Source organism: Arachis duranensis, chromosome 1 (genome assembly GCF_000817695.3).
Source record: "Arachis duranensis cultivar V14167 chromosome 1, aradu.V14167.gnm2.J7QH, whole genome shotgun sequence".
NCBI classification, from domain to species: Eukaryota; Viridiplantae; Streptophyta; class Magnoliopsida; order Fabales; family Fabaceae; genus Arachis; species Arachis duranensis.
In genome coordinates this window covers 4,275,418-4,341,163 of record NC_029772.3, presented here as the reverse complement: position 1 = coordinate 4,341,163, position 65,746 = coordinate 4,275,418, and the positions used below count along the sequence as shown (strand labels likewise).

The following is a 65,746-nucleotide window of genomic DNA, read 5'->3' as shown; positions in this document are numbered from 1 at the left end:
ATTAATAATTTATTACTTGTCAATAGCTAAATAATATATAGAAAATATTGTATTTTATGGGCTTTCATTCGGCCAAACTACTCATGACATGTTAGTTATTTTGTATACCCAATAAAAACTAAATATATAGAACTGACATACTTAAAAATACCAAATAAAAAAATATATTATTCTAACCTAAAAACAAAAATGATAAAATAATTAATTTATTTTTTTATATGAAATCTACCTTGAATTGTGCTTTGCTTTGTATTTTCTTTGTCTTTTAATATCAATCTTCTCTTCAATATAATCTTACTTCTCTTTGGACTTCTTGTATCTTTCAATATATACCTAAAAATATCAAATAAATAAATTTTTTAACTAATTAAAAATATATATACATTATACATAATACATTTTTATTATCAAATTTTTTATATTATTAAAAAAAATAAAATAGTACACATATGACAGCGTTTGATTTTGGTATATATGTCCATCAAAACATAGATACAGGATTACCCAGGAGTACATATATGGTGTTTGTTTACTGAGACAAAAATAATGAAAGACATAGTCATACACAAATACCCATTAAAAACATGTATTTTGTGTCTCTTTAGAATGCTAAAACACTAATTTTTAACTTGAGACACTAATTTTTTACAATTTTTTCTCATGTCTAACTTACCAAATAGAATATGAAATTAATGCCTTCTTATGTCTATGTAAAATTGCACAGATTTTATTTTCGATGGCTGCTTTAATTTCTTTTTTATTCTCGTTTATTTAGTTACGTAAACATATTTTACAGAAAATAATATATTTTTTTATAAAAGTGTCTTTTTTCAAATAAATATAAGTTTAATCTCACGATCAATAAATTCAACTTACAGTTAAAATCTTTTTTTTTATTTCCTTAAATAAAGAGATTGAAAATGAATAACTTATGAGTAAAAATGAGAAAAAGATGAAAGTACCTCTATTGTTGTGCTGAGATAATCTAAAAAATAACCATATAAACGAATTAAATAGAAAAAAATTATAAATGTGACAAATAAAAAAAATTTAAATTTAAAAATCAAAACGGCTAAGAAGCCATTTAATTAGGAATTAGTATTAGAGTTTTAAATTTCAAATTTTTAAATAGAATTTTTTAATTAGCTAGTGTAAATTTAAAATTTTTAAATAAACTTTTTTAATTAAACGTTTGTTATTCATTAAGAATATAGGAATTTGTTAATTTAAAAATAATTTTTATTAGTTTCGTCATAAATAGTATCAATCCTATTATTTATCGATAAAAATAAATAAAATTAAATACAATCTAAAAATTAATAACCTTATAAATTACGTAAATTTAGAAAAAATACTTAAAAAAAAAAAAAGATGAAAGTATTTCTACTGTGGAGAGACAATCTAAAAAGATAATAATAAAAATTTATAAATGTAGCAAGTAAAAAAATTTAAATTTAAAAATTAAAATGGTTAAAAACTTACTTAATTAGAAATTAGTAATAGAAATTCAAATTTAAAATTTTTAAAATAGAATTTTTTAATTAGCTAGTATAAATTTTAAATTTTTAAATAAAATTTTCTAATCAAACATCCGTTATCCATTAGGAATATAGAAATTTGTTAATTTAAAAATAATTTTTTTAGTTTCATCATAAACAATATTAACTTTATTATACTTTTTCTAAAATTTAAACAGTATTACATTTTTTTTAAATAGTATAAATAATTTCACATTTTAATAAGATTGATAATTCTATTTATTTTATTATAATTCTTTGTAATTAATATAGTAACTTATAAATTATATAAATTTTTAAAAAATATTCTCAAACCCAATTGCTTACGTAAAAATTCAAAAAAAAAAGTATATTTGAATTTAAATTTAAAATTATAAACATAATACTTTAATTAAAAATTATAATTAGATTTTTTTTAAATAAGTACACATTAAAAATTAATAACTAACTTAATTGTATCAACAATAATTCAAAGAAAAAATTTATAACTTTATGACATTAAATATTAAATTAAAAATTATCAGAATATTAACGGTGAGAATCAAATTAAAAATAAAATCACAAGTAATAACTAAATAACTTCTATTTATATTTAAAAAAATTCTAAATTCCAAACATAAAAATCGAAAAGAACAAAAAAAAATAATAACTCAATAAAAGACAATGTTTCACCAAAACAAACATATGTTTGGCATTATTCTATTAGATAGACTCTAAAAGAGATTCCAAAACATGTGCATCCAAATTCTCAAGTTTCTTTCTCAATCTTGATCTTCTTGCAAGTTGAGGTATCTCCTTCCCCCTTCGAATCTTCCGACTCCGAGGATAGTCACTTAGTTGGTGTAATAGCACTTTCCAACAATTCAGATTTATCATTGGCCGCAACTTCAATGGGGAATCCAAGCAACAAATTCTGTACAAAAAACCACGTTAAATTAAAGACTTCTTTCTAACCTTTGATTTTATCTCACTAATATTTTTGAATAAAATTAAGATCTAATTTTGAGAGAACAAACAAAAAAAATATTTTTTGAACAAATATCTTAGTACCTTCTACTTTCTCCCCTTCAATGATTGAGGATGTCTTTGAAATTAGAAACAAAGCACCGGTGTAGTCAACATCCTAAAATTATAATTAATTATTATTTATAAATTAGATACTACTAATGACCAAGAAAGCAAAAAATAAATTAATTTTTAATAGAAGTACACTTATATATACTCACAATTTGAATAGGATGAGTCTCTTTGAATTTATTTATGAGATCCACATTATTAGTCATCTTCTTAACTTTATAAGAAGGTGAAAAATATGAAATATCATATATTTGAACTTCAATGATGAAGAGAAAGATCTTATCAATTAGGTTGAGTAAAAGTGTAGGTGTATCTGATAGATCTCCTTTCTACAGGATATTACGTAATATATTAATAATAAATAATATAAAAAGTACCAATAAAAATATCTTCACTAATGCTTTTAGAAATAAATATTGGTTAGATCTTACCAATAGGAGTGGATCAAGTATCTCTACACAGCTCTACTTATCCTTTTATAGTTGTATCATAACTAAATTTTTTAAAATTTGGTTGACTTTAATTTAAAATTTAAAAAACAACAAACTAAGTTAAACAACCCAAATTTAAAATTTAAAAATAACAACTTAAATAAATAATAATTTAAAAATTCTAAACTAACGTAAATATTTATTTATTGTAATATTAGTATGTAACAACCGAAGAATAATTAACGTAAATTTTTTTAAAACTCTAAATTTCTTTAAAAGAATTTATATAGCTACAATTTAAAAAAAATCAATAAAATTTTAAAAAATTATGCTAAAAAGAATTAACAGATTTTTAAAAAATAGTGTTAAAATATAAAAAAGAACAATCTAAATAAAATTTAAAAAATAACAACTTAAATAAAATAATTTAAAATTTAAAAAATAACAACATAAGTAAAATAATCCAAACAAATAAAACAATTTAAAATTTTAAAAATAACAACCTAAGTAAAACAACCCAAACTTAAAATTTGAAAATAACAACCTGAGTAAATAATAATTTATAATTTATAAATATAAATCTAAAAATTTCTAGTAACGACACGTAAGCAAATAAACTCCCAAACTCAACGTATGAGCGCCACGTCAGCAAATGAGCTCCCCATTTGTATTACTATAAAGATTTAAAGTTTGTATTTAACAACTTTCTAAATTTAAGGGTAAATATAAATCGAATAATATCTAAAAATCCAATCTGATTAGTTGAATGCGAATCAAATTGAAATTATGGTCATATTCAATCCGATGGATTCGTATGCAATTTTATCTTATCCAATATACTTAATTAAGTATTATTAACCAAAGCCTTAATGTTGCGGTGCACATGCCAGCGATGCCTACAGGCTACAGAACTTTTCTTTTATTTTTTATTAGCTTTCTTATAAGTCGTTCTTTTATTTACCAATCAAATCATTATTTAATTTCAAACTCCTTATCCATTTTGGGGTGGGTATCAAACTCAATATATTAAACTGTTGATTATTTGTGAGTTGCTCATGCAATTATTACTTTTCCTACAATTATATACGGATTAATTTTTGAAAGAATTATTGAAATGATGTGCCACCTTTTCTATACAATGAGTCAATGACACTTCCATTGTAACTATCAATCACTTTAAAGTTTAAACTATTGTAAATTAATAAGTCATGAATCAAGCTAGGGTATTCTTATTTTTAGTTGTTTAAAAGAATCTTCTCTTTATTTATTTATTTTTTCACTAGTTTTGTTTGGGAATTTCATTATTATATATTGTTGTTGGTCCCTAGTGATTCTCTATTGTATTTCAAAATTAATGTTCAATAAATGAATTCTACATTTGGAGAAACAAAATAAAAGGGTCTATGATAAGTTGACTATTAAAAAATTCACAAAATTAATTATAAATGTTATCTTTTACCAATAACCAAGAATGCCATCTTAGATACTAATGGTGTGTATAGATATATTTTAAAATAATAAGTAAATACTAGATTAAAAAAGGGTAAAATATACCTTTGTCCCTGAAATTTATTAAAAGTTTTAAAATTATTCCTAAGTTTCAATTTGTTTCAATTTTATCGCAGAAATTTTCGATTTGCATCAATTCTATCCTTTAAATTGACGCCGTTTAAATCAGTCACAGACGTTAGTGATATGGCAAAGTATAGTGTCTGATGTGACAAGAAACGTGAAATTCCCAAAATACCCATGTGTGAGTAACACATGTATATCAATTGGCTTCCTTTTTCAAACATAACCCATTTGTCTTCCCTATGGAACAAAGGAACATAGCCAGAGAAGAAACAGAGTCACACGAAAAAATTTGGTGGGTGGTCAGACGTCGCACTGTTGTCTTCAGTTCGCCGCGACGACGTGCAGGACGGTGCAAGTGGCGACGCCGTCGAGGCCAAGGGAGGAGTCTGGGATAGCGCCATTCTGATCAAGGTTTCTGATGAGGTAGGCCACCATTTAATTTTGAAACTGCATGTTTGAACGGTTAGGATTTAGGCTTTTTTTATCTCTCTTGATTGCTGTTAGGGTTCTATTGCATTTAGGGATTGAGGGATTTCTGTTATGTTTTTGTGAAAAATATCATTTTTACGTGGTCTATATTTTTGAATGATTAGTTACTCTGTTCTCTAGTCTGAAAATGTTTTTATAACGGCAGGATGGATGATTTCAATGTTAGAGTTCATCACAGGGGTAGGTTTTGTAGTAATAAGAATAAAACTGAGTATATTAATGGTGAGGTGACAACGGTTGACTAGTGTGAATTAGATAGATGGAGTGTTATAGAGACTTATGATGTGGTTGAAAAATTTGGGTACATTACTGAGAATATTGGGGTACTGTGGTATAAAGATACTGAATTAGGATCAGAAGGGTTGAAGTTGTTGAGAGGTGATGAAGAAGCAATGGAAATGGAAAATATATGAGTTGAAAAAAGGTGGTTGATTTGTATGTGGTGCATTAGACTTCAGTCCCTGGTGATTTTTGTTACGACATTGGTTATTTAGATGTTGGGAGTGGGAGCAAGGTTGTTGAGAAAAAGTGTGTGGATGTTGATAGTGGGTCAAGTAACATTAGACAGGCCCAAAATATTGAAGTAGAGGCCCAAGGTGGAGGGGTGGATATGGAGGCCCAAATACAGGGATTTGTTGATGTCCATTTAAATGTTGAAGAAATGCTTTAGAATGTTGGTGATGGGGAGTGAAGAAGAGGATGACATTGATGACCCAGATTATGAGGATGATTCTGATCTACATTTTAGTGATAGTGAAAATGATTATTGTGGTAATGATGGGCTATTTGATGTTGATATAACTCTTGGGGAGATGCACCAAGACATAAGAAAGTCTAAGAAAAGTAAAAGTGCTATCGAGAAGTTAAAGAAAACTCAAAAGGTGGCTGTTGGAAGCAAGAAGAATTTTTCGTTCACAAGGAGTCGAAGGATATGAGCAATTATAAGTGAGAGGCTAGAACTCTCTATGCAACAAGAGAGAAGTTCAAGGAAGCTGTGACATCATATGCTGTTCACACTAGGAGAAACATAAAATTTTCAATGGTAGACAATGTCCGAGTGAGGACTAAGTGTGGAGATGGATGTGAATGGTTTGCATATGCAGTGAAGATGGCCAATGAAAATGGTGTGAATGGTTTGCTGTGATTTTAATCATTTGGCTTCTGCGCTTACATCATTTTAAAATCCTGCTATTAAATCGTTATACTAAATGATGATATTCTGCGTTATATATTTTTGGGTTAAAATTTTGCACCTTGGACATGCAAGGGTTGGTGCCAACTTTTGATGAATTATTTCCAGATGTTGATCACAGATTCTATGTGAGACACCTTTATGCCAACTTCAAAAAAAAAATTTCAGGCTGAACCTTAAGAAAAGGATGTGGAGAGATGCAAAATGTACATATCTGGTGGCATGGAAAAAAGAGTTGATGGATATCTGAGCCATTAGTGAAGGTGCCTATTGACACTTGATAGGAATTCGTCCAAAGTATTGGACTAAATCAAGGTTTGAATTCTATCCTAAATGTGACGCTCTTGTCAATAATATGTGTGAAAGCTTCAACTCTGCAATTGTTGAATAAAGGAAAAAACCAATATTGACAATGCTAGAAGATATTAGAGTTTATTTGATGAAGAGATGGACTGAAAACAGGATACCAATTGAAAAGTATAAGGATGAAATTCTTTCTAGGATTAAGCTTAAGTTACAAAAGGAAATAGATACTTCTAGGTGGTGATTTCTGGTTGTTGCCAGAATTTTAAAATTTGAAGTCATATGAGATAGGGACAAATTTGTAGTAGACCTTCTGAAGAAAGAATGTACTTGTAGAAAGTTTCAGATGACTGATTTACCTTGTCCACATGCAGTTAGTGTAATTAATTGTGCTAAAGATGTTATTCGACAATATGTTGCAAGCTGTTACACTAAAGCTGCTTATGTGACTTGTTATACACCCATGATTAACCCTTGTAATGGACATACGATATGGGATAGAACTACTCATCCAGATGTGATTCCTCTACCACAGAGTACCAATTGGGAGGCCTAAGAAGAAAAGAGCAAGAGGGGAGGGTGAAGAACCACAAGGCCCAAGCACATCTAGGCTCGGGTTACAACAAAAATGCTCTCGTTGTCTAAAATTGGGTCACAATAAGCGAGGCTGCCCTCTTAGAAGGCCAAGCGTGAGTACTTGTCTATTAATTATGGTTCCATATTTAACACTATTTCTTATGCTGTTTACCTCATCATAATTGTAATTTGTTGCTGTTTTTCATTCACGTCCATCATAGGAAACAACTGCTGGAACTGCTACAACATCACCAGCCCAACACAGTACTGCTAGGAATGCTGGATCTACTAGCTCAGTGCATAAGAGAACCAGGTTCGTCAATGTTGCAGCAAGTCCTGACACCCAACTAAAAGGACACAAAAAGTTTCAGCCACCAAGACCAACTAGAATGCTTAGGAACAACTCAACTTCAAGTACACAAGGACAACCCTCATTACAAGGAAGTCAGACTCAAAGTGCTCTCACAGGGTTTTAGTTGTGTCACATCTTATATTTAGTGTTTCTTTTGAAAGAATGAAAAATGTTGGCATTTTGTATTAAACTATGTGTGGGACCAACTCTTTCTTTGTTGCTGAATTATTTTGCTTATGACTTATGTAATTAAGTTTTTACTTTAGTTATGACTTATGTTAATTAGAGATTATCTTAATTAACAACTTATGTTATTTTGATAATGACTAATGTGATGGATTCATTCATGCAAATTTATTTTAGTACACTGCTGAAATTATCTCTCATTATTTGAGTTTGTCTTTGCCACAACAGGTTCTTAATGCCAGTTTTAAATCCAAACTATTTTAATCCTTTCAGGGGTATTTTTGAAACATAAATTAAACTTCAAGGACAACTACATTAACAAGTTTTTGAGTTAAGTACACTTTTGTAACTGATTACAAATGGCTACCCTATTCTTACTTCTGCTAATTTCAGCCGTCCCAAGCGCATTAATCCCCTAATCTCAAATGGTTCCATTCTTACACACAAATAAAACATTTAAATCACCATAAACCAACCCAAAACACCAAAAATAACAACCACCAACAGTTTGCAGTTAACATAAACTAATTTAGCCTTCAAGGTGAAAATCTTCATCTTCAACCTTACAACTTCAGCCTCTTCTGTCTTTCCAACTCCATCTGCCCAGGAAAAAATGTGCACTCCTTCCCAATCTGCAACATAAACAAAAAAAAATTGAAGAAACTCATGAAGACATCAAAATAAAAAGGGTTAAGTACTTTTTTCGTCCTTAACGTCTTGGGTGAAAATCAAAATCGTCCCTAACCTTTGTTATTAAAATCATCCTCAACGTTATAAAACGTTATAAAATCATCCTTTTGTCCATAATCATTTTTGAAATGACATAAAAATCCTTTTCTATTATCACTACCATACCCACAGTTCACGACCCATTATCCTCACCCCTTTCTAATTGAAACCAACGAAGCATGCAGCATATATTGAAGCCTTGGCGTTTCCGACGCCCGTGAAGTGAAGAGCTTTTCCTCAAGAGGCGCCTTTGATACTTCGGGAGCTTCATTCCTTGTACCTTTTGGCCAGTATTTCAAACGCTCATTACTGGTGCCCAAACATCCAATTTTCCTCTCCAAGACCATTCATAAGGGGCATTTTAAACGCCCAACCTGGCACAGTGGCACCCATTACCCCCACCACCCATTACCCCCACCCCTTTCCTTCAATATATGCTTCGCGGGCTTTCTCTTCGCTGTCGCGGGGCTTGTTCTCTGGTTCCTCTCCCGTCACACTATGATCTACTGCGCCGCCATCGTTAGAGTTTTAACAGCTCTGTCGTCGTTGGGCAAGGGTTTCATTACTCTCCCAGGAAAATATTGTGTTTTTTATTTGTCTTGGTACAAAATACAGAAAAAACAGTGTGTTTTATGGTTTGTTGTTGTTGCAGTAGCTTTGTATTTTGTTATTTCTTGAATTTTAGTCAAATTTCTGTTCTATTTTTTCTTCCTTTTACTTGATTTTTTAGATTTTAATTTGTTCTTCATTCTTTCTTCTGTATCATTTTTATTGCATTTTTTTGTGTCTCTGTTGTTGTTGATTTTGGGCAGAGTTAAGATTAGATTTGTAATTATTTTGTTGCAATAAAAGAAAAAAGGGCCAAAGCAGTAGAGGTGTGACGATTAGACTTGTGATTGTTGCTGTTGTTGAATTTTTTATTAGCAATGGTGATGATGACGCAGAGGTTAGTGATGAGGGTAGGGAGGGTTTTTCAATTTTTGTTTAAGGGCAAAACTGTCTAAAAAATATTGTTTATGTACAAAAGGATGATTTTATAATGTTTTGTTACGTTGAGGATAATTTTAATAACAAAAAAAGGTCGGGGACGATTTTGATTTTCACCCAATACGTTAAGAACAAAAAAAGTACTTAACCCAAATAAAAAGCACTCAAACTTACATCAAAGTATACACAACCCCAAAATTTCCGGCCAGAATTTTCTAGAATCTTTGACCATCTCAGTACAGGGGGTTCACCACAGTTGCATGTAAGCGTTTGTCGTCACCGACTACTTTTTTCTGATGATACAGAGCCTTAGGAAGCCATTCGTTAGGGTTTCTTGGAGTGAAGAAGATGAAGATGAAGATGAAAATGAAGAAGTAAATTTTAGAGTTGGGCTTTTAGCCATTTCATTTTTTTAATATAAATTTTTAAACAAAAATTAAAACATATTTAAAAAATGTTTTAAAAATGACTCACACACATAGTTGCCACATAGAACTCTTTTATTGCCACGTTACTAACGTCTGATAGTGATTTCAACACTGTTAACGTTTTTTTTAATAAGAGAGCTCAAACACAATAAAGTGGAGCGACAAACAAGCCAACAATCCAACAAGAACAAGAAAATAAAAACAAAAATCTCCTTAATGTCACCTCCGCCATTACCATCAACAACAGAAATGATCTAAACTACTCCATTCTCTAAAACTGTTTAAAAAAATTCTAAAATACCACCTCTGCACTTCCCTCCTTGTTATTAAAAATTCATCTGTTTTTCTCCAGCCAAACATTCTAAATAACCAAAAAAAAGCAAATGAGCCACTTATTGTGCTCTACCTTCCTGTTAGCAATACCTGTCCAACTCTCAAAGTGTTCTTTTAGTGAGCCAAGAACAGTCCACGATCTCCTAAATTCAGTTAGCCATTGACACCACACCTGCCAAGTAAACTCACAACCCAAGAATAAATGGTGAATATGTTCAACTTCTTTGTTACACAGGACGCACATGTTATCACCTTGACTAATAATTTCCAATCTATGTAGTCTTTCTTTAGTATTTACTCTTCCTATCAGAATAAACCAAATAAATAACTCCACTTGTGGCGGCACCAAACCTTTCCATAGTGTTCTTGTGAAACTGTAGCTGGTTATATCCTCCGAGAGAGATTCTGACTATACTACCTGCACAAAAGAGTTAGTTGAAAATATACCTTCCTTGTCAAACTTCCAAAAAATTCTGTCTTGCTTATCATGTGTTAGTTTTATAAGCCTTAAAGTCTCATGCAAAAGATCCACTAATTCCAACTCCCATTGGTATAAATCTCGCCTCCACTGAAAATTCTAAATCCACTCTAACCCATCCCAACCCACAATCCCCTATGACAGATCCTTTTTGGTTTGAAATAGAGAAAAGCCTCAGAAAACTCAACTTTAACGGACTACTTAAGGCTCAACTTTAACAGACTACTTTGTAGCCAGACATCTTCCCAGAAACGAGTCCTCCTTCCGTCACCCACCTCCATAGACAACTCCGCAATCATCTTATCTTTGACCGTATTATCTTTGAACTGCAGCTGGCAGATATCTTTCCGTGGACCCCCTCTAGTAGGTAATGTTTGAGCTGATAACCTCACACTGGGATTCAAATCATAACAAGAACATACCACTTTTTTCCAGAATAGACATTATTCTTTCGAAAAACGCCACCACCACTTGAATAGAAGCGCAATGTTTCTAATCACAGCATCACTGATAAACCCCTATTTGTAGGGCTTATCTTATGCTTGATTTAGGAGATTTTATAACCTTTTATCCACATTTATGCAATGAAATAGCATGGTTTTGTATATTCTCCTTTAATTGTGCTTAAGAGTGAAAACATGCTTTTTATGACTCAAAATAGATAAATTTAATTCACCTTGATCCTATTAGATGCCTTGATATGTTTGTTAAGTGATTTCAGATTTAGGAGGCAAAGATTGGATCAAGGGAATGAAGAAAAAGCATGTAAAGTTGGAGAACTCATGAATAAATGATGGAACCAAAAAGCTGTCAAGCCTGACCTCTTCGCACTTAATTGACCATAACTTGAGCTACAGAGGTCCAAATGATGCCGTTCCAGTTGGGTTAGAACGCTAACATCCGGGGCTTCGAAACGATATAAGATTTGCCATAGTTGCATCACGCATAGGGGCGCGCACGCGCACGGTACGTGGACGCGCCGATGGTGGCACATGACCCACTTAATGCAACACGTGGCCAGCGATTTTAGAAGCCTTGTGGGCCCAATCCAACTCATTTCTGATGCTATTTAAGCCAAGGATTGAAGGGGAATCAATATACTTTTCATACTTTTGATCATTAGTCATAGTTTAGTTTTAGAAGTAGTTAGAGTTAAAGAGAGAAGCTCTCTCTTCTCTCTAGAATTAGGATTAGGAATTAGGGTTAGATTAGGATCTCATAGTTCTAGGTTTAATTCAAGTCTCCTTCTACTTCTACCTTCAATTGATGATTGCTACACTTTGGTTCTTCTTTCTATCCCTATCCTCTTGTTGTAATTTCTCTTATTTTGTTTCTAAGTTTTGTAATTGAGATATTTTTGTTCTTTTGTTTTCTTTTAATAATGCAATTTGAGATTTTTTTAATATAAAAATTATAAAAATAAATAAAAAATAGTTAAGAATCAATATTTTAATAATTAAATTTTCCCAACAGTTTTTTAGAGTAATTCTTTTTAAATTAATTAACTAATTAATCCCCAGTGAATATTTATAAATATCTATATAACATTGTAAATCAAATAGCATATATTAAAGATTATACAAAATAAATAAAAAATAGTTAAAAATATATTTATCTTCTTATAAAAAGATTTAGTTCTTCTTCTTAAATATTATAAAAAGATTTGGTGCTTTTTAATAATTTTGGTATTAAAGGTCCTTTTTAATAATTAAGTCTTCCTAACAGTTCTTTAGAGTAATTTTTCCAAATAGTTAACTGTTTGCTTGGTTTGTCCTGATAGGTAGGGTGAATACAAAGAAACGGTTAAGCCGGTTTGGGATCGTTAACCAGCTAGATAATGCCTGTGTTTTATGTAATAGAGATGTGGAACATGTGCAACACTTGTTTCTATGCTCTGAGTTTACTTGGCAGGTGTGGAGTGTTTGAATATCAATGTTTGGCCAACAATGGTCTATTTCAGGCACGATGAAAGAACATTTTCTGTGTTGGATAGAGGAGCCGAGGAGCAGGGAGGATAGAGAGTAAAGATTGAGATGCTTCTGTGCGAACATTTGGAATATCTGGTTAAAAAGGAATAGAAGGATATTTCAGAATAAAAACAAAGGTGTTGAAGAAATTACTCACATGACTGTCATGAACCATAACGAGTGGAGAGGTGTGGACCTTTCTAGTTGTTGATGGCTATGCCAGAGATGACAGGAGGATTTCTTAATGGCTGTTGTGTTACTTTTAAGTTGTTATTTTGTTTCTTGTTTGATTGCTCCACTGTATTGTGTTGAACTCTTTGTTTTAGAAAAAAAGGTAGTTAATTGTTTTGAGTAAAGTTGATATCATTTGATAATTTCAAATTGACATTGTCAAGCAAAGATGTTTAGTTTCATGAAATACTAATAAAAGAATACGAGAAAAGTAATGTTTTTAATTAGAGACATTTAGACTTAACGAGGCGGGCGAGGCGGCGAGGCAGGCGAGACTATGAGGTGGCAAGGTGCAGCAGCAAGGTCAGCGGCGCGTCTCCTCTCTCCCTCGCGATTCCCAACGGCAACGATTTTAATATGAAAAAAAAAGTTAAGGATGATTCTAAATAAAAAATTCAAGAGGGACGATTTCGATTCTGACCCTCAACGTTAGGGACTAAAATCGTACTTATCCCTTAATTTTTAATAGTTTTGAACATTTTGATTATTCTATAACAAAAAGTTAACACAAATTTTATTATAAAAAAATTATTTAAAACATATGTAATATAAATATATGTAAATATATGACTAGTTTTTTTTATGGGTCATTATAAATTTATTATTAGTAAAACATTTTAAATTTTTTTATTTAATAGATATAAAATAAAAGGTGAATACCCATCTCAATCTCTGATAATTTATTTGAAGGATTATGAAGCTTTCAAAAAAAAAAATATCCATTTCGATCCTTGATAATTAACTTCGCGAGATTGATAAATTTCTCCGTCAATGATCTCTCTCCAGAACATGCTTATGTGACTCGTTAATCGCTAATATATCCTCCATTTAAATTTTATAAGTAAAAATTATTTAAAAATTACTAATATTTTTTAATTTTATAACAGTAAATTTAATCTATATATTTAAAAAAGATAACAAAAAAAAACTAACAATTATCACTAGAAGATAACGAAACTTTTAACAAAAAAAATTGTCAATCCTAGTTTATTCATAACGGATAAATCAATGGTTTAACATGCTATATATAAACTTATTCTATTAATTCACAGAGAAAATATTAACAGAAAAACTAATAAATCTCACAGAAATAAAGATTAAGGGCCGAAATGTTTAGGGTCTTGTTGTCTTTCGAGATAATTGTCATAAACCATTTAAGATTTTTTTTCTAAAATAAATATATTTAAAATTTAAATATTTTATATTTTTAATAAAAAAATTTTAGATAAATTTTTCTTCTATTTATAAAACATTTTTATTTAACATTTTAATAATGAGAAAAATAATAATTTTCTAAATATCAAATAAAAAGATCTTCGCAGCAACCAGGAACTAATATGGGCCGCAACCACTTTATTACATTGAGTGATACAGGGAAGGTCTCCAAATCCCTTCTAGAAGCCTTCCCTACAATGGGCGCTTGCATAACGCCACGTTACCATGGTCAGTTTATTGTCACTCTCTTTTTCACCCCACGCAGCGACCTATCTCATCCTCCGTGGCATACAAAAATGACACTTTTACCCCTACTCCTTTGACTACTATATAAACATAAACCCCTATAATTTTTCTTCGCTCATCGTACATTTGCAAATAGCCAACACACTCTCATACAGACATACAGTCCCAATATTTTCATTTTTCCCATTTTACCCCTCGCCGGAAAATCACAAACCTCAACATTTCTCCGATCTAACACTCCGATGCCGGCAATACTCAGCCTATCCACCGGTCCCGCTGTCAAATTCTCCTTCTCTTGCAACAACCGAGCTTCCAACAAAAGATTCCGCCGCCGTAGTCCGATCCACGCCGTCGCTTCTCCGGTGCCGGCCACATCGGCTAGCCTCTACGAGGTTTTGCGAGTCGAGCAGGATGCGTCGCTGACGGAGATCAAGTCTGCCTTCCGGAGCCTGGCGAAGCTCTACCACCCCGACGTTGCGGCCGTGAGGCGGTTGCCGGATTCTGACGGCGGTTCCGGCACGGACGACGGCGACTTCATCGTGATACGGAACGCATACGAGACGCTATCGGATTCTTCAGCGAGAGCTATGTACGATCTGTCTCTGTCCTCCCGGCGGCGGAGGTTTCCGGAGCCATTGAGCGTGAAACGGAATTCCGATCATTACTCGACCCGAAGATGGGAAACGGACCAATGCTGGTAGATAGAGTTAAAAAAATAAAAAAAAGGAAAAAAAAAAGATATTAGGTAACAGTTCGGTTTCCGGAGCCATTGAGCGTGAAACGGAATTCCGATCATTACTCGACCCGAAGATGGGAAACGGACCAATGCTGGTAGATAGAGTTAAAAAAATAAAAAGGAAAAAAAAAAGAGATTAGGTAAGGTGAAAAACTTGGCTTTACTTCTGCTATGAACGAAAGAGAAGTAGTGGATTTCTTAAGGACAAAGAGAAGGTGTTCGTTGCTTTGAGACAGTGACGGTGGTGGTAATGGATGTAGCTAACGTTGTAAAAAGTTAAAAAGAAAAAATGGAATATAAATATTGTTTTGCCAATTTTGCCTTGCTTCTTTTTTCTTCCCCTGTGCGTCATATCTGCTGCTGTTTTGCATAAACCAACAAAATGGTACAACGAATCTGAAGCACAAAAAGAAGTTTTACAGTCACCCAAAAAAAGAAATGGAAATTTTACACGAGATTAAAAAATTAAAATAATGAATTATTTATTGGGCTTTTTTCACTCCCCACTATATGATTCTAATTCATCTTTCTTTTTGGGGGGAGTTGAGTGAGCCTCCACTGCTCCCGCTACTGCATTGATACCTTTGTTGATGGATTTTATGTTTATTTATTTTAATCAGCTGCTGAAAACTTCTCAAGAAACATGAGATTTTTAGTTATATGATGTATGAAATAGTTTTGATAACTTAAAAACAAAAAACTATACCCAATGAAACCGGGGGTAAATCATAATAATAAGTTTATTCTCGTTAGAGAAAATCTAGGAACTAATTCTTTATGCAATTAACCAATTTTTTAAAGGATCTGATTTTAAAATTTAAAAAGCTAGTTTTATGCTATAAAAAACATGAGAGGATGCTCAATTTTAAAATGTTTGTTTTTTTTAGCATAAAACTAATTTTTTAAATTTTTATATTTTTTGAACATAAAACTAGTTTTTAAAATTTTAAAATCATGAATTTTCAAAAAGTTGACTGCTTAAATTGATATAGAGTTGATTTCCTAAATTTTTTCTTTTTTATCTTCGACTTGATTTTAATAGGTCCCCTCTAAAGTGTATATCGCCAATTCTCATTTAATCATTCATAATAGATGCAAGAGTTTAAGACCTACATTTGAACTTTTAAACACTTATATTGACAAAAATTGGTGGCGGTATAATTACAGTTAATATAAACAATATACCTTGATTGCTTTCCTAAATAAATTTAGGGCTTGAATGGTGTATGTTTTTATGTTTAGATAAAAATTCAAACAAAATATGGCCTCTTTTTTTTTTTTTCGTTACAAATAAGAGCTGTTAGAAGCTTAGGATATATCCCTAAACCTTGATAGAACATTTCAGTTTTTGCGTGAACTACAAGGTAAAACGTACACTTGTAAAAAATAACATTTTAATCTACTGTTTAAAATCCTATATCTCCGGGCTCTCCAAAATTTAAACATTTTTACATTGGAAAAGGCACTTACAATGAAACTAATGAACCCCCTAATTGAGAAATCTCACTGCTTTCTACATGGAGGGTTAACCTTTTAATGATAACGGAATACACATCACAGGTGCTGGTTCATACCCGATTTTGGCCTCATAAAAGGAGTAAATCTTTTGAAATACAATATATAAGACGGAAGATGCATTGCCATTTTTTTTACCTGTATATACATAATGAAGATTGAACTTTGTAACCATCATTTTGCTTTCGTTTTCTTAGTCAATTTTTATATAACTATGACTGTTATAGATTTATCATTTATACATATATCTGCTATACTAATAATTTCGAAATGGCCATTATGGATATTTGGATAATGAACTTGGTGCTTTCGAACTGTAAAACTTACACAACTCTTAAGGCGTTAACCATTAGATTATAGTTAATTTTTTTAATTTTTGTATCATAAAATATATATCTATATCTAAATAGGCAACTTGATGGAGACACTATGCTCAACAAGGTGCTTGTATTATATATATAATAATGATGCTGCTTCTCTATCTAATAGCAAAAAATATCAGAATTCTTTTATAAAGGAAGAAACTCGCGTCTTTAATGTAATTAATTATTCATGGATGCATTCAAAACAAATCCTAAAAGGAGGATTAAAACTACCCTTGTCTGTCAGATCATTATGAAGTTAATAACAAAAGGTACAGTACATATAGTATATACACTCCTCTATAACTAATGTTGGGAGGACAAAAAATAACCAGAATATTTTGAGCCCAAAAAAAATTTCGTTGCTGCAGAAATTTTGATAGAAGAATCACCTCTTCAACACTACCTTGATTCACAGTCAACTACCTACCAATATGGATCCTTTAATGAAACTCACTGAGCTTTGTACAAAATTGCTATAATATCTGAAAGTTCAAAAAGGCTAATTGCACACTTCCAGAAATGAGGAAAATGTCATGAGCATAGAGTGGATGACATGCAATAAAAGACGGATGCTTGAAAGATCAGGTCCAGTCATTGTAGGCAAGCTACGTTGATGATTCAGCATCTGATAAACTTGCTCAAATATGGGTCGCACATGCATCGCAATCATGGGGTCTGAGGGATTAATGGCAGCAGCCACATCCATCATCCATGCAATCTTTCGTGAGGTATCATTGTTAATATCACATGCCAGTTGCTGCAGAAGTGAAAGCACTACTCCTTGGGTCAAAGGAAGAGGAACCATTGACAAAAGTCCATGTAAATCAACCTGCTTCGCAGAAATGGTGTGGTACTGTTAATGCTCAATATTTTAATCCCCGACGTCAACAGAAAGGAACTTTAGTTTAAGGCTAAAAATTTAGAAAATAAGGTCCCATAAAACAACTTCGTGACAAGATATTCTTGACATGTAACAAACGACCAATTCCAATGTTAGATTGAGCATCAGTGTAGAATTAAAGGTTTAAGGTGACTCTAATGATTTTGATGACAACTAGTCAACTAAGATAATATGCCCCTTTCTAATTCATACCATGGTATCAATCACAAAGATCAATAGTCGGGTTCATAAAGTAAGCATAGTCTCTGGCATACCATATAGGAAATCCATTTCAACATTGCACCAGCTGAAGTACCACTTTTTTAGTTATACTTATTAAGATTTATAGAAATGTTTTTGGCATACCTGAGAACATAACCAAGATACAATCGACACATCACTTCTTTTTAGAGCCCCGGTGAAAGCTTCCTCAAACTTCCGTTCAGTTATCAACCTTGCTAGCTCTTGTTTGGGATCGAGAGGCACTTCAACCTTATATACAACACAAATTGTAAGAAATGATTACAATGCAAACTCAAATATGAAAGCCAATCGTCCTGCGAGTTAATAGGACTTTTACCCCACCTTTTCACGAAGCAGAGGTCCATTGTTCAGCTGAATGGGCAAAGGATTTAGTGTGCCAGAGTTAGCTCCTGCAGTTGCATATGCCATTAGCTTTCTCTGGCCCTCTAGCACTTCTCTACTCAAAGTTTGAGTAACTGATGAAGCTGAATTAATGGATTCCTGCAAATTGCATAACAGGGAACATCAACACTGGGAAACAAAGAGAGTGGGCAAAGCTAAACTAAGAGTAAAATATGGCATATCTGTAAATTTTCTTTTGAACTCACTACCAGTATGAATTAAGCAACAAAGATTTTTATCTCTGGTAAATATATTATCTACATTGACATAACATAAAAGCATACAGAATTACAATCGAGAAAAATACAAAAGTTTACATGCTTCCTGCAGTAGGTTTGATGGTATGACCAAAATAGCGGACAGCAAGTGCGAGGTCCACACAGAGAACTTTAACTAGTATGTTAGGATCCAATTGCAAGGTAGATGTTAATTGCTACAGGAAAACTCATCTACCTGAACCGTACACAATTTCAGTTTGGAACAGTTACAAGTGGTCTATTTGGGTTGAAGACTTTTAAGCCTCTTACTCATCGGGTTGGGTATAGGGTATAAAAATGATAATCATTAACCAAATATATCACACAAACCCATTTTGTTTGAATACCCCGTGTTTTGCACCATTCAACCTCACGATTTACCAGCGAAATCTCCATCACTGCCTATATTTGCATTCACTTCCCTAATTGATTGGGTTGGTTCTTATTTTACTCCATACCTAATCCAAACCAAAGGGCAAACACCACTCACATCAGATGTATGGGATTCCAATGTGGGTTTATATGCAACGTGAACAATGGCTAGCTTTTGTTGTAGGGTTGTCCTAAGGTTTATATCATACTATACTATCATAATACAACCATTGAAATCGTCCACAGCCAAAATTTTAGAATAAATAGCCATTTGAAAACTTAAGCTCATAAAATTAGAAAGCATTTTAGGAAGTGGATTCAGATCCTCTCCTAAGCATGACACATCCAAACAGGAGCCGATACAATTCCACTTAAAAGTAATTTAACTTTTTCGGAAAATCACAGGTATAGACAGAATGCATTTATGCAAAGAAGGTCAACCCTAGATCTCTTTGAACAAACATGCTCTCTATTTTAAAAATATCAAAATGCTTAGTGATCCAAGTTAACTCTGTTTTCTCATACCATTATTCTCACTGATCCTAGATTCTTCAACTCTATATCAATAACTTTCTTGAATACTGCTGACCCTGAACTTTTTCCTTTTAAGAGAGTGGCAACACAATTTCGTCCAAATGCAAACGAGAATGTTGCTACAGAAGACCAAAGGAACAAGAGAATATCAATGAGTACACTTACCCTTAGAGTCATTGCCAGTGAAGTGTGCCCAGATTCAAGGCGTTGTTGCACTGCAGTTGAATGTTCAACCATGCCCTTTTGAAATGTAGAATCAACTTGGTCAAACATTGCTTTGCATGATTTCTCAAATGCGGGAACCACTGATATTTCAAAACTGGATTTGAGTGAATCCTACAGAAGAAATTATTTTACAATGGTGAACATGATGAAATTTTTTTTACAAAGAAAAATGCCAGATTGACCCAGATTGAATGAATATACAACATAGTTCAAGTGAAAGCAAGTGAGGCACCTGAAGCACTTGTTTTCCAGTCGTCTGAAACTGTGCTTGAATTTGCCTGGCAACAGTGGCTTCAAGTTTTGCATTGACTGATTTATCAAGTTGATTTACTGCCTTATCACCTACTCCTCTCTGGTAAAAAGTGTCTATTAGATCCACAATACAACTTCATTGAGTTCAATCTAACACCCAAGATATATATATATAAACAATTCACTAACCTGGAAAGACTCTACAATGGCTGAAGATATTATTTTCTCAATAGTGGGGGTCATTGCATGGACTGCAGCTGGACCCACTGAAGCTATTTCCTTCTTTAGTATTATCTCCAATATTGCTGGTAGATCCTTATTCATAAAGTTACTAATCAAACCTGTAACATGCTGAATACGATCTCGTAACAACTTTTCATTTTTTGCATTCTCCTCTTGAATTCGAGCCCACAAAACATCCATATTGGCCTTGACAGCTTTTTCCATAGTTCTCCCCAGGGCTGCCTCAAGCCTTCTACCTTCTTTTGTAACTGGAACTGTAACCATCATTGTCATTTGCTTCTGCATCTCTTTTTGCATAGTCAATAACTGCCAAGCAAGGAGAAAAAAATCTTCAGCAAGTAAAACTACCAAAACATACCAAGTACAATCCTGTAAAATACAATTTCTTGGCTTATCCTATATTGACTTGGTTAAAATTCAATAGGTGTACAAACATATACATCCTACATGCCCTTAAGCTCCTAATATATGGAAATATAAGCTTTAATTGATGGTCACTTTTCAATGAACATGTACTACAAAATCTTGGCATCATGAGGCTTTTTCCTAAAAATATACAAAATGCATTACAACCTCCACATATTAATACATTGAATATAATACAGTATTAGTTATTCATGTGACCAGCACAAAACTCCTGAACGATACCTGATTAATTGATTCTTGCATTGCTAGAATTTGATGAAATGCATTTTCAGCAGATGGGAGGTTTGAACTTCCACCTACTTCATTTGACAAATCAACTGAATTGCATGCACTTGGAGATGGGGAAGATGGACCAGATGCTTGAGAATTTTTGCCCTTCTGTCTCTTCCCTTTTGTGTTAGGTGCAGGTGAAGGTGGTACTGTCATGGATGCAGATGAGTTAGAAATCTTTTCGTGCACATCTTTTGTCGAGTCTTGCAGTCCATCCTCACCAGCATTAGAAGTTTGGGAAAGTGATTCCCCTAAACTGAGATCAACTTGCCCTGGTTCCCCTGTAATATAAGTTCCCCCTGATATTGCACAGCATTCTCGCGTCATCTCAATACCAAGATCTGAAGCCTGAGAGCAAAAGTATTTTTCTTTAACATCAGAAAGTAGGTTTTGTTGTGATCCCTGATGATTATACTCATCGCTCTGATCAGGTGTAGCCTCACCGACCACCTTCACTTCTACTTCAGCATTACCCAAATCAACCACATCTGGGATCTTTGTATCTCCTTCACTATTTCTATCAATTATATTTGTCTCAGGGGGAGAACTGGCCTTAATGATTTCAGAAGGAGTAACCAGGTGAGTTGGTTGCTTAAACATAACAGAGGGATTAAGTACGCTCGAAATATCATCCTGTTTGACTTTCTCATCATTCTTCAAATCATTATTCATCAGTGGTGCATCAGACAAGTTCCTATGAATAGTAGGCATTTGTCTGTCAACTGAATAATCATTAATGGATTGGTCCCCAACATGGTCACCCAAATTAGATTGTGAACTCCTGAAATCAGACAGTTTCCTAGACAACCTTGGGCTCAAAGGAAGAGGCGGAGATGGAACACAAACAATATTAGCATCACTACTGGATGGAGCCGAAGTAGGTCCCTCAATATAGCCAGAGCTTAAAGGGTATCTTCCAGCAAGTGCACTCTCAGTGCTACCACCTTGTGACATTGTTTTGGGAGCAGAACTGGCTGACGACATTTCAGATGCTCTAACACCAGATGAGTCCACAGTACTGAATCCATCAGCATCTCGGGAAACAGAGGAATCTGGCTTCTCTAGTCCCACATTTTCAAATGGTGGTGGCAGGCATTGGGCTAAATCCAAAGCATACTGCTGAATGGCCTGTGTTTGAACACAATAAACCTGAACAATATGTTCACCATGAGGTAATATATCACTTGTCCCAGTAAAACTCAGAATGGGCATGGTCACAGTAAACTCAGCTATATAATCCATGCGTGTTGATTCAGGATTAGAACCATATTCTAAGTGTACAGCATATATAGCATTCCTCTGAGCATTTGCAAGTAAAAGCAGACCTGCATGAGACAATGCTGCAACTTGATTAAAGAATGAGTCCTTAACAGATGGTTGAGCTGAACTCCTCAACTCCAATGTCTGCGTGCATTTCCATGATTCAGCATCACTTGGAAGTAGCCAACCTTCTTCACTTGCTGAGACCCAAAGCTTAACTTCCCGATTTTGAGGTCCCTACAAACAGTTCAAATAAAACCACATAATATAAATATAAGTAGATTAGAAATGTATAACAAAAATCACAACCACAATGTAAGTAAACTTTATATGCTTTTAGACAAAATAATATGAAGGTTACCCTGATTGAAACTATATATTTTTCAAAAAAATTGCATATCGCATACTTCTGGACATAGCAAAATCAGCAATACCTAATCAACATGTTAAAAAACTTGATGAAAGAACTTACACCAGTTATAAGAACAATATGATCAGGTCGGTGGGGAGCAGTGAAAAATGTAGCAGAAAAAACAGGATGCCCATCATGTGGTCTCATCACCGCAAGTGGCTGTGTCTTGCGATCTTCCCAGATCTTTATCTGTAGTATTTGACAATTGCCAAAAAATAAAACTAAGACATACTACAAACTAAACAAAAATATAAACTGGTAGGACATAGGAATAATGAGGATGGTGCACTCAATTGTTTAGTCATCTATGCAAAAGTATCTCATTACGTATAAAATGTTCCTCAAACAAATATAAAAAATTAGAAAATCACAAAGAGAAAGAAATAGAACTGAAAGAAACAACACATAGTAGTTACTTAAGGCAAGAAAATACAAACCGTGCCATCATGTGATGCAGATACCAGACGATTTCTCATCCATTGGCACATTGACAAATCAGTCACCTCTCCATCATGTGTTCCCACCAGCTGAACACCATCTATGAGCTTGTCAAGAGGACACCTCAGAGTGTCCTCTGTCACAAAGGCCTCACCATTTCCAACTTTTGTGGTGTCAATTCTTAGAACATGTCTTCCCATACCAATTATCAAAATTTCCTATAAGAAAATGCATGAATTAATATGACAGGAATGGAAGGAATAAGGTTCAATCATCACTTCTTCAAGCTTCGTGGAAGAGAACTATGAAGCAGGATATGGAGCATTTACTTGTTTGTGGCAGTGCCAGCAGATTCGAGGATTTTCAACTTTCTCCTCTCCCACCATTTGGATAGCGATAACAATATTGGCAGTAATTTGAGGCTTATCTTCATCATCAGGACCTTCAGAGATCTTCCACACAAAGACACGGCCATCTGTTCCAACACTGTAGGAAAAGCATGTTAACATAAACCATTGACAAGAAAACTAGGTCATTTAATTATTTCAGGTAACAGAAACTACCTAGCCAGGAGATGAACATCTTCAGCAAAGAAAGCCAAGTCTGTGACCCTCTGATTAGAAAAAGAAGAAACAAATAAGTGAAAGATGGACTATCATCATTTTAAGGGCATCAACCTAATACACATGTATAGCACACTACAATACAAGTTGCAAGTCAAGAGGCGGCAAATATGATTTTTTTGTCTATATATATTTTTTTATTATTTTACTATTATCTCTTTTTATTTTTTTTAATTTGCGTTTTTTTAAATAATTTCTTCTTCATGTTATTTATCTATCTCTACGTTCTTCTTCTTTTTCTTTTTTCAGTACTCTTTTCTTTTTGGAAAAAAATTTATTGAACTGGATAATTTCTTTTTTTTCTTATCGTTCTTACTTCAATATCATTTTAACCTTGTATTGTATTATCTGATTTGTAATAAAAATAATAACAAAAATAATTAGTCTTAAGACTTTTGAAAGATAAATATTATAAAAATAAAATTGATCTTTAAAATGCTAAAATATAATTTATAAGTTGTAATTGATTTTATATAATTTAAAGAAAAATTAATTTTTTGAAAAGAAAAATCAGTTTATAGATCAAAAAATTGGTTTTCTAAATAAAAATAAAATTTTATGTGCAAAAACTAATTTTTTTAAAACTGATTTTGTATTTAAAATTAATTTAGCTTATTATCCAAAATGAAATTTTTTATTAATATTTATTTTTTTGTTAATATTAATCGTATATATTTCTACATATTAATAATAAATTTAAAAATAAAATAATTATAATTATAAATTTTATTTTAATATAAATACTGTTATATAATTTTTTATTAAAATTTTTGGCCCTTTCAAACATTTTTTTTAAGTTTCTATTGTTTCTACTCCTACATACTCTCATTCTTTATTAAATTAATTTGTACCAGAAATTTTGAAATCACATGACTATTTTAGTCATTTTATATAATATTTTAGTCTTGTTCATATATATCCAAACATAATACTAAATATTACATTATTATCTTATACATTATATTTAAATACAATACATAAAAAATAATTTTTAATGTTTCTATTCTATTATCTTTAAATGTCATATTCTATCTTATCTCTAAAAATAAACGCTTACTTAAGACATAAATCCTCAATTTTTTTTAATAAGAGGAGAATTTCATTAAGACGAGGGGAAGGATAATACAAAAAAAAAGAATAAGAGTTCCTCTACAGAAGAGCAAGACAAAAATAATCCAAAAGATTTATATAAAGCATACCATTCTAATCTCTCAGCATGTCCGAGAGGGATAGTACTCTATAAAGATCATAAACTTTATAATAAGGTAGTTTTACGGTGGCATTGGTTTTGGTGATTAAGGATGACATAAATTTGATCAATAAATAAAATATTGATACATGATAAAAAAATTAAATTTAAAATCAAAACAATTTTTTCTCTTATAATTTTTTATAATTATTTTTATTAAAATAATTTTTTATAATTATAAAAATAATTTAAAAATATTAAAATAATTTTTTAATTATATTTTTTTGTGGAATTCAAACTATTATGAACTTTCAAGTTTCTTTTCACATATACACCACCTTTGTAAGTAAGAAACAACCTCAAAGAAAGAAAAATCAAACTTTGAATATAAACTAATAACTAATAAAATCAAATGCACCCTTATTCCAATTAATGTAATAATGGATCCAAAAGTAGCATCATCCTTTGGTTGATCCTAACCACTATCTTCAACAACAATGACCAACCTTCTCCTCTTCAACAACAATGACCAACAAGATTGCCCCCATCACCACCACCACCAGACTTGTTTGGTGTTATTTTTTTAAAATTATTTTTTATAATTATGAAGAAATTATTTTCATAAAAATAATTATAAAAAATGATAAAAAAGAGAATCATTTTGATTTTAGATTTTTTTTTTGTCATGTATTAATATTTGACTTATTAGTCAAAGTTATGCTATCTTTAGTCACCAAAACCAATACCATTATAAAACTTTCCTTATAACAAATATATATTAGGCGTCTAATCCTCTCCATCCCATATGACCCTTAGATTCTAGTGCCAATCTCTTTCCAATGGTACCATTTCGAAGGTGAGTCATGAGTCAATCATGCAAATAATGTTCATATTTAATAAATTATGATACATTTATGAAAAAACCCATTAACTATCAAACATTTACAACTCGCCTAGCAACTTCCAACATTGAGTTCAATAGATAACCCAAACTCAGACATTATTAAACTGTATTGTATCAAACAATCATAAGCTAGTTTTTTGCAAAAGTGCATGATAGATCAAATCAACATTTGCCTATTTCACCTCATTAACTAGCAATAATCAACCATATAAGATACAACCATGTCCTGGTTGCCTATGGAACGATTCCAGGTTCAAAATGGCTTACTTTTGCTTTATTTTATAATCTTTCATTGGAAAACCAGTCAAGCATCAAAAGAGAAAACAAAAAGAACCATACCTGTCATTTGTGAGATAACATGGAACTAACTTATGTTTTGCATTAAAAAATAACTAAATTTTCTTACATACCAAATCAACAACAGAATTCTTTCACTTCACTATCTCATAAACAACCCAACACATTTCTAAAATTCACCTTAATTCAAGATTCTCCTCCACCTTTCTTACTCTTATTTCTCAACATGATGTTACATTCTTAAATATACGTAAAAACAAACGCATTACAAGCACAAGAGTAACCAAAAGAGGAAACGAACCTGATTGTGGCCTTTGAGAAGGGACCTAACAGCTGTGTGAATATTAAGCACTCTAATGTTCCCTTGCTTCAACCCATAGCAAATGTAAGACTTGTTAACAGCTATTTGCCTTCCAAGAACCAAGTTAGGATCCGAACCATATTTCGTTATCGGCGCCACCTCAAGCTGCGGCTGCACCTCCTTGGTAAGCCTCACGTCCACGTCATACACAACATGGTCCCCCGTCAGGCGCCTCCCTCTCGGCACCTTACTGCTCGCCACGCGATTCAGCGCAGCTGCCGCAGCGTTCGCGGCAGATAACATCCCCATCGAGGAGATAGGGGCGGAAGCCACAGCGGCAAGATTGTTGAGGCAGTTGCGGTGGCAGTTGCGTTGTTGGTCGTGGTTGGTGAGGAGGATTAGACTGAGAAATTGTCTCAGTCATATGGTTTTTTCGATCTCCCTCAACCAAATTCTTCTTATCTAAGCACCTGAATTGTAATTTTTTTAATGGAAAAATAACAACAAAGATAACTTTAGTATATTAGACACAAAAAACACTATTTATATTTGAGCATGTCACTCGTTAAACCTTAAAGTCAAAATAAAATAGTATCTAAAATTTAAAAGATAATATATCTAAAATTCAAAACATAATTATCTAAAAACCAAAAGATAATATATGGTTTTATTCTCACTTAGTTCCAAATAAAAAACAATAATGATTTATTCAATTTAGCATTTATAACAATAAATAAGATCACTATTATATAAATTATTTAATTTAAAATAATATTATTTACGATTATAATTAATATTAATATATGTATTGTTCATAAACAAATTAAAAAATTAAAATAATTTTCTAACAAGGTTGTCATCCTCCTTGAAAAAAAGATGAAAATAAGAACTAGCTAGAGGGAAATAAATTACAAGAAATGGAGGTAGTATTTTCAATTACTGAATGATTAGAAGTGTATTATTAACTAAATTACCATGGTTTCTTAAATATATATTATTTCATTCGTTTTTTGGTCGACTTTGACATGTGGTATCGAAATAAGTTTATATCAAAATTTTAAGTATTGAAAAGTAGATATGATTTTTCTGAAAAAGAGTAAGTTCAACCTGAAAATTACTTAATTAGTGTTAAGATAATTTATGTCGAAATTGCTAGTAATAAACGACAAAGAAATAAATAATAAAATAGGAAAAGACAATCATAAAAGCACAAACAAAGTAATAACAAAATTCAAAGTTAAATGAAACTGAACCAAATAAACTAAAGAAAACAAATAAAAAATCGACTTCTAATACTCACATATACTACTTGCACTCTATGTTCATCCGTTATGTCACAGAGATTGGGAATTTGATGAGATTATGTAATTATCTAATGTTCTTGATTGAAGTCTGAATTTCTACTATTTATAAATCACAAAAATAGACTTGCTATGGAGCATGTTTGTCTACGGTTTTCTTTTTTTTCTCAGCCATAACATTGTTTTATTTGACCATAAAGAATCTTGACCCTTAAGTTTTGACATTCACGTCTTCTTTGGTCAAAGTCCCACGTTTCTTCAACTTGTTCCTCAAATTTTTTATTCATGTCCTTCACTCAACTTGAAGGTTCAACAGCAAGTCTTGATGATCAAAGAAAAGAAATAACTACCTTTTTGACTCCGACACTATTTGTACCATCCTTCTTCGACTTTGACTTACCTATCTTTACTTTTGTAGTTGAAACACTATTTTTATGGTCGAAACCACTGATAACCGAAAAAATCTATTTTTTTGTACCAGCATATACAAATTAAAGAAATGATAATTAATATCTAAAAGACTTTAAAATTATGTTTGATTTTGAAAATAGAATAAGACAAAATACTGAAAAAATGACACAAGAAAAAAGATACAAAAAATAATATTTTTATATTTTGTTTAATGATAAATCGAATATAAGATAGAACAAAAAATAACAAATCTTATTTACCTTATTTTTTTCTTCATACAAAATTTAGAATAAAAAATAAAATAATACTCACTAATGCTCTACTAACTTCCAATACACTTTGGAATCTGGATAACTCAAGAGTCATACAAAAACAATAAATAATTTAATATTATGATTGGATTGAAATTTAGGAATTTACTTAAATGTTAGGTATCCTTAATTATAAAGATAAAGATGGATAATATTCAACACTCATAAAGAAATATGACTAACCTTATTATTATTTTTAATTTAAAGTTTGCATTTAACAACTTTCTAAAGTTAAGGATAAATATAAATCGAATAATATCTATAAATTTAATCTGATTAGTTGAATGCGAATCAAATTAAAATTATCATATTCAATCCTATGAATTAGTATGTAACTTTATCTTATCCAATATATTTAATTGAAAAAATTTTAAGTATATTAAAAATATCGATATTTCAATTATTTTAATTCTTAATTTAAATTAATATATATTATATATATTTTTTATAATTCAAATCAACAACCACTTAAAATTTTTCCTATTTAATTAAGTATAATTAACCAAAGCTTTAATGTTGCGGTGCACATGCCAGCGATGCCTACAGGCTACAGCACTTTTCTTTTATTTTTTATTAGCTTTCTTATAAGTCGTTATTTTATTTACCAATCAAATCATTATTTAATTTCAAACTCCTTATCCATTTTGGGGGTGGGTATCAAACTCAAATATATTAAACCGTTGATTATTTGTGAGTTGCTCATGCAATTATTACTTTTCCTACAATTATATACGGATTTGAGGAGCTGCACTATTTGCAACTACCAGAAGTGTAAGATTTAATTTTTTAAAGAATTATTGAAATGATGTGCCACCTTTTCTGTACAATGAGTCAATGACACTTCCATTGTAACTATCAGTCACTTTAAACTATTGTAAATTAATAAATCATGAATCAAGCTACGGTATTCTTATTTTTAGTTTTTTAAAAGAATCTTCTCTTTATTTATTTTTTTCACTAGTTTTGTTTGGGAATTTCATTATTATATATTGTTGTTGGTCCTTAGTGATTCTCTATTGTATTTCAAAATTAATGTCCGATAATAAATGAATTCTACATTTGGAGAAACAAAATAAAAGGGTCTATGATAAGTTGACTATTACAAAATTCACATAATTAATTATAAATGTTATGTTTTACCAATAACCAAGAATGCCATCTTAGATACCAATGGTGTGTATAGATATATTTTAAAATAATAAGTAAAACTAGATTAAAAAATAAACAATTATTGTGAAATGGAATAATAAGGATGAAATTATTTTAATATATTAATTATATTACTTGTTATAATAATATTATGTAATCTTTTTACGAACATCAATAGATGATACTGAAATTTAGATTTGGAATGGTATATATTAAGTACTGCTCAAACCTTTTACTGTTGAACTTTATAGACTAAGTATAGTGGTTTTTTAGCTTTAATAAAAATGAGAATCAAATAATCTTAAATTAAAATATTAAATTTGACAGTGAAAAGAGATGTCAACAAACAAAGATAGCAAATGGATGCAATGGTAATAATATTTTCAAATTAAATTCACATTCATTACTAAAATAGAATAGAACTAAAAAAATTATAGTATACTGGTTAATTTTTAATAGTTTTGAACATTTTGATTATTCTATAACAAAAAGTTAACACTAATTTTATTATGAAAAAATTATTTAAAACATATATATATGTAGATATATGATGACTAGTTTTTTCTATTGGTCATTATAAATTTATTATTAATAAAAAATTTTAAAATTTTTTTATTTAATATATATAAAATAAAGGGTGAATACCTATTTCGATCCCTGATAATTTTTTTGAAGGATTATGAAGCTTTCAAGAAAAAAATATTCATTTCGATCCCTGATAATTAACTTTGCGAGATTGATGAATTTTCTATTAATGATTTTTCAACAGAACATGCTTATGAGACTAGTTAATCGTTAATATATTATCCATTTAAATTTTATAAGTAAAAATAATTTAAAAATTACTAATATTTTTTAGTTTTATAACAATAAATTTAATTTATGTATTTAAAAAAGATAACAAAAAAAAACTAACAATTATCCCTAAAAGATAATGAGACTTTCAATAAAAAAAAATTGTCAATCCTAATTGACTCTTATCGAATAAATCAAGGATTTAACATGCTATATATAGACTTATTCTATATATTGACAGAAAGACTAATAAGTCTCATAGAAATAAAGTTTAAGAGCCAAAATTTTTAAAATCTTGTTGTCATAGATTTAGAATTTTTTTTTTAAATAAACAGATTTGAAACTTAAATTTTTTGTATTTTTAATAAAAAAAATTTCAGTTTGCAATATTAACATAAAGTATATGTCTTTAAGGTACAAAATAGATAATTTTTTCTTCTAGTTATAAAACATTTTTATTTCACATTTAATAATGAGAAAAATAATAATTTTTTAAATATGAAATAAAAAGGGCAATTCACCTAAATAAATTGTTTCACCTTCAAAATTACACAAATGCATTGTTTCTAAAACGAAGACGCAAATACATTGTTTTACATATTTATGGAAACCGCTACTAGTGTGGCAGCATGGAGACCGCTGTTTCCTGCCACGATTTTTGCATGATTATGATTGGTCATAAACCGCTATTACTAGTAGTGGTTTATGTGCATTAGGACACGTGTGTAAACCGCTAGATGCAGCGGTTTACGTTGAATATGAAAACAAATAGTAAAACTAATCTTTATCTAAAAAATAATTACAAAACAAATAATTGATGGTACATACTATTTAAATAATATCATAAATAAAAAAATTTAATTTATCATTTCACAATATAATTTAAAAAATATAAATATGCATGTAATAAATTTTTTATTTGTATTTATTATTAAAAGTCAGACTAAATTACAAATAAAAAAATGCAATACTCAAAGTATTAAATTATATAAATCAAGACTAATTTTTTTTATTCTCATCTCTTTTAAAATTTATAAATAATAAAATAATTTATTTTTAGCCAAAAGTTCACTAAATCATATATTTTTCTCTTTATAAATTATTTTATTCTCTTTTATTTATATCAACCATACAAAAGAGATTCGGAGAGTATGGAACATGAGTTGTGTTCTTTGCCACTGACATTTGAAGTTCTAGCTAAATGAATTTTCTTTATTTGTGCAACATTGTTGTCTTATCCCAAAAAATAAAAACTATTTGTATTTTATAGTTGATTGATTGAATAAATAATAGTGATAGCATCATGATTTTGATGAATAAAATAAAAAATATAAATATGCAAGTAATAATTTTTTATTTGTATTTATTGTTAAAATGAGACTAAATAGCAAATCAAAGAGGGAGTATTCACAGAGTACTAAAATATATAAACTAAGACTAATTTTTTTATCTTCATTCCTTCTAAAACTCATGAATGATAAAATAATTTATTTTTATTAAAAAACAGTGAATTTTTTTTATTTGATTTGCTATTTTTAGTGAAAAATATTCATTATTTTTTACTAAAAAAAATTATTTTATCATTCATGAGTTTTAGATGGGATGAATATAAAAAAAATTAATCTTAGTTTATATATTTTAGTACTCTGTCAATACTCACTTTTTGATTTGCTATGTAGTCTTATTTTAATAATAAATACAAATAAAAAATTATTACATGCATAGTTATATTTTTTGTTTTATTTATCAAAATTATGATGCTATCACTATTATTTATCCAATCAATTAACTATAAAATACAAATAGTTTTTATTTTTTGGCATAAGACAATAAAGTGGCACAAATAAAAAAAAGTATAGCAAAGAACACAACTCATATTCTAAATTCTCCAAATCTCTTTTGTATGGTTGATATAAATAAAAGAGAATGAAATAATTTTTAAAGAGAAAAATATATGATTTAGTGAATTTTTGGCTAAAAATAAATTATTTTATTATTTATTATAAATTTTAAAAGAGATGAGAATAAAAAAATTAGTCTTGATTTATATAATTTAATACTTTGAGTATTGTATTTTTTTATTTGTAATTTAGTCTGACTTTTAATAATAAATACAAATAAAAAATTTATTACATGCATATTTATATTTTTAAAATTATATTGTGAAATGATATATTAAATTTTTTTAATGACATTATTTAAATGGTATATACCATTAATTATTTGTTTTGTAATTATTTTTTAGATAAAAATTAGTTTTACTATTTGTTTTCATATTCAACGTAAACCGCTACTGTCTCTAGCGGTTTACACACGTGTCCCAATACACATAAATCACTACTGATAGTAGCAGTTTATGACCAATCATAATCATGCAGAAATCGCGGCAGACAACAGCGATTTCCATACTGCCACAACTCAACGTAATCCGCGGCTAGCAGTAGCGGATTCTGTATTTCTATAAATCACTACTGTCAAAAATGATTTTTATAAATATGTAAAACAATGTATTTACATCTTCGTTTTGAAAATAATGTATTTACATAATTTTAAAGGTAAAACAATTTATTTAGGTGAATTGTCCAAATAAAAAAATCTTCGCAGCAACCAAAAACTAATATGGGCCGCAACCCACTCTATTACATTGAGGGATACAGGAAAGGTCTCCAAATCCCTTCTAGAAGCCTTCCCTACAATCGCGCTTACATAATGCCACGTCACCATGATCAGTTTATTGTCAGTCTCTTTTTCACCCCCACGCAGCTACCTATCTCATCCTCCGTGGCATACAAAATGACACTTTTACCCTTACTCCTTTGACTACTATATAAATATAAAAATTTAAATTTTTTAAAATTTAAATTTTATTGTAAAAATAAAATATAATTTTTTTATTTTTAAATATTTTTTTATATTTATTTTTGGTTTCATATATAAAATTAATAATAAAAAATCAAACTTACTTTATAAAATAAATTGAAATTTTAGAAAATTTAAATCCTAAACACAAACCCTTATACTTTTCTTCGCTCATCCTACATTTGCAAATAGCCAACACACTCTCGTACAGTCCCAATATTTTCATTTTTCCCATTTTACCCCTCGCCGGAAAATCACAAACCTCAACATTTCTCCGATCTAACCCTCCGATGACGGCAATACTCAGCCTATCCACCGTTCCCGCTGTCAACTTCTCCTTCTCTAGCAACAACCGAGCTTCCAACGAAAGATTCCACCGCCGTAGTCCGATCCGCGCCGTCGCTTCTCCGGTGCCGGCCACATCGGCTAGCCTCTACGAGGTTTTGAGAATCGAGCAGGATGCGTCGCTGACGGAGATCAAGTCTGCCTTCAGGAGCCTGGCGAAGCTCTACCACCCCGACGTTGCGAGCGTGAGGCGGTTGCCGGATTCTGACGGCGACTTCATCGTGATACGGAACGCGTACGAGACGCTATCGGATTCTTCAGCGAGAGCTATGTACGATCTGTCTCTGGCCTCCCGGCAGCGGAGGTTTCCGGAGCCATTGAGCGTGAAACGGAATTCCGATCATTACTCGACGCGAAGATGGGAAACGGACCAATGCTGGTAGATAGAGTTAAAAAAATAAAAAGGAAAAAAAAAAGAGATTAGGTAAGGTGAAAAAGTTGGCTTTACTTCTGCTATGAACGAAAGACAAGTAGTGGATTTCTTAAGGACAAAGAGAAGGTGTTCGTTGCTTTGAGAGAGTGAAGGTGGTGGTAATGGTAATGGATATGTAACTACGATGTAAAAAAAAAAAGAAAAAATGAAATATAAATATGAGCAATAATAGTGCCGGTAACATTTGTGATTGATAGTCATCAACTAGCTATCAATGATGATTTGATGGTATAAGATTAGTGTAAGATTTTATCCAATGACTCATATTTCTCTGCTGGTTACATGCTGGTCAAAATGCAATAAAATTGCTGACCCCTAAACTTTTCCTATAAATATTGGTTTGCCAATTTTGGCTTGCTTCTTTTTTCTTCCCCTGTGAGTGATATCTGCTGCTGTTTTGCATAAACCAACAAAATGGTACAACGAACCTGAAGCACAAAAAAGAAATTTTCAGTCACCCCAAAAAAGAAATGGAAATTTTTTACACGACATTAAAAAATTAAAATAATGAATTATTTATTGGGCTCTTTTTTCACTCCCCACTATATGATTCTAATTCATAATGTTTTTTTTGGATGGAGTTGAGTGAGCATCCACTGCTCCCGCTACTCCATTGATACCTTTGTTGATGGATTTTATGTTTATTTAATTTAATCAGCGGCTGAAAACTTCTCAAGAAACATGAGATTTTTAGTTATATGATGGCTAAAATAGTTTTGATAAATTAAAAACAAAAAATTATACCCAATGAAACCAGAGATAAATCATAATAATAAGTTTATTTTCGTTAGAGAGAGTCTAGAAACTAATTCTTTATGCAATCAACTAGCCAATTTTTTAAAAGATCTAATTTTAAAATTTTAAAAGCTAGTTTTATGTTAAAAAACATGAAGATGCTCAATTTTAAGATGGGTGTTTTTTTAGCATAAAACTAATTTTTTAAATTTTCATATTTTTTTAACATAAAACTAGTTTTTAAAATTTTAATATGATAATTTTTTAAAAAGTTGACTGCTTAGTTGGATATAGAGTTAATTTCCTAAAGTGTATATCGTTAATTCTCATTTAATCATTTATAATAGATGCAAGAAGAGTTTAAGACCTACATTTGAACTTTTAAACACTTATATTGACTAAAATTGGTGGCTGTATAATTGCAGTTAATATAAAGAATATACCTTGATTGCTTTCCTAAATAAATTTAGGGCTTGAATGATGGTGTATGTTTTTATGTTTAGATAAAAATTCAAACCAAATATGGCCTCTCTTTTTTTTCCGTTACAAATAAGAGCTGTTAGAAGCTTAGGACATGTCCCTAAACCTTGATAGAACATTTCAGTCTTTGCGTGAACTACAAGGTAAAACGTACAATTGTAAAAAATAACATTTTAATCTACTGTTTAGAATCCTATATCTCCGTGGGCTCTCCAAAATCTAAAGGATACATAAATTACTCTTCATGTAAAATTCGTGACACGATCATGTTCCGAACATTTTTACATTGGAAAAGGCACTTAATGATGACGAATTGGGAAATCTCACTACTTTCTACATGGAGGGTTGGTTAACCTTTTAATGATGACGAATACACAACGTCACAGGTGCTGGTTCATACCCGATTTTGGCCTGATAAAAGGAGTAAATCTTTAGTGTTTTGGCATTTTTTTACCTGTATGCCTAATGAAGATTGAATTTTATAACCATCATTTTGCTTTTGTTTTCTTAGTTTATTTTTATATAACTATGACTATTTTATAGATTTATCATTTATACATATATCTACTATACTAATAATTTCGAAATGGCTATTATGGATAATGAACTTGGTGCTTTCGAACTGTAAAACTTAACACAACTCTTAAGGCGTTAACCATTAGATTATAGTTAATTTTTTTAATTTTTGTATCATAAAATATATATATCTATATCTAAATATGCAACTTGATGGAGACACTATGCTCAACAAGGTGCTTCTATTATATATAAAATAATGATGCTTCTCTCTAATAGCAAAAGATATCAGAATTCTTTTATAAAGGAAGAAACTCGCGTCTTTAATGTAATTGATTATTCATGGATTCATTCAAAACAAATCCTAAAAGGAGGATTAAAACTACCCTTGTCTGTCAGATCATTATGAAGTTAATAACAAAAGGTACAGTACATATAGTATATACACTCCTCTATATTTAACTAAGGTTGGGAGGACAAAAAATAACCAGAATATTGACCCCAAAAACAATTTCGCTGCTGCAGAAATTTTGATAGAAGAATCACCTCTTCAACACTACCTTGATTCATAGCCAACTACCTACCAATATGGATCCTTTAATGAAACTCACTGAGCTTTGTACAAAATTGCTGTAATATCTGAAAGTTCAAAAAGGCTAATTGCACACTTCCAGAAATGAGGAAAATCATTTACATGTCATCAGCATAGAGTGGATGACATGCAATAAAAGACGGATGCTTGAAAGATCAGGTCCAGTCATTGTAGGCAAGCTACGTTGATGATTCAGTATCTGATAAACTTGCTCAAATATGGGTCGCACATGCATCGCAATCATGGGGTCTGAGGGATTAATGGCGGCAGCCACATCCGTCATCCATGCAATCTTTCGTGAGGTATCATTGTTAATATCACATGCCAGTTGCTGCAGAAGTGAAAGCACTACTCCTTGGGTCAAAGGAAGAGGAACCATTGACAAAAGTCCATGTAAATCAACCTGCTTCACAGAAATGGTGCGGTGCTGTTAATGCACAATATTTTAATCCCCGGCGTCAACAGAAAGGAACTTTAGTTTAAGGCTAAAAATTTAGAAAATAAGGTCCGATAAAACAACTTCGTGACAAGATATTCTTGACATGTATCAAACGACCAATTCCAATGTTAGATTGAGCATCAGTGTAGAATTAAAGGTTTAAGGTGACTAATGATTCTGATGACAACTAGTCAACTAAGATAATATGCCCCTTTCTAATTCATACCATGGTATCAATCTCAAAAATCGATAGTTGGGTTCATAAAGTAAGCATAGTCTCTGGCATACCATATAGGAAATCCATTTCAACATTGCACCAGCTGAAGTACAACTTTTTTAGTTATACTTTTGAAGATATTTATAGAAATGTTTTTGGCATACCTGAGAACATAACCAAGATACAATCGACACATCACTTCTTTGTAGAGCCCCGGTGAAAGCTTCCTCAAACTTCCGTTCAGCTATCAACCTTGCTAGCTCTTGTTTGGGATCGAGAGGCACTTCAACCTTATATGCGACACAAATTGTAAAAAATTATTAAGATGCAAACTCAATTATGAAAGTCAATCGTCCTGCAAGTTAATAGGACTTTTACCCCACCTTTTCACGAAGCAGAGGTCCATTGTTCAGCTGAATGGGCAAAGGATTTAGTGTGCCAGAGTTGGCTCCTGCAGTTGCATATGCCATTAGCTTTCTCTGGCCCTCTAGCACTTCTCTACTCAAAGTTTGAGTAACTGATGAAGCTGAGTTAATGGATTCCTGCAAATTGCATAACTGGGAACATCAACACTGGGATACAAAGAGAGTGGGCAAAGCTAAATTAAGAGTAAAATATGGCATATCTGTAAATTTTCTTTTGAACTCACTACCAGTATGAATTAAGCAACAAAGATTTTTATCTCTGGTAAATATATTATCTACATCGACATACATAAAAGCATACAGAATTACAATCGAGAAAAATACAAAAGTTTACATGCTTCCTGCAGTAGGTTTGATGGTATGACCAAAATAGCGGACAGCAAGTGCGAGGTCCACACAGAGAACTTTAACTAGTATGTTAGGATCCAATTGCAAGGTAGATGTTAATTACTACAGGAAAACTCATCTACCTTAACCGCATACAATTTCAGTTTGGAACAGGTACGAGTGGTCTATTTGGGTTGAAGACTTTTAACCCTCTTACTCATTGGGTTGGGTATTGGGTATAAAAATGATAATCATTAACCAAATATATCACACAAACCCATTTTGTTTGAATACCCCGTATTTTGCACCATTCAATCTCATGACTTACCAATGAAATCCCCATCACTGCCTATATTTGCAGTCACTTCCCTATTGCTACTGGCTAGCACCACCTCTTCCAACCTCCCTCTACTTCGTGCACCAAAAGCCACCAACCGTTGCCTCTCACTCCTACAGATGGTGTTCACCTCGAAGTGCTTCATTCCACATTCACAGCAGCTGTATCATCAGATTACGATTCAGAGGTCTCCATGACTCCAACAGCCACAATCTTGCAGCTACACTCCTGCAAAACCTTGCTGCGGAACTTCCCCTTTCCCACTATGTTATAACCTACTAAGCGCAAATACTAACATGTACACTTGGCACGACACAACATGTAGACACAATTTTTAAAATAGCAGGTCACTGCACAAATTTGAGGTTGCTCAGCTGTATCAGTTTCAAACACCTTGCAATGAGAGAGTCCCTCTGTCCAATATTCGACGCAATTTTTACATCCATCCCTCATTACCTTACTAATGCTGATGTTTTTCTTTCACTAAATCATGTCAGTGATCCCTTTTCATGGCTACTTTGGATCTACAGTGTAGGTTAACCGGCTTTCGTACGCTGTTTTGTGGTTCATTATTGCATGCACAGGAAACTTTCATTGCCTTCATTGCATCACTTCTGGCCTTTACCGTTGGATCATTTAAGTTTAGTTTAAATGTTGTTTGGAGATTCTGTTGATATTGAGTGCCTCTTCTTCCAAATCATAGAACTGTTCAAGCTGATGGTCACTCCAACTGGCTTGTAGTGCTATCTTTTCCAGGCATATCCCGGAATGAATATATGGTATCTCAAAATATGAATGAATATATCTTAGGATTAGTTTTGTTATAACCTTTATTTCCATAAACGTTTACTTATTTAATTAGGATTTGGATTTTGTTATTATAAACAAGGACCTATACTTCATTTTGTCACAACATATTACACCAAAATACTATATCCATATATTCAGCATGTTTTGCTTCAGTATCTAAAACATGAAATATAAAAATACGAGGTAACCCAAAAAAAAAAAAAAAAAAAAAAAGTACTATACTATCATAATACAACCATTGAAATCGTCCACAGCTAAAATTTTATAATAAATAGCCATTTAAAAACTTAAGCTCATAAAATTAGAAAGCATTTTAGTAAGTGGATTCAGATCCTCTCCTAAGCATGACACATCCAAACAGGAACCGATACAATTCCACTTAAAAGTAATTTAACTTTTTCGGGAATTCACAGGTACAGAGAGAATGCATTTATGCAAAGGTCAACCCTAGATCTCTTTGAACAAACACGCTCTTTATTTAAAAATGTCAAAATGTTTAGTGATCCAAGTTAACTCTGTTTTCTCATACCATTAATCTCACTGATCCTAGATTCTTCAACTCTATCAATAACTTTCTTGAATACTGCAGACCCTGAACTTTTTCCTTTTAAGAGAGTAGCAACACAATTTCGTCCAAATGCAAACGAGAATGTTGCTACAGAAGACCAAAGGAACAAGAGAATATCAATAAGAACACTTACCCTTAGAGTCATTGCCAGTGAAGTGTGCCCAGATTCAAGGCGTTGTTGCACTGAAGTTGAATGTTCAACCATGCCCTTTTGAAATGTAGAATCAACTTGGTCAAACATTGCTTTGCATGATTTCTCAAACGCGGGAACCACTGATATTTCAAAACTGGATTTGAGTGCATCCTACAGAGAAATTATTTTACAATGGTGAACATGATGAATTCTTTTTTACAAAGAAAAATGCCAGATTGCCAGATTGAATGAATATACAACATAGTTCAAGTGAAAGCAAGTGAGACCTGAAGCACTTGTTTTCCAGTTGTCTGAAACTGTGCTTGAATTTGCCTGGCAACAGTGGCTTCAAGTTTTGCATTGACTGATTTATCAAGTTGATTTACTGCCTTATCACCTACTCCTCTCTGGTAAAAAGTGTCTATTAGATCCACAATACAACTTCATTGAGTTCAATCTAACACCCAATGGCTGAAGATATATATATACACAATTCACTAACCTGGAAAGAATCTACAATGGCTGAAGATATTATTTTCTCAATAGTGGGGGTCATTGCACGGACTGCAGCTGGACCCACTGAAGCTATTTCCTTCTTTAGTATTTTCTCCAATATTGCTGGTAGATCCTTATTCATAAAGTTACTAATCAAACCTGTAACATGCTGAATACGATCTCGTAACAACTTTTCATTTTTTGCATTCTCCTCTTGAATTCGAGCCCACAAAGCATCCATATTGGCCTTGACAGCTTTTTCCATAGTTCTCCCCAGGGCTGCCTCAAGCCTTCTACCTTCTTTTGTAACTGGAACTGTAACCATCATTGTCATTTGCTTCTGCATCTCTTTTTGCATAGTCAATAACTGCCAAGCAAGGAGAAAAAAAATCTTCAGCAAGTAAAACTACCAAAACATACTAAGTACAATCCTGTAAAATACAATTTCTTGGCTTATCCTATATTGACTTGGTTAAAATTCAATAGGTGTACAAACATATACATCCTACATGCCCTTAAGCTCCTAATATATGGAAATATAAGCTTTAATTTAGATGGTCACTTTTCAATGAACATATGTACTACAAAATCTTGGCATCATGAGGCTTTTTCCTAAAAATATACAAAATGCATTACAACCTCCACATATTAATACATTGAATATAATACAGTATTAGTTATTCATGTGACCAGCACAAAACTCCTGAACGATACCTGATTAATTGATTCTTGCATTGCTAGAATTTGATGAAATGCATTTTCAGCAGATGGGAGGTTTGAACTTCCACCTACTTCATTTGACAAATCAACTGAATTGCATGCACTTGGAGATGGGGAAGATGGACTAGATGCTTGAGAATTTTTGCCCTTCTGTCTCTTCCCTTTTGTGTTAGGTGCAGGTGAAGGTGGTACTGTCATGGATGCAGATGAGTTAGAAATCTTTTCGTGCACATCTTTTGTCGAGTCTTGCAGTCCATCCTCACCAGCATTAGAAGTTTGGGAAAGTGATTCCCCTAAACTGAGATCAACTTGCCCTGGTTCCCCTGTAATATAAGTTCCCCCTGATATTGCACAGCATTCTCGCGTCATCTCAATACCAAGATCTGAAGCCTGAGAGCAAAAGTATTTTTCTTTAACATCAGAAAGTAGGTTTTGTTGTGATCCCTGATGATTATACTCATCGCTCTGATCAGGTGTAGCCTCACCGACCACTTTCACTTCTACTTCAGCATTACCCAAATCAACCACATCTGGGATCTTTGTATCTCCTTCACTATTTCTATCAATTATATTTGTCTCAGGGGGAGAACCGGCCTTAATGATTTCAGAAGGAGTAACCAGGTGAGTTGGTTGCTTAAACATAACAGAGGGATTAAGTACGCTCGAAATATCATCCTGTTTGACTTTCTCATCATTCTTCAAATCATTATTCATCAGTGGTGCATCAGACAAGTTCCTATGAATAGTAGGCATTTGTCTGTCAACTGAATAATCATTAATGGATTGGTCCCCAACATGGTCACCCAAATTAGATTGTGAACTCCTGAAATCAGACAGTTTCCTAGACAACCTTGGGCTCAAAGGAAGAGGCGGAGATGGAACACAAACAATATCAGCATCACTACTGGATGGAGCCGAAGTAGGTCCCTCAATATAGCCAGAGCTTAAAGGGTATCTTCCAGCAAGTGCACTCTCAGTGCTACCACCTTGTGACATTGTTTTGGAAGCAGAACTGGCTGACGACATTTCAGATGCTCTAACACCAGATGAGTCCACAGTACTGAATCCATCAGCATCTCGGGAAACAGAGGAATCTGGCTTCTCTAGTCCCACATTTTCAAATGGTGGTGGCAGGCATTGGGCTAAATCCAAAGCATACTGCTGAATGGCCTGTGTTTGAACACAATAAACCTGAACAATATGTTCACCATGAGGTAATATATCACTTGTCCCAGTAAAACTCAGAATGGGCATGGTCACAGTAAACTCAGCTATATAATCCATGCGTGTTGATTCAGGATTAGAACCATATTCTAAGTGTACAGCATATATAGCATTCCTCTGAGCATTTGCAAGTAAAAGCAGACCTGCATGAGACAATGCTGCAACTTGATTAAAGAATGAGTCCTTAACAGATGGTTGAGCTGAACTCCTCAACTCCAATGTCTGCGTGCATTTCCATGATTCAGCATCACTTGGAAGTAGCCAACCTTCTTCACTTGCTGAGACCCAAAGCTTAACTTCCCGATTTTGAGGTCCCTACAAACAGTTCAAATAAAACCACATAATATAAATATAAGTAGATTAGAAATGTATAACAAAAATCACAACCACAATGTAAGTAAACTTTATATGCTTTTAGACAAAATAATATGAAGGTTACCCTGATTGAAACTATATATTTTTCAAAAAAATTGCATATCGCATACTTCTGGACATAGCAAAATCAGCAATACCTAATCAACATGTTAAAAAACTTGATGAAAGAACTTACACCAGTTATAAGAACAATATGATCAGGTCGGTGGGGAGCAGTGAAAAATGTAGCAGAAAAAACAGGATGCCCATCATGTGGTCTCATCACCGCAAGTGGCTGTGTCTTGCGATCTTCCCAGATCTTTATCTGTAGTATTTGACAATTGCCAAAAAATAAAACTAAGACATACTACAAACTAAACAAAAATATAAACTGGTAGGACATAGGAATAATGAGGATGGTGCACTCAATTGTTTAGTCATCTATGCAAAAGTATCTCATTACGTATAAATGTTCCTCAACACAAATATAAAAAATTAGAAAATCACAAAGAGAAAGAAATAGAACTGAAAGAAACAACACATAGTAGTTACTTAAGGCAAGAAAATACAAACCGTGCCATCATGTGATGCAGATACCAGACGATTTCTCATCCATTGGCACATTGACAAATCAGTCACCTCTCCATCATGAGTGCCCACCAGCTGAACACCATCTATGAGCTTGTCAAGAGGACACCTCAGAGTGTCCTCTGTCACAAAGGCCTCACCATTTCCAACTTTTGTGGTGTCAATTCTTAGAACATGTCTTCCCATACCAATTATCAAAATTTCCTATAAGAAAAGGCATGAATTAATATGACAGGAATGGAAGGAATAAGGTTCAATCATCACTTCTTCAAGCTTCGTGGAAGAGAACTATGAAGCAGGATATGGAGCATTTACTTGTTTGTGGCAGTGCCAGCAGATTCGAGGATTTTCAACTTTCTCCTCTCCCACCATTTGGATAGCGATAACAATATTGGCAGTAATTTGAGGCTTATCTTCATCATCAGGACCTTCAGAGATCTTCCACACAAAGACACGGCCATCTGTTCCAACACTGTAGGAAAAGCATGTTAACATAAACCATTGACAAGAAAACTAGGTCATTTAATTATTTCAGGTAACAGAAACTACCTAGCCAGGAGATGAACATCTTCAGCAAAGAAAGCCAAGTCTGTGACCCTCTGATTGGAAAAAGAAGAAACAAATAAGTGAAAGATGGACTATCATCATTTTAAGGGCATCAACCCAATACACATGTATAGCACTACAATATGAGTTGCAAGTCAAGAGGCAGCAAACCAGCAACAACCTTCTAATAAATAACTACTAGAACTTTGCTGCAATGAACAAAAGGCAATGCTACCTTTGACTCTTTGAAAGTAAATCTCCCTAATAAGCAAATCAATGCTAAAATGGAAGTCCAACAAAGAGTTGGGTCCTGTGCCTATCGATCTATTATTCAGTAAGATAACATGATTGTACCATGACTGTGATTCAAACTCCAGATTCATCCATTTAAAATACAAGTACATCACTACGCACAAATCCTCAACCTTTTTTTTTTTTTTGATAAAAGGAGAATTTCATAAAGATGAGGGGAAAGATAATACAAGAAAAAGAATGAGAGTTCCTCTATACAAGAGCAAGACAAAAACAATACAAAAGATTTATCTATAAAGCATAGCGTTCCAATCTCTCAGCATGTCCGAGAGGGATAGTACTCTATAAAGATCATGAGCTTTATAACAAATATATGTTAGGCGTCTAATCCTCTCCATCCCATATAACCCTCAAATATTATAAAGGAACATTTTGGATTATTCTGGTGCCAATCTCTTTCCCAATGGTACCATTTCGAAGGTGAGTCATGAGTCAATCAAGCAAATAATGTTCATATTTAATAAATTATGATACATTCATGAAAAAAACCCATTAACTATCACACATTTACAACTCGCCTAGCAACTTCCAACATTGAGTTCAATAGATAACCCAAACTCAGACATTATTAACCTGTCTTGTATCAAAAAATCATAAGCCAGTTTTTTGCAAAAGTGCATGATAGATCAAATCAACATTTGCCTATTTCACCTCATTAACTAGCAATAATCAACCATATAAGATACAACCATGTCCTGGTTGCCTATGGAACGATTCCAGGTTCAAAATGGCTTATTTTTGCTTTATTTTACAAACTTTCATTGAAAATCCAGTCAAGCATCAAAAGAGAAAACAAAAAGAACCAAACCTGTCATTTGTGAGATAACATGGAACTAATTTATGTTCTGCATTCAAAAATAACTCAATTTTCGTACATACCAAATTAACAACAGAATTCTTTCACTTCACTATCTCATAAACAACCCAACACATTCTTAAATTTACCTTAATTCAAGATTCTCATCCACCTTTCTTACTCTTATCTCCCAGGATGATGTTACATTCTTAAATATACATTAAAAAAACAACACATAAATATTAAGTCTTTCATTTCATTTCAACCTTTAATCATGTCTCTTCCCCTCTCATTACAAGCACAAGAGTAACCAAAAGAGGAAACGAACCTGATTATGGCCTTTGAGAAGGGACCTAACAGCTGTGTGAATATTAAGCACTCTAATGTTCCCTTGCTTCAACCCATAGCAAATGTAAGACTTGTTAACAGCTATTTGCCTTCCAAGAACCAAGTTAGGATCCGAACCATATTTCGTTATCGGCGCCACCTCAAGCTGCGGCTGCACCTCCCCGGGAAGCCTCACGTCCACGTCATACACCACATGGTCCCCCGCCAGGCGCCTCCCTCTCGGCACCTTACTGCTCGCCACGCGATTCAGCGCAGCTGCCGCAGCGTTCGCGGCCGATAACATCCCCATCGAGGAGATAGGGGCGGAAGCTGAAAGCGGTTGAGAAGATTGTTGAGGCAGTTGCGGTGGCGGTTGCGGTTGTTGTTGTTGTTGTTGGTCGTGGTTGGTGAGGAGGGCCATGAGGCGGGCGCCTCTCAGTCATATGGTTTTTTCGATCTCCCTCAACCAAATTCTTCTTATCTAAGCACCTGAATTGTAATTTTTTTAATGGAAAAATAACAACAAAGATAACTTTAGTATATTAGACACAAAAAACACTATTTATATTTGAGCATGTCACTCGTTAAACCTTAAAGTCAAAATAAAATAGTATCTAAAATTTAAAAGATAATATATCTAAAATTCAAATATCGAAGGGTGGTTGTTGTTGTTGTTGTTGCTGCTGCTGCTGGTGTTGGTGTTGGTGTTGTTGAGGGTGATTTGGGGAAGACATCATTTCTCAGATTGAAATTTTAGGGATTTGAATCTGATTGGAATGGAATTTGGGGGGAGGGAAAAGAGAGCAAAATTGATTGTTGCTGTTGGTGTTGGAGAGTGTAGTGTGTGATGTGAGATCTGCTATGGTGGGAAAGAGGAGGAGAAGAAGTGAGATCTGAAACTGAGATGTTTCGGTATATTGGGAATTACAAAGAAAAAAAAAAAAGAAGAAAATGAGAAAGGAGCTAGGGATTTTTGTTCTTAATTCTTTCTTCTGACTGTTCATTTGTTTTTGCCATTTTTCTTTTATGTTCTTTCATAAAATCGGAAAATAATTTTTACATGTTTGTTTCTCATGGGTATAAAAAATTAGTACACAACAGATTTATACAAATATTTAATTATATATTACTACTCAATAAATAATTAAATATAAATAATTTATATTTGTTAAAAATATTTATATTAGTGTATAATTAATATTTCAATTATCTTATAAAATGTTTACTTAAATTCTCAGATAATAATTTAATATTTCTATCACTATGGAGTATGGACAAACGTAGAATTCTTAAACCCCTTCTCAGTTTTTAAAGTGTCAATACTCATTTTGTGAAAATTAAAAGGTGACCACAAATATTTTTTTTTCAACCTTCAATTATTTTCACTTATAGAAGAGTTAATTTTTTTTGTTTGAAGTTCAATGGAGAAGAAGAAGACGAAGAGATTAAAAGAAAGAGGTGTAACATTTTAATTTTGTTAGAATTTTCAAACCATATTATTTAGTGTCTTTTTTAACGCCAAAACATATACCGTGTCATTTTAGTATGTCCATCATGACAAGAATTGAGCCACATTAATAAAATGACATTGAATTTTGGTGATAAAAGATATACAAAAAATTATATTAATGCACTTTTTTATCTAAAAGACTAAATTATGACAATTAAAAATTAAAAACTAAATTATGACAATTAAAAAATTAGAAACTACATCAATATAATTAGCTAATTTCTGAAATTAAAGTGGGACTTACTCCACTTAATAAGTTAGTAATTACTAAAAAGTTTAAAATATTATTTATATATATGATTATTTAAGTGTTTTTAATATTTAATCTTTTTATTTTCTCGTGAAATATAAGGATAAAAATCATTTAATTAACTAAATTTCTTATAACAATAAATTTTTGTTTGCACTATTTTAATTTAATATATCAACTACTATCTATTTTAAAAAATTTGAGTTGAATCAAACATTCTTATTACGATAATATAATAACTGATTTGGATGTATTAAGTTATTAAAATATATATTTTTTATTTTTTAACATATTTAACAAATTAAAAAATCAAAAACTCAAAAAAATAAAAAGAACTCTTTTTAAAAGTTAAAATTTACAAATTTTTTATTAAAAAACATTTAACATAACAAATAAAAATATAAAAATATTTTTTATTATTTTTTCTAAATATAAATAATGAATAAAAAATATTTTTTAATTTTTACATAGAATATTTAAATATAAATTATTTTTAAAATATATTTTAACAAAAAAGTCACTTAAATTTTTTTTAAAAGATCATCCAAAATACATATTAAAATATAAATATACATTAAAAATAAATAAAATTACATATATATTTATACACAAATATATTAATGGTTGATTTTAATGATTAATTTTAATATATAAATAATATTTTTAAAAAAATAAATTACTTAAAAAAATTGCTTTTTTAAGAAGCTCGCCCACTTGACCGGTTGATCCTAAAAGCACACTTTCCGTGTCTTCTAAGTTATAAGCATTCGGCCAAAGCCTAGTCATTCGATAGTCTTCTCTCTCTTCGAGTCTTTGCACCTTCAACAACGGTTTAAAATTGAAAATAAAAAATAAAAAAGTAAAAAATAAAAAATAAAAAAATTAAATATTAAATACATAAATATACTAACCTTGAATTTTTTTTAATAATCTTCTCGTGCGCAACAACAAGCGTTTCGTAATTCGAAATTCGTAACACAAATCTAGTGATAGAAAGAGAAACAGGCGACTTGTGAGTTGTGAAAGATGAAGATCACTGTCATGACTGCTGATGAACAAATTCTCACTTTGGATGTCGATCCTCACGAATCTGTAACCATCAAAGATCTCATCTTTGCCTTTCATCTTCTCCTTTCATATCACTTACTTTTTCATTCTTTCTTTCATTCATTATTATTATTATTATTTTTAAATTCTTGGTTTCTTTTTTCGTATGTTAATTGGTAGGTGGAAAACGTCAAGGCATTGCTGGAGGTTGAGGTGAGTTTCATTATTTCCCAGCTTTTTTTTCCCCCCAAAATTTGATTCTGCTTAGGTGGGAGCAAATTTTTAATTTAGGAATTCTGCGTCTCTCTGAGAGTTTTATTTTATTGTTTGATGAACAAAATCTCATGTGAGAGTTTGCTGTTATTGATTCTTGGCATGGTGTTGATGGTTGATTCATGTGTGCAATGAGATGATGGATCTTATATGAGTTTAGTTTTTTAGTGTTGTTTTTAACTCTTCTTGGCACATTGTTTTTGTGGTTGGATTTCTTATTGTTGTTGTGTTGGTTTTGGTGCTAAAACTTGCCCTTATGAGAAGACAAGTGTCCCTATTCAGCAACAGCAACTACTCTTCAATGGGAAGGAGATTAGGAATTCTGACAAGTTAAGTGCCATAGGCGTGAAGGATGATGATTTGCTTATGATGGTCTCCTCCGGTGGTGGCAGTGGCAGCAGCGGCGGTGCTGCTAGGTATGACTCTTCATTTATATTACATGTCACTATTAGGAGATAATACTGAGAAGTGAGAACTTCAGTAGAGGACTTTCCCTCCCAGACATGTGAGATAGGAAAGCTATGCTTTGTTGATTTTCTTTTTTATTTTGCTTTTGTATAGGGATCCCTTATTCCCCAATCGTTATCCTTCTCCTCATCTTAATGAGATTCTTTTTTTATCAAAAAAGAGAAAGAAAAAATGTACTGAGAACTTCAAACTTTACCTTTTGTTTTACGTGGTAGCTGTCCTATGCGTTTTTGCTGGCTTTCGAAGTTGTCACACAGTAGGAATGCCTTCTGCGTATGGTATAGTTGTTCTTGGGGTTTAAGTGTGAAGTGAGGCTGTGGTTGGAGACTGTCTCGGGATAGAAATATAGAGAAGTTACATTGTTTAGGCACTTGAAGATAGAGAAATAATGAGAATTTGAGATTCATCTGGAAATAAGGATGGAAGATGTTTAGGCACTTGAAAATAGGCAGTTGCCTGCTGGAGAACTATTTAAATATTATCCTATGAAGCTTGCCTTTGTCCTTTGACTTTTGTATTCTTTATTTGTGGATATATATACACTTATTTGAAATGTAAACTATGAATAACTTGGTAAACTTAACATGATAAATTTAAATTATTTCAGTGGAACTGCCAATGAATTGAGTTTAAATGCCGATGGATCCGCTGTAAACCCCAGTGCTTTCCAGCAGCACATAAGACGTGATTCTAATTTGATAGGTCAGCTCTTTCAGGTAATTCAATGTTTCTTTGAGTACAAAGTTTGTTCATTTTTCTTTATCAATATTTGAAGCATATACATCATATGTTACTCTTATGATTACTAAATATAGTGAAGCACATTCCTTTGTTTCTGTTTAGTGGTGTAGAATTTCAGATTTAAGTGCAATTATATTTTAATTTTCAAATCACTTGATTTATTTTGGACAGTTTGAATCACTTGATAGGCTTGCTTGTTCTTTGATTTTATGTTGATCCTATTTTTAATGGAACATACAGAGCGATCCGGAGTTGGCGCAAGCTATTCTTGGGAATGATCTTAACAGATTGCAGGAAGTTTTGCGAATGCGTCATCGCCAAAGGGAAGAACTACAGCGTCAGAAAGAAGAAGAGCTTGTAAGTTTCCTGTATGGTGACCATATTTTCTTCCATTTGCCGAATTTTCTGTTTTTGCTCGACATACTTCTATTGGTATACTTTGTTCCTAAATTTGTTTGACTTCCTTTTACTAGGCTCTTCTCTATGCGGATCCTTTTGATGTTGAAGCCCAAAGAAAGATTGAAGCTGCCATTCGCCAAGTTAGTTCCTTTTTTAACGCATGAAGTGCATTATATAATGCTCGTCTTATGATGATTAATGTTGACCTTATAACACATTTCACAGAAAGGAATTGATGAAAACTGGGCAGCTGCATTGGAACATAATCCTGAAGCTTTTGCTAGAGTGGTATGTACAGAATTTTAACTTCTGTTTTACATGCTACTAGCCAAGATTATCGAAGTAAACTTATAGTTTTAGGTCCCCAATCAAGTTTACAAGTAATCTCTTATGAGTTCATGAGTTGATTTTAGGTGAACCATTTTGATTACCATGTTAATAGCTTCATTGTTATGCATACTAAAGTGCTTTTTCATGTAATTTTTCAGGTTATGCTCTATGTTGATATGGAAGTTAATGGTGTCCCACTGAAGGTAAGCGGCTCATCACAACGAATGCATTCTTCATAATGTTCAGTGTTTTATATCTACACTGATCTAGATTCTATTTCTGTTAGCCTCGATGCTTCAATTATTATTTTCTGATAACATTGATTTTCACTTTGTTTGCAGGCATTTGTGGATAGTGGAGCCCAGTCTACCATTATATCAAAAAGTTGTGCTGAGCGCTGTGGGTATGTTAATCTGTTCAACTAGATTGTGCATCCAAGACTTGTATAATAACTGTGGTATGATGATTTAACTAATTAGGTAGCACATTTGAATGGCTATAAATTTACTTTACTTCAACACTGATAGATAGATGGACAGATAGATGATTAATGAGGGAAATAAAATTCTTAATTCCTTGTTGTATTATGTTCTAGATTATATTGTTTTATAAGTTGCCAGATATTAAAATATTATGTTTTAGATAAGTTTTTTAATAGTCACATTATCTTCCAGATTGTTGAGACTCTTAGATCAGCGATACAAAGGTATTGCTCATGGAGTTGGTCAATCAGAAATATTAGGTCGAATACATGTAGCTCCAATCAAGGTAATCTTTTAACAGGACCAATATTGAAGTCATGTCTATTTGTTCCTGATGGTGTTTTCAGATAATGATATTTTGTTTAAATTCGATGTCTTGGTTTTTGTCATGGACATGGAGACCAATTATATTTGGTTATGTATTTTTCCTTTAAAAGCAGAACTGCAGATTTTTCTCTTTGGGTTATCCGCGCGACTTTTTTTGTTTAAATATTAATGTTGGTAATTATCTTCCTATATTGCGGTTATCCATTATATATGACTGTTTTATGCTATTGACTTTAGTGTGTTCATCGTAAGGGTGAAACAATATTTTACATGATTGAGTTTAAGCATGCAGATGCGTTAATGTCTCATGGTTTTCTTGTGAATATCTGTTTAGCAAGTGATTTTTCTCCACATGACCTCTCTGTGATTGTGTTAGTGATAGAGAAATCCTGATTTTTTATGAAGGACTTTGTTTCGTCGGTTGAGATTGATATCTTAATACACATTGAAATTACTGATCGTTGGCAGGTAAAGTTCCGGTATGTTTAATTCTAATATTCATTTTGTGCATTTGTTGTTGTTGTTGTAGATTGGGAGTATATTTTACCCTTGCTCATTCTTAGTTCTGGATTCTCCCAATATGGAGTTCCTTTTTGGGCTTGATATGCTCCGAAAGCACCAGGTATCGTCCTTGGTTGTAACCTTCGATATAGTTACTTTATGTAGCTGCTATTCTTACAATTTTGGCTCATAAATGCAGTGTATAATTGATTTAAAAGATAATGTTTTACGAGTTGGTGGTGGAGAAGTTTCAGTGCCATTTTTGCATGGTTGGTTTTCTAATCTCAGGATTTTGTAGTCATCCCATTTTTTCTCCCTATATTTTGCATGGCTCTTCTTTAAACTCAATCGAGTGGATGATTTGACAAGTAGTTAACCTTGTTTGTTCTGTTCAGAGAAAGACATACCGTCACGGTTTCTTGATGAGGAAAAGTTTAAGGAGGCTTCAAGCTCTGGCGCACAAGTAAGCACCCTTGAAGTTATAAGATTCTCCTTTTAAGCCATGTGTTTATTTATTTGCAAATGATATTGTAGAAAACAAGGTTTCTAATGAAATTTTAATAGAAGCTTCCCTTAGTTTTTTCTTTTTCTCCATAACGCATTTGATATTCATTTTAAACAAGCATACTCTTAATCTGCTTCAAGACATGGATTGCAGTCATTGTTTTAATAAAATTTTTAATTACTTTTTTTACCTTCAGGTTACATCAGGGGGCAATAATCCATCACCAAGGGGCCAGTCTTCTGGTTAGTACTGGGGATATTTTTGTAATTGTATAAAAGGAAAAGTCCCTTTTTTTAGTTTATATTTTATCTTCTAGCTTTAGATTTGAACAAACTGAATTTATAATTTTTATGTCTTATTTTGTACTTTTCAATTGACTAGTATCTCATTTAAATACAACCCGAAACCAGTCTTTTAAAAGCTTGCAATTTATTTCGACAACAATTATTTTAAGTATTGGAAAGCCTTTTACTTTTATACATTGATAAAGAGGTAGATGTCTAGATAAGTGATCTTTTTTTTTTTTCCCATCTCAAATTTCACTCTTCTAGACTTTGTCAAAAGGCTTAGAAACTTACCTATTTTATGATCTTCCAAAAACAATTTCAGGGGGAGCTTCTGGCGACAAGTCTAAGGTATGTTATGAAGCTTCAACCAGCTGATTCAGCTTTGTACTCTTCGTCCCTATCCTTTTCAAATCTTGTACTTCATTGTTTTCTAGTATAAATGTTTTCAGTTTGATTTTTGTTGCAATGGTTGCGTGCTCTCCATTGAGGTGCTTGCCTAAGGAAGCATCAAGTTAGCTTGCCTGTGTTGCACCCAAAACTCGTTGGGTGCGGCCCTTCTCGGATCTTGCATAATGCAGGATGTTTTGAACCAAGTTGCCTTTTTTCCCCTTTATGGAAGAAATTTGGAAATATGGACAAGTTTTTTAACTATCGTCATGTTAGTCCATAATGCAAAATGTAGTACCTAGAGCTTGTTTGGATGAGCTTATCTAAAATGATCCGTTTACCAAGTTTTTTCCAATGGAATAATTGCATCCACACAAACTCTTAGGATGTTTGATGAAATGATAAACAAGCAACCAAAGAAATCCCTTGTAGTTTTTTCCAATGGAATAATTGCGTCCACACAAACTCTTAGGATGTTTGATGAAATGATAAACAAGCAACCAAAGAAATCCCTTATAGTCTCAATTATTAGATAAACTTTATTCTACTCTCCCAAAGACCAGTTTCTGTTCTTTATATTCTACCTAGGACTTAATGGTGTCGTTTGATTCATGTAGCCGATCCACCTAGTGGGATAAGGCTTTTATAAATGTTTGTTTCTTAGACTATTCAAAGATATTTAAATAAAAACTTGGGATATAGCACTTCTGTTCTGTTCATAGACTGGATTTCGTGTAGTGAGATGGGGCTTAATTAATGTTGTTGGTGTATATTCTCTTAAATAATCTTTGTTGTTGCAGGACTCTGAATTTGAAGCCAAAGTTGCAAAGCTTGTTGAGTTAGGATTTGGAAGAGCTGCAGTAATAGAAGCTCTTCAATTATTTAATGGCAATGAGGAACAAGCAGCAGGATTTCTTTTTGGGGGCTGAAAGGAACAATTATTAGAAACGATTGATTTCAAATTTTAACTCATTCCATTTACAGGATTTATAAAATTGGAATTTTAGACCTGATGACATTTACTGTGAAATTGTTCATACTGTAATGGAAGTTTCTTTTTATTTGATAAACCAATTTGTGGATAACTATGTATCCTTAGTTTATAGGTTGAATGGGTCTAACCTTACAATGCTAAATGCGAATAAGGAAATAAGAATGCACCATTAAACCATTGCTTAGTTTCATATTCAAAGAGTGTACTCGAGACAATCCATGAGTAAATTGAAAGAGTAGTTATATCAAAAAGGAAAATATGCTGCTATGATGCTGGATTTGCATGGGTTTTTACTTTTTTTGTTGGATATAATGCAAATGATTTAAAACAGCATTTGAATGGTTAAAAAGGACTGGGATTTAATGGTAAAGACTAAAGAGCCATAAGTATGAAATAGCTAGTCCCAATAGAAGATTTGAGTTCGTTTGACCAAAATACTTAAACAAAACATGACAAAAATACCCAGAACATTCAACGAAGTTACCCAATAAATTTTTCTAGACCTGTAGAACATAAAATTCTTAACTTTTCAATTTCTACCCGAAAGCTGTATGACATGCCTTATTCAAAAACAAAAACCATTTCAAATTTCTGCTACCAAGAACACAAAAAAAAATGGAAAAAGATTGAAGAACCTTCGGAAATAACTACTTTATAATCGAACAAAACTTTACAGCTATTCCATTACACTTACAATTCTGATTTCAACTTGGACAAATAGCTGAATTAAACAAAAAGGATTGAAGAACTAATCACTTACCAAATAACTCATCCTCATCACACTTCATCTCATAATATAGCTATAGAATTAGACCCAAAAAAAATCCAGTATCATGACTAGGAAGATCAAAACCTCTCTGCATTTTGATGTTGGAAAATGACCCCAAAATGTGTATTTTGGTGTCAGCAATCACAATCCTTGTCTTAGTTGCATTTTCGATTGCAAACTTAGTTTTACCGCCTTTACCAGATAATCTTCCAATAGCGCGAGACAAGTGATCACCTCTAAGTGTCTTAACATCCTTGATCTCAAAGGACTCGACATAGAGTTCATCCATACGGAGTAGAGCGATGGCATCTATGACGTCGAAGCCCATCATGAAAGCATGGACAAAATCAGCACATTTTTGCAGGTTACTAATATCGGGTGTATCTGGCCTTGTCTTCAGTTCAACCTTCCGAGCCTTCAAATTCATGCGGATGTCAATTTTCATCTGTTCATATATGGGAGTATAGATGTCCATCCATGCTTTCTTGAGAGGGTTGTAGCGATGCTGTGGAACAGACACCTTCCTGAACTGAACCTGACCATCCGACATCTCATGAGGCTTCAAAGGCTCGAACTTTGGCTTTGGAGGTAATGGTTTTGCCTCAGAAGGGGGAGCTTCTACTTCCATCGAAGATAAAGCCATGTTTGACTGCATTATGCAACTGTTCAAAAGACCCCAAAAAAAAAGTAAGATGAATCTAAAGGTTCACGAGTAAGAAGACATAAGCAAAATCTACTCCAAGGTTTCCAGCCTAGATACCAACAGTTTGTAAACATTTAAGGGTATATTAAACAAATTTCTATCAGCATACTGATCTTTGCTATTACAAAATACACAAATTTGGACAAATATCAGCACAACCTTCTACTAACTCAATCCGCTAACATGCTAACACAGTTATCGACATACACACAACACATAAATCTGCCAAGACCTGAAGTGCCCTATAATGTTTTTATTAAAACAAAAAGGCAAAAAATCCCAAACTCAGAAATTCCCTATAATCATTTCAAGTTTAGGGTTGAGATCAAAGAAGTCAATTCGTAGTTTTTACTTGAACTCAGAAGATAGTGCAAAATCGTAATTTGAAAAACGAATTGTAAACATGACTCATAATTTATAAAATATATTCTACCAAAAAATAAAATAAAATAAATATATACTTTTTTACAAGAATAAACAAAACTAAGCCACCAACAAATAAAATGAACATAGGCAAATTTGAAATAAACTAAATCTTACATTCTAACTAGGGATAAGAAAAAAATAAAAAGGAACAAAAATCCAGTGAACAATGACATCTCAATAAACTCAGTATTATAATCCAATGTTCCAATTTTTCAGTTAAAAATCCAAACCCTAAATTTAGTTTCACAGCAACAAAATCTAACTCTACACCCAAATTTATCGATTGACAGAATCCAAACCCTAAACCTAAACCCAATTTCACGTTAAGAGAATCCAAATCCAAAACCTAAACCCAATTTCACGTTAACAGAATTCAAAACTTAATCTCAATTTCATAGCAATTTCATCAAATAAAAATCAAAACACATATATTCTCAATTAATAGAAAGTCAGAAACATCTAACTTATTGCAAGGCGGCCGGCTACAGAGCAGAGTCGTCGTCGGCTTCGCTGAGCAGAGGCGTTGCTGAAGTAGAGTTGCCGTCAAGTGAGCGGCGGCTGCGATGGAGGAAGGCCAGGGACGACACCGTGAGGGACTCAGAGAGAGGAGGTGGCGAAGAGCTGGAGAGATTGAGTGGAGAGGAGGCTCGTGCTCGTGTGATAGAGAGGCGCAGAGACTGTGATCTGGGGTTGGGGTAGGGTTTCAACTTTCAACATATCATATATATATTTATATATTTAAGTTACTAGAAAAAATAGATAAATGATATTTAATAAATTTTAAATAATTTATTTTTTATTTTATTTTTTATTTTAAAAGGTAAATTAGACANAATTAAAGTTTTAAAAACCGAACCAATCATCAAACCAATTTAGTTATTAATTTATTGGTTTATAGGTTCAATCGATTCGATTGTAGTTAAACGAAAAAATTGTTTTATAATAAAATAATAAATAAAATATAAATAAACACATTAAAACATAATTATAATTTATAAACTTTAAAATATCATCTAAATTAAAAATATTATATAAACTAAAATGTTATGATCTCATTCAAATACAAACTCAAAAAAATTAAGCCATCAGATATTGGCCTTGAACAGGAGGCACAAGCGGTTAGGAACTGGTCTGGAGCAATGCTTGAGCATAATGGGGGCATTCAACCATGACCTCCAATCAAATACTTGCATTTACATGAGTCCAACAGCTTCTCTGTAAGTATTAAGTTCCATAGCTCCACATCAACTTTATGTCATAATTAGCAATTTTATAATATAACTACATGAAGTTTGATCAATAATTTTATCCCTTGTAGATAGGAATTTTCTGCATGCCTCCTTCATCTGTTATTCCTCTGTATAATCATCCTGGAATGACAGTGTTCAGCAAGCTCTTATATGGATCAATGCATGTTAAATTGTATGACTGGATCGATCCCTCTACCCCAAATGATCCAGTTGAAGGATTGTTCTCTATGGTTTTCGCTGCTTTCATGTTAACTCATCCAATTTTTAGTTGGCCATACCTTGAAAAAAAAGTGTTGACTGTGGTGACTACACAACACTTGTTATTGAGGTAAGACAAGATGAAAATATGTTATCATTCTTCAATATTGTTCGTGGCTGCCAACTACTAGGGAAAAATATTAAAATCATTCACAACAATATATAATTGTCTAGGAACTGTAAACTGGCATATAATGTTATGATCACTCGTATGAATCTTGCTGTTTCTTTTTGGTATAAACACTGGTTTATTGGCTTGAGCTACTAGATATTTGCAATAGGGCTTGTCCTGTGAATTTATAGGCTTAGTAATATCAATATGCTTTGTCACATGGAATAATTTTGACTGAATTCTAATATATATTCTAACTATTGGTTTAATTGCCTTAGAATTCCTTTGTTCTTGTCAGTTTAGCCGCAACTTGCCTTAACTTGAATCTAGCTTTTTAAATTCTTATCAGATATCAGTTTTCTGAACTAAAAAAACTCACTCCTGTGATTGTTTCTTTAATTTGTGGTTGGGTAGCACAACAACAACATTAATATTTTTCTGCTTAGGAGATATGAAACTAAACTTGTGACTGTGATATTGCGATAGAGATAATTTGTTGTTAGCATGCCAAGTAATGGGCTAAGTTTATAATATCTTCAACTTTAAACTTTAACGACTAAAATAGTCTAAAGTTGTATTTGCATTTTTTGGGAATGGTTTTTCCGTTTTCTAAAGCTTTGTCAATTCAAAGAAATACTGTCTCAGTTATGTATGCTATTTTCTTTTAATATTTGTATAAATTTCTGGAGTAAGAGGTATATAAAGTTCTGCACTTATCACTTTAAAATGATTGGAAATGCTTGGTTTTTCATGTGAATCATTATCATGCCAATCAGAGTAAAAATATACCAATTTAATATGAATCAACCTTTGTAATTTATCTCTCACAAATGGACAGTATGTAGTTGTTTTGCTTAAATTAGAATCTTATTTAGGATTAGAGTTCTGATTTTGGAAGATACTGTTCAAAGTGGATCGGCTCCACCCCTTGTCTAACTATTTATACAAAAATCTGTGCTTATTGTTATTTTTTTTAAGGATAAAACTAAATATATATATAACATTGTCTTATGAAAAACAAAGCAAATAAAGATAAGATAAGAACAACTAAAAATAAAGATAAAATAATAAAAATTAAAATTGTAATTGAATTTATCTTTTTTGTTGGACTGAATTTATGAATCACTAAACTTTCATGATTAAGGTAAAAAAATAATTTAATAATAACTAATAATAGGAGAGTTGAGAGAAGAATGAGAGGTCGGACGGGAAAAGGAGCGTCAAGCCTTTGATGGAACAGAGCGCCTACGAAGAGCTCTTGAAAGAATGTAAGGAGTGGTGTGTGAGACTGACTATTGTAAGGGGAGGGATTACTGTTCCATTTTTTGTTTAAAGACACAGGTTGTGGCTAAAATAGGTATTGGATTTGGGCTGTTTTGAGTTTTGAGTTGTTTCTATATAAAGAAAAAAAAACATGGCGGGACCCTGTTGGAGTTATATAAATATATGCAGGGGACTGTAGTGGACCTTATACTCAACGTGCATGCAATAGGTGTTGAACAGTTGAAGCATTCAAATGGTATGTAGGTGTGGTTGAAAATGAGTATTGTATTATACTATTATTCCTTATTTTTATTGTGTCTCGTAACTATTTGAGAATTTTGCTTTGTATCTCTTGATTATGACCCCATTCTTGATGGTAATAATGTCGAAAAGAATGGATTAATAATCATTTGAATGTTCTCTTTTATACTCTGTTAATAGGTCGAATGTAATGAAAAATTAAAAAAATATATATATTTAAGAAGAAAAGTTGTGTATATACTATATAGTATGCTTGAATGACAAAAAAATTAATTGAGCATTAAAATGGTTTAAATAAAAGAAAAACACTCTTATATCTTACAATATAAATAATAAATATATATTCACTAATATTATAAATTGACATTCATATTTTTTTTATTTTTAATTTAAATATCACAATAACATTCATATTGGCAAAAAAAAAAATTTAAATATAAAAAAATGTAAATGGCCTACCCATTTATGGCGTGGACTAACTTATTTAACCTATTATTTTTTTTGATTAATTAGGACACCCAAAATTTAAACGGGTTAGTTTGATGGATTTAATTCATTTTGACGGTCCTAATTTTTTGTTTAGAAACCTATATGAATGATTTTTTGTAGGGGTGAATGCAAATCGGATCAGATATAACAAAATTTTCGATCTGATCTGAACTAAAATAATCAGATCGGATCTAATATTCACGATTTTTAAGTTTAGATCCGATCCGATTTGCACATTTGCAGATCAGATTGGATCGAATCTCGAATATATCCGCAAAATATATAAATATTTTTAAAAGTTTATTTTTATTAAAAATATCAATAAAATATTATTTTTCTACCCTTTTAAATATGTTTACTCTTAAAACATTATTAAATATACTTTTTTAATAATAAAAATAAAATAATACAAGATATATGATCATTATTAGTTAAAATAGAACATAAAAAAGTACTTATTTATTTTTTTATTTATTTTTGCGGATCTATAAAATACAGATATTTTCATAAAATTCGCAATTCGATCCTATTAGTGTATGGATCGGATTCAATCCGATAGCCTTGTAAATCGGATCGATATTCGTAATTTTTAGATTGGATTCGAGTAAATACTGCGAATATACAGATCAAATCTGATCCATAAATATCCTTAATTTTTTGTTTGTATTTATGTAATGTTTTAGTAGATAAAATTTTAGAAAGTAAAAAAATGGAGAATAATTATGAATTTCATGACACAGTAACAAATATGGAAAATTATCCGTATATTACTATATTCTATTATGCTCCTTTAGTTTAGATTATCTATCACATACTATCCTACTGATCAAACACCGAGAAAAATATCTTACATATATATATATGAGGAATGCTAGGGGCCAACAATTTTGGTATTTTGTAACCATCAATTGGCCATCAATAGTGTTTTTAATGGTGTGAGATTATATCTAATAATGAGAAATCACTCCCTCTTTTTTTGATGGTTAAATGCCGGCCAAAAAACACCAAAGTTACTGCCGCCTAGACTTTTCCTATATATATTATACTAATGATACAATGAGATCAAAAAATAAATAAATAAATTAGCCTCCTTCTTTGACATTAATATTAGTGGAGAACGGAGATTATTGACTAGATAGAAGCTTAAGAGGATAAGAAGGTGACTTCACCTGTATCAATGTTAGCAATAATTGCACCCTCCCCATATTTTGCTTTCTCCCAAATTAAGTCTTTGGGAACAATTCCATTGCTACTTTCAAGCCCCAAAAACTCCCATGACCTTGTAGTCATCAATTTGTACCCTTTGTTCTTAAAAACAGACACCACATTTGGATTTTCTTTAAAAAAAAAAATCCTTTTTATCTACAAAATACCCTGTTTAATTTATAAATTAAAATTTTATTTAAAAAATTCATAACTCTAAATAAATAGTATTATAATAATTTTAAAAAGATGGGAAGATGTAAAAGACAAGCTAAATTTGTTTAAACAACACTTAGTTTAAGAAAGGATGATTAATGATTATAAATATGATGATTACACTTACTTGCCATCTCAGCTGCTTTTTCCTCTTCAAGTAGAGCAGTAAAACCATTGATGTGTTTGTTGTATGAGTAAAATATTGCTTCTTTTGCATTTTCATGGCTGCCAAGTATAGCTAAATATATTTTACTACTCGTAAGTGGTCAACTTTAATTTATCGAATTTTATCTATATATATAAAATAAGTTCAATGGATGGATATTATATGTACCTTCCCAAGTGTGAGCTTAACAATCGTAATGGTAATTTGTGGCAGATTTGAGATCACTTATTGAAGGGTTTGGATTAAGGGTATATATGCTTCGGTCTAATTTAAAGATTTGGTTCAAATTTATAGTATTTTTGCACATAATTGGTCCGAATTTGAAGTGGTTTGAATTTGACCGGAAATAAAAAATAACATTCTGAAGAAATTTTTTTTTTTTGGTTTTCTATGGTATCCCCCAACCTGGCAGGCCAAGGACTAATCTGCTGCGGTACTGAGCTCCATTTAAGGGTTTGTCGCTGGCCAATGGGTTGCTACATGCACAAGGCGGTATTCGAACCCCCGATACTTGCTTAAGCGGACTAGTCATTCTGAAGAATATTTTAATTAGGTTCAGACTATAACTCTTCTAAGGTTGCGAGAACCGGACCGATCAATAAACCAGTGAGGTTACTGGTTCAATGGTTCACTGGTTCGATCGAGGTTCAACCGAGGTTCAACCGAGATTCAACCGATTTAATTAAATATTAAATAAAATTATTAAAAAACCTAAAAATAATTTTAAATATATAAATTCAATAATTTCTAACTTAATAAAATTTAAAATTTTAGATAATAAATTATCCATAACTTAATATTAGAGGTTCACAAAAAATTTCAAACATCAAAGTTTATAACTAAACAAAAAAAACGCACATAATGACAAACCCATAATGTTCTACACGCACAAAATAGTGACTCTTTCAAATAATGTACTTATTTGGCTATAGCACCTATCTCAACAAATCAAAATTCCCTACCATGTTGCTAATATCCATATTTGAGCATTATATGACTAAGTATTAACCTTGTAAACAGCTCCAAAACCACTTTTTTCCAATATGTTATTGGTCGAGAAGTTGTTGGTTGCAGAAATAAGTGTAGCCATATCACAATATGGTAGATCTAGTTCTTCCTCCTGATGCTTTTCTGGGTTGCCTCTCATGTTCCTTGCAAAAGAAGCATTGTGCAATACATAACAAGCTTATTATCATTTAGTAATAGAGTAACACAGTGTCTATGGTGCATGTATCCTCCAAACCCAAATATAAGATACATTTATCGTCAGTATAAATTTTTCAGCTATAAACCCATAACTCATATTATATTTTGCTGTTATCATTTAAATCTCTCTCATCATGTTAGATATATTTCATAATATTATTTAGTCATTCATGGGGCTAGAATCATTCGAAGATTAATGTTGCAAGATATGAAGTTACATAAAGTAGAACTAAATAGTAAACACAACAAAATTAACAAATTTTTCATTCAAAAATTTCAAAATTAGCAAACACACAAAATCAGCAATAAGCAGCATAACTAAATCAATAATTAGTTTTCCATTCAACAAATTGACAAATTATCAAGCCGAATAATCTCCAGAACAAGTTCAAGAACAGAAAATCACTGTAAAAAAATTAAAGACAACTGACCAACAACAGCATAACAGAATCAAGAATATCATCAACAATCCTAGACCACGGTGATAACAATAATAATTGAAGAAGAAAAATTAAAACAACAATTACAGTAAAAAGAAATACCTTCTCTTCTAGAGCACAGAGGTGAGGGAGCACGACGGAAGGCTGGACGCGGCAGAACTAGAGAAGAGGTGGCCTGGATCACCGTGGAACTGGAGAAGAGGTGGGTGGTGCGCGCGGAACTAGAGCAGAGGAGCAGAGCCAGCGCAGCGGAACAGCGGCTGCGCGACGGAGGAAGCACGCGAGACGAGATGCAGTAGGGACGGCAGCTTCGAGTAGTTGAGACGGCGGAGGTGATATGGTAGTGAGGCTAGGGCTGGGAGAACTGGTGAAGGGGATCTAGGGGTTGGGAGGAGAGGCTTCTGTGCTTCCCCTGACTGCGACGGACGGCGGCGGTGACTCACTCCTTGCGGCTTTCGACGACCGGCGGTGAGGCTAGTGTTTTCGTTTTGATTTCGGGAGAAAGAAGGAGATGGGAGAAGGACTGGAGACTGGAAACTGATTAGGGCTTCCTTCCACATTTTCTCTTTTCTTTTTTTTTAAGCCAAAACGACGTCGTTTAGCATCTTAGCTTTCAAACTAAAAACCGCTAAAAAATCGGACGGTTCTTTCAGTTTATCGGTTAACTACCGATTCGACCCGTTTTTCCACCAGTTTTTTTGCCAGACGGTTTCTAACGTTAACGTTATCCGGACCAGCTAAGTGACCGGTTCTCGATTATTCCGGTTGAACCGGCCAGTGCGGTTCGGTTTTCAGAACCATGCTCATTTCACCTGACCCGGCTCTTGGTGATGATACATATTCTAAATTATTGTTTTGTGTTTAAGAAGTATAAGATTTTAGACTAATATATAATGTTTTGTGTTATTTGTATGTGACTTACATATTTGGTGTTATTAGTATTGATTCATGATTATGCTTTAATTTTAAAATTTAGTTAGTATTTATTATATTTTTTAAGTGAATTTAATTGTATGAAATAATAGTTGGAGATTTGGAGCTTCTTCCTCTTAGAATATAATTAAGATCAATTAGCATTATTTAACAAATTTAAATATTTATTATAGGATATTACATCTTTATTATTTCGATTCTCCTAACACCTAATACCCTTCTATATTGTATCGTCCAAATAACTTTAATACACACAAACTTTTTTCTATTATTTTCTCTTATCCTTTCTAATATGGTATCAGAGGCATGGTATCTTCCTTGAGAAGGATACGTTGATTTTTTTTTCTTGGTAAAATCACCGTACTTCATACTTTTTTTTTGTGTCATTTTTTCTTTCTCTTTTGATAATTGAAATAATAAAAAATCCTATAATAAATATTCATATATGTTAAATAATGCTAATTGATCTAATTAATCCTAATTATACTTTAACACTCTCATATTAACATTCAAGAAGATAATACATTTTATCTTAAACTTATATTTTTTTAAGTAATATTGTGTAATATTAATTATAAATCAATTCATTTATTTTTAATAAAAATAATTGTGAAACTAAAAAAGAAATACAAAGATGCATGAAATTATGATTAAAGATCTAATTTTTATTCAATTTTTATCCGTATAATTGTATCTCAAATATGTATAAATTTTATTAGATTTAGGGCCGTGTTAGAATTTAAAAAACAAATTCGATATATATTTAGGGTTGACCTAATTAAGATAAATTCAATTTTATTTTGTTTATATACACTCTTAGTTTAGATTATAAGAGTGTGATCCTAAATAGTAAGTACACAATATAAGACTGCCATAATATTAGGTAATCAAAAATAATATTTATAATTAAATTCAATTAATAACATTTCAAATCGTATTTTACCTTTTCATTATGTGCTTCCAGTTCTAGTTTTCTGTAAAAAATTTGCTATTATCAATAATTTTATTGATGGCGGAAGCGTTGGTATAATTTTTTACTGTTGATCAAGACTTAGTAAATATAACCGTTTCCTCTTTGATAATTTTTTATCAATATTACTAACGTATACGATCGTGAATAACTATTTGGCATTATCGATGAACTCTCTTCTTTTTTTTCTTCTGAAAATAGAAAATAGAAAAAAAAAAAGAGTAAGAACAATTAAAAAAAGAAGGAAGGGAAAAAAAAGAAAAAGGAAAATGTAACACCAACAAAAAGAGGATGATGAAAAAACGTGAGAGAGATTGAAGTGCTTGATTTATGTGTACTCCTTCTCATGATCACCCCTTGTCCTAGCTTCTATTCTCTCTTTCAGCCGCCTCATAATATTGGAAAATTTGTAAGTATATCGTCGTACTAGTATTTCAGTGATTTTTAATCGTTGATCTTAATTATTATTTAAAAATATTCTTAAAATAATAATTTTAAAAGTATCATTATTTTTTATTGTATCTAATATTAAGTAGTATATTATGAAAAGATTTTTAAGTGTATCATCGTACCAATATATCAATAATTTTTAACCGTTAATTTTAATCACTGAAACACCACCAATATAATAGTATATTTGAAAATTTTCCCTTACTTTATCTTTTGAGGATAATATTTAGACATCTCAATATCATGATTCGACTAAACAATTAGAGAATACTTCTAAGACAAATTCTATATGTAGACAATTGAATTTCATCTACATGTATAGATTAATATTGACAGTGTCTAAATGTGACAAGTGTGAATGAAATGTGTGAATTTTTAGGCAATTTATATATTATTATATTTAAATAAAAATATATTTTTACATAAAATATTTAAATATAAAATTATTTTTACCTCTACTTTTTTTTTTTAAACTCATTCAAACAAGTGAACAACTCCTGCTATGATATCATATAATTATGGCTCACCTTTTTTTATATGTATGCCTCTCCTTTTTTTATTTTTTTTATTTTTTATCTTTTTTGACATGTAATGGATTATTTTTCTGTGTGTCCAACCAAACACAGTAAAGCCAGTAAACGTCATATATACTAAACATTATAAATTTATAATAATAGGTCCAATATCACTTCTGCTCTGAGAAAATAAAAAACACAAAAAAAACTGATAAAGGCCACACATAATTAACATCATCCTAATTATTTATTACTGTTACCAATTACTTATGTCAATGGGATAATCTAAACATGCACATGACCAATTTAGCAGACAAGCATTGGAACGACCTACAATTCATCCAAAAATTGTCTCATTTGATCTACATTTGTCACACAGAAATATTGCCAATCTTAATCTATACATATAGATGGAATCTCTCTATCTAAACTAGAGAGCTTGCCTACATGAGAACTTGCCTACTTCTAATACCACAATTTCCTTAAGTTTCTCTTTGATAAATAATATTTTTTGTTTCACGAGTTTAATTTTAATGTACTAACATTTATTCGTTAGAATGATTATTTACATAATTAATATAAAAAATAAAAATTTTAAATATTTTACTCTTTAT

At 31.9% G+C, this 65,746-nt stretch overlaps 6 protein-coding genes across 7 annotated transcripts; 3 read left to right on the top strand and 3 right to left on the bottom strand.

Moving 5' to 3' along the window:
- The first annotated feature begins 14,439 nt into the window (after window positions 1–14,439).
- LOC107458220 (chaperone protein dnaJ 11, chloroplastic) lies at window positions 14,440–15,061 on the top strand. Its single transcript, XM_016076448.3, has one exon. The coding sequence runs from the start codon at window positions 14,555–14,557 to the stop codon at window positions 15,011–15,013; it is 459 nt and encodes a 152-aa protein (XP_015931934.1). The 5' UTR covers window positions 14,440–14,554; the 3' UTR covers window positions 15,014–15,061.
- A 2,167-nt stretch (window positions 15,062–17,228) lies between these two features.
- On the bottom strand, window positions 17,229–45,429 carry LOC110272363 (enhancer of mRNA-decapping protein 4). The gene is made up of 13 exons (XM_016076313.3): window positions 45,003–45,429; window positions 43,570–43,619; window positions 43,336–43,492; window positions 43,006–43,224; window positions 42,629–42,757; window positions 40,849–42,393; window positions 40,142–40,501; window positions 39,927–40,046; window positions 39,640–39,810; window positions 37,423–37,581; window positions 37,204–37,329; window positions 36,372–36,786; window positions 17,229–17,351 (listed from the first exon to the last, which is right to left on the bottom strand). The coding sequence occupies exons 1-12, from the start codon at window positions 45,420–45,422 to the stop codon at window positions 36,478–36,480; spliced, it is 3,765 nt and encodes a 1,254-aa protein (XP_015931799.3). The 5' UTR covers window positions 45,423–45,429; the 3' UTR covers window positions 17,229–17,351; window positions 36,372–36,477.
- On the bottom strand, window positions 17,351–26,765 carry LOC107458017 (enhancer of mRNA-decapping protein 4). Its single transcript, XM_021135219.2, has 12 exons — window positions 26,457–26,765; window positions 23,706–23,755; window positions 23,472–23,628; window positions 23,142–23,360; window positions 22,765–22,893; window positions 20,985–22,529; window positions 20,283–20,642; window positions 20,074–20,193; window positions 19,782–19,952; window positions 18,394–18,552; window positions 18,175–18,300; window positions 17,351–17,757 (listed from the first exon to the last, which is right to left on the bottom strand). Exons 1-12 carry the CDS (start codon window positions 26,763–26,765, stop codon window positions 17,428–17,430), a joined length of 3,675 nt encoding a protein of 1,224 aa, XP_020990878.1. The 3' UTR covers window positions 17,351–17,427.
- Window positions 33,489–34,232, top strand: LOC107458308 (chaperone protein dnaJ 11, chloroplastic). Its single transcript, XM_016076548.3, has one exon. The coding sequence runs from the start codon at window positions 33,573–33,575 to the stop codon at window positions 34,008–34,010; it is 438 nt and encodes a 145-aa protein (XP_015932034.1). The 5' UTR covers window positions 33,489–33,572; the 3' UTR covers window positions 34,011–34,232.
- Window positions 45,430–47,684: 2,255 nt separating the features above from the next.
- Window positions 47,685–53,593, top strand: LOC107458397 (protein DNA-DAMAGE INDUCIBLE 1). Of its 2 annotated transcripts, XM_016076632.3 has the most exons (16): window positions 47,685–47,853; window positions 47,989–48,021; window positions 48,346–48,497; window positions 49,157–49,265; window positions 49,531–49,647; window positions 49,764–49,829; window positions 49,915–49,977; window positions 50,178–50,222; window positions 50,361–50,422; window positions 50,694–50,787; window positions 51,358–51,450; window positions 51,529–51,598; window positions 51,725–51,792; window positions 52,031–52,076; window positions 52,444–52,469; window positions 53,309–53,593. In XM_016076632.3, exons 1-16 carry the CDS (start codon window positions 47,788–47,790, stop codon window positions 53,435–53,437), a joined length of 1,239 nt encoding a protein of 412 aa, XP_015932118.1. In that variant the 5' UTR covers window positions 47,685–47,787; the 3' UTR covers window positions 53,438–53,593. The 2 variants fall into 2 exon arrangements, with proteins under 2 accessions (XP_015932118.1, XP_020990866.1); XM_021135207.2 differs by lacking the exon at window positions 51,529–51,598.
- A 709-nt stretch (window positions 53,594–54,302) lies between these two features.
- LOC107458475 (uncharacterized) lies at window positions 54,303–56,094 on the bottom strand. Its single transcript, XM_016076757.3, has 2 exons — window positions 55,865–56,094; window positions 54,303–54,933 (listed from the first exon to the last, which is right to left on the bottom strand). The coding sequence occupies exon 2, from the start codon at window positions 54,924–54,926 to the stop codon at window positions 54,303–54,305; it is 624 nt and encodes a 207-aa protein (XP_015932243.1). The 5' UTR covers window positions 54,927–54,933; window positions 55,865–56,094.
- Window positions 56,095–65,746: the final 9,652 nt, after the last annotated feature.

Bases quoted from the DNA above. Each gene is read 5' to 3' on its own strand.
- LOC107458220 (XM_016076448.3), top strand. From the start codon at position 14,555: ATGCCGGCAATACTCAGCCTATCCACCGGTCCCGCTGTCAAATTCTCC.
- LOC107458017 (XM_021135219.2), bottom strand. From the start codon at position 26,765: ATGGGGATGTTATCTGCCGCGAACGCTGCGGCAGCTGCGCTGAATCGC. The intron at 22,894-23,141 runs GTTTGTATTTTC...CAAATACTACAG, and splicing joins CTGCATCACATGATGGCACG to ATAAAGATCTGGGAAGATCG. The intron at 17,758-18,174 runs GTATGCCAAAAA...TCTGCGAAGCAG, and splicing joins TATCTTGGTTATGTTCTCAG to GTTGATTTACATGGACTTTT.
- LOC107458308 (XM_016076548.3), top strand. From the start codon at position 33,573: ATGACGGCAATACTCAGCCTATCCACCGTTCCCGCTGTCAACTTCTCC.
- LOC110272363 (XM_016076313.3), bottom strand. From the start codon at position 45,422: ATGGCCCTCCTCACCAACCACGACCAACAACAACAACAACAACCGCAA. The intron at 43,493-43,569 runs GTAGTTTCTGTT...CTTTTCCTACAG, and splicing joins GATGTTCATCTCCTGGCTAG to TGTTGGAACAGATGGCCGTG. The intron at 37,582-39,639 runs GTAAGTGTTCTT...TGCAATTTGCAG, and splicing joins CACTGGCAATGACTCTAAGG to GAATCCATTAACTCAGCTTC.
- LOC107458397 (XM_016076632.3), top strand. From the start codon at position 47,788: ATGAAGATCACTGTCATGACTGCTGATGAACAAATTCTCACTTTGGAT. The intron at 49,648-49,763 runs GTAAGTTTCCTG...TCCTTTTACTAG, and splicing joins GTCAGAAAGAAGAAGAGCTT to GCTCTTCTCTATGCGGATCC. The intron at 52,077-52,443 runs GTTAGTACTGGG...AAACAATTTCAG, and splicing joins ACCAAGGGGCCAGTCTTCTG to GGGGAGCTTCTGGCGACAAG.
- LOC107458475 (XM_016076757.3), bottom strand. From the start codon at position 54,926: ATGCAGTCAAACATGGCTTTATCTTCGATGGAAGTAGAAGCTCCCCCT.